Source organism: Anoplopoma fimbria, chromosome 24, assembly GCF_027596085.1.
Source record: "Anoplopoma fimbria isolate UVic2021 breed Golden Eagle Sablefish chromosome 24, Afim_UVic_2022, whole genome shotgun sequence".
Taxonomy (NCBI): Eukaryota; Metazoa; Chordata; class Actinopteri; order Perciformes; family Anoplopomatidae; genus Anoplopoma; species Anoplopoma fimbria.
The window spans coordinates 3,354,492-3,426,580 of record NC_072472.1 but is presented as its reverse complement, the minus strand read 5'-3'; the positions used below and the strand labels follow the sequence as shown (position 1 = coordinate 3,426,580).

Here is a 72,089-nt window from a genome sequence, read left to right as displayed (position 1 = left end):
CGTCCCTTCTACCCATCTTTCCCGTCTCTTTGCCTTCGTCTTATAGAGCCTGATGAATGAGCAGCTCGTATCAGAGTTATGAAGAGCCGGGCCGACCACTGAGTGAACAGAAATGCCTGCTGAAGCCAGAGAACCACACACACACACACACAAATACAGCATTTATGGCCGTGGAACGTGTGCATGCACAGGCCAAAGTGCAAATAGCAACGCAAGGAGGTTGAGCTTTTCAGGTTCTTATAAATACCTGCAGCGTGGGTGGCCGAGAGCGATATTTTTCCAATGCAAGTGTATTTAAAAGCTAAAAAGAGCACGTATTTGTATTAGTTTGTTGCACTTATTGTATTCGTATTAGTTTGTTGCACTTATTGTATTTGTATTAGTTTGTTGCACTTATTCTATTCGTATTAGTTTGTTTCTGCACTTATTGTATTCGTATTAGTTTGTTGCACTTATTGTATTCGTATTAGTTTGTTGCACTTATTGTATTCGTATTAGTTTGTTGCACTTATTCTATTCGTATTAGTTTGTTGCACTTATCGTATTCGTATTAGTTTGTTTCTGTACTTTTGCTCTGGTTTATGCTTTAAGATGCTTGTTTAAGAAAGGAGATGCACTTATGACTTCTGGTGACTAGTAGTTCTCTTGAATACCTATGTTGAACACACTTATTGTTGTCGCTTTGGATAAAAGCGTCTGCTAAATGACTCTTTTCCCTCTGCTGCATGCACAATGTTGTGAAATGGCTGCTTTACAACATATTACTGCAACAAATGTTTTATGCAATAACATGATGCATACCTTTTCAACTGTTATTCATTTATTCTGCCTTTTTTTTGCACAGATGCTATTTTGTGTCTATTTTAATGAGTTTATCTGGCTTCTCCCTTCATGTTAATTGCTTTAATCAGGTTAATTATTGTTAAATTGTTATTTAAATGCACTGTGTGACTGTGGGTGTTTAGACACCAGCAGGTAGTGCAGTGTTTATTGTGTAATTTTAGGGGTTATTCATGCATTTGTTGTAAGCATTTAAATGCATTGTTTACACCAGTGCAAGGTTCAGAGCCTGACTGCTGCTGTCACGTGGTACCACGCAGGCTTAGCTACCGTTACCAGAGCAACACAAAGAGGAGGGGGAGGGGGAGGAGGGGACAAAGGAAGCGTTTTCAAATCAATTCATAAAAAAAAACGAGCGATGTAATTTCAAAAAAAAATTTTGCTGAATCGACACAAAATACTACAACAGCGTTTTTTTTATTAATTTTATTATTATTTATTTAAAAAAAAAATGTATTTAAAAAAAATAATAATAATAATGACGTCATAGCGACTGTCGTAAAAAAAAAAAAAAAAAAAAAAAAAAGAGCGATGTGTCTCCCATAGCGACAAGAGCACACAGGCATTTTTTTTTTTTTTTTTTTTTTTTTGCTGAATCGACACAAAAAGACTACAACAGCGTTTTTTATTATTTAATTTTGTCATTATTTTTTTTTTTAATTTATTTTAAAAAAAAAATTAATGACGTTATAGCGACTGTCGTAAAAAAAAAAAAAAAAAAAAAAAAAAAAACGAGCGATGTGTCTCCCATAGCGACAGCACGCAGCTACCACCCGCTAGCATTAGCATGTTAGCTCACCCCCTCATAAACAGGCTTTTTTTTTTTTTTTTTTTTTTTTTTTTTGCTGAATCGACACTAACAGCATATTCTATTCAATTATTAATTATTATTTTTTTTTTTAAATTTATTTAAAAAAAAAAAAAAAATGAATGACGTCACAGCGACTGTCGTAAAGGAAAACGTGCACTCACTCACACACACACACACACACACACACACACACGCTACCTGAACGCGGGGTCCTCTCTGCTGCTCCGCGGCGGAGGAGACGGAAACGAGTTCCTCTTGTTGAAAAGTTTCTGGAAGAGAGTCGGAGGCATTTTATGTTTTATGCACCCAAAAACAATAAAGATATCCCCCTCTTTCTTGTTATTTTATCCTTGTTTTCAAATCCGAGAGCGGATCTCGGTCCTAGCCGTCTCCATGGGTGTCACAGTCATATGACAGGCATTAGTCACGGGGAGCTGCTCTGTAACCCCGCTGCTGGCTTCTGATTGGCTGACAGGGACGCCGCTGCTACTACGACGTCGCTGATTGGCTGGCTATTTTGAGCCCCGGGTACCACGTGGTGCGCGGATTTTCGCTGTGTTGATGTTTTGTAGGAAATCGTGACAGCATGAGATTTATGCACAAATCAAACAATAGATATTAACACATGCATTTAACTCCCTAAATGCAAAAAAAGACAGGATTGTGATGAACAAACATTTTATTTATGTTATGCATTTATTTTAAATCATTTCAATTTGTTCATTTGAGTAGAAATGTGACTCACAAATATAGAAAACAAACTTTTTTTAGATTATATTAAGCACTTACTGCATTGACAGGTGGGTTTGTGTCAATAGAGTACATAAAAAATACAGATAAAACACAAAAGACAGGATTGTGATGAACAAACATTTTATTTATGTTATGCATTTATTTTAAATCATTTCAATTTGTTCATTTGAGTAGAAAGGTGACTCACAAATATAGAAAACAAACTTTTTTTAGATTATATTAAGCACTTACTGCATTGACAGGTGGGTTTGTGTCAATAGAGTATATAAAAAATACAGATAAAACACAAACAACATATATTTCACATGAAAAATTGAAGAAACAATCATTGTCAGGAGAAGAGAAAAAGATGGCTGCTTAAGGAAATACATGTCTGACATCTAGTGGTCGTTTTGCAGCAGACACTATATTATATATTATCTCTGCAAAATAAATAAATAAAGGAAAGGAAATCCGGGGCTTGTTTTAGTGCATTTTCATATCCAGATGTGCATGCGGCACAGTTTGAAAACAGCTTATGTAATCAAAAATAAGGGCAGAGTTTAGAAGCGATACAGTACATGGCAGTGTGTGGCATCATTTTGAATTATCCTCTTTAAATAATATATACAAGTACTCATATACCTATGCATCACATTTCATTTTCCATTTTCAGACATCCTGAGGTGCACACAGACTACTTTTTTACAGGATATTTAAAATGTTCTCATCTACATTAAGGGAGAAAAAAACCCCAAAATCTTTACATATTTTGGCCTCAGGTGTCACATTATAACAGGTTCTATGTCCTCGAGAGCTGTGAGAGGAAACAAAGGAGCACTTCTGAGTTTCAGGCACCTCGTTCTCATCGTCTTAAAGAACGCGTCCCTGTCAGAATCGTCCATAAAGTCAAAGAACTTTGCTTCTTCTGGGCTGCTTTTAACGGAACGTTTTAACGTCACCGTCAGCCGTAGTGCGTCTTCTTTAGAGCTGGTCTCGCCCGGTCTGGAGGCCTCAGCCGGGCCGGGCGTTGATCTGGTAGATGGGGTGAGTTTGGTATCAAAGGTCTGAGCGATGATGGGGCTTTTGAACCAAACCTTCTTCCTGTACGAAATGGGCTTTCTGTTGTGGAGCTGAAGGAGCAGAATTATGTTCAACCATGTCTGTAATGGCTCTTTTGATTTGAAACAATATTTAAGTTTTGTACATCATGTTTTCATGTGATGGATGGACAGGTGGGTTTTCTTACTTTTGGTGGGGTTTTCCACTTGAAGGCCTTTTCTATAAATTAAGGAATGAAAAACAAAATGATTATTATAACTTTAATATTTGGTGCATTATGAAATTGTATAGTTTGATTAAGATACAATAATATTTAATGTGTCTTTACCTGATTTCAATGAGTCTGTATGTATTTTGGTCTCAGTTTCAGGTCCTCTGTTTTTTGCACCAAAAAGAAAAGACAGTTTTATTATATATGATATGTTAAAAATATTTATAATGTTTTTTTCACTTTTCATTTTATTATAACGTTTTTTAATCTAACTGAATTATATATAGAAAAAAATATAGAAAATGTAATTAAATTTATATATATATATATATATATATATATATATATATATATATAAATTATAAATTATATTAAATTATATTAAATTATAAATTATAATTATACTATTACAAGTTTTTGAAAATGATTCTTTACACTAAATGGTGCATGTTTCCAAAAAAGATATTAAACTGACAAACTCACTCGATCTCAAACGTCTTTTCAGCAAAAATCGTAGAGGCATCTGCAGACAAACGTTTGGTTATTTGAGATACAAACCAACACTCAGACTTAAAATTATATCAGTTTTTTAGTTGTTGATATAACAATTTGTCCCTTCAATATATATATATAGTTTTTATATAATATTTAAAAACGTTAATAAAATGTACAAATAAATATAATAAATAATAAAAATTCAATTCTTCACAGTTGTGAAAGGACTAAACTGTATAATTTCCTATTTTTTATTTTATTTTATTTATATATTTTTCCTTGGAATCCACAATAAGCTACAACTGACCAACTGCTAATATATATTGTAAATTGTAAATAAGTCGTTTTTTCTATTTAACAACAACAATTTTTAATCCCATTAAGACCAATATTATCATACTTAAAGTAACAAAAATAAAATTAAAACTTGCTTTTATTTGAACTTAAAAAAGTTTCTCTCTGGGCTCTTAATATATTAATATATAAATAATACAGGAACTGTGTGCAGTATTTTCTAACGCTATTACCGAGGATGTTAGAAAGGTTTGGTGAATGATGCATGTTGATGCTCTCAGCGTGGCTCGCTTCAAGCAAGGTGGAGTTTTTCACGTGAAGATGGAGCCCCAGCAGCTCCTCCTTAAAGGGAGTCAATGTTTCCACTGTGAAGAGAAGAGAAGATTTAAAATAAACTAGAATAGAATAACTTTATATGATATATTGTGGTTGTGTTTGAATCAAAAGAAAGAGCACAAACACACCATAGCTGTCTCTTCTGGAGATCTCTGGGGAGGGAAGACTGCTGCTGGAGGATGCAGAGGAGTAACAGTCCTCCTCATCATCATCATCATCATCATCATCATCATCAGAGGTGAAAGTTGTGTCTGACACCGAGGAAGAAGATGTGATGCTCCCCAGAGTCACCGTCAAGTTTGCCGCCATTACTGGCATTTCACAGCCTTTGAAGGCCTCGGGCTCGGGAGTCAAATTAAAGGTCAGGTGACCTGCAGGTGACTCTGGGTGGACAGATGTTTCAGTAGCTGTCGTTGCAGATGTGAAGAGTTTCTCTCTGGGGTTTTCTGTAAAAGCCGGGTTGCTCCAGCGTAACACAGATTTGCAGTGGACAGGCTTGATGCTTGTCTATGCGTCAGAAAGAGTAGGAAAACAGAAAGTTTGAGGAGCTTTGAAACTTGGAATTTAACTTCTAGCATCTCTTACTTTATAAGATACCCGATATCAAGCATCCCATAGAGAAAGCAAGGTTTGTGCATGCCATAAATATTATCATAACGAAGAGAATATATGTCAAAGTTTGTATAAAAATATCTCCCTTCTTGTCAGGATACTCACAAACACTGGGAGGACAGCGGTGACATTCGTCTCCTCCACCTCGGGCTCCTCTGGAAGTGTTTGATAACGCTGTTTGTTCAGAAATCTCCTGCAGTCTGAAAGTATTTTTAAAGAAGTACTGTAAGAAGAGATCGTGATAAATGTACAATACCAGTCAAAAGTTTGGACACACCTTCTCATTCAACTACTTTGAAGAATCTAAAATATAAAACATATTCTGGTTTGTTGAGCATTTGTTTGTTTACCACATAATTCCATATGTGTTCCTTCATAATTTGGATGTCTTCAATATTAATCTACAATGTAGAAAAAAATAAAAATAAAGAAAAAACATTGAATGAGAAGGTGTGTGCAAACTTTTGACTGGTACTGTACATGCATTTAACAGGACAGGTGCATTACTAAATTAATTTACTACTTTAAAGCACATTTAATCCAAACAAGCTGAACTAGACACTAAAATAATCAATATTTGTTTAATTTGAAGTTCAAAACTACAGTTATGGTGCATGCTGTGGGTAAATTATCTTTTATTATAATAATAAAGACATTTAATATTCTTGCTTGATGTGTGTGTGTTTCTTACTGTCTCTTCTGCTCAGAGCTGCTTTCATGGGAGTATCTCTCAGGTGTGTTAATACACCTGCACGGTTTACTCTGTACCTGTGTCTACCCATTTCAGGTTTAAATTTAGCTCAATGCATAAACTTTAGATGTTTTTTTTGCAGAAAACAAGAAGCTGCTCAAATTACTGAAATGTTTAAGACAAAGAGAGAAATCTGTTCTCTGTGCGGTGCTTAGTAACCGAGCGCACCTGTGGAGTCACTCAGCTGATGGTGATTTAAATCTATTCCTATGTTTAGTTGTGCTTTTACTTTGAAAGTCTTCAGCGGAAGTCTTATTGCTATGGAAACCCTTCTCCGTCACTAGGATTAAAAATACTTTTAAATTAAAATAATGAAAGAGCGTTAAAAAAATATATGAGATACTTTCTTGAAATATAATCTTATTATTTTAAAATAATTATTAAGTATCTCAAAATAATCATAAACGTTTTCAATATTTTGACACTTTTAGAAACAATTAGAAACCTTCTCAAATAATGATTTAATATCTCAAAATAATGATTTAATATCTCAAATAATTATTTAATATCTCAAATAATGATTCAATATCTCAAAATAATTATTTAATATCTCAAAATAATGATTTAATATATCTCAAAATAATGATTTAATATCTCAAAATAATGATTTAATATATCTCAAAATAATGATTTAATATCTCAAAATAATGATTTAATATCTCAAAATAATGATTTAATATCTCAAAATAATGATTTAATATCTCAAATAATGATTTATCTCAAAATAATTATTTAATATCTCAAATTAATGATTTAATATCTCAAATAATGATTTTATCTCAAAATAATTATTTAATATCTCAAATAATGATTCACTATCTCAAAATAACGATTTAATATCTCAAAATAATGATTCAATATCTCAAATAATGATTTAATATCTCAAAATAATTATTTAATATCTCAAAATAATTATTTAATATCTCAAAATAATTATTTAAATCTATTCCTATGTTTAGTTGTGCTTTTACTTTGAAAGTCTTCAGCGGAAGTCTTATTGCTATGGAAACCCTTCTCCGTCACTAGGATTAAAAATACTTTTTAAATTAAAATAATGAAAGAGCATAAAAAAAATATGAGATACTTTCTTGAAATATAATCTTATTATTTTAAAATAATTATTAAGTATCTCAAAATAATCAAACGTTTTCAATATTTTGACACTTTTAGAAACAATTAGAAACCTTCACAAAATAATGACTTTAATATCTCAAATAATGATTTAATATCTCAAATAATTATTTAATATCTCAAAATAATGATTTAATATCAAATAATGATTTAATATCTCAAAATAATGATTTAATATCTCAAAATAATGATTTAATATCTCAAAATAATGATTTAATATCTCAAAATAATGATTTAATATCTCAAAATAATGATTTAATATCAAAATAATGATTCAATATCTCAAAATAATGATTTAATATCTCAAAATAATGATTTAATATCTCAAAATAATGATTTAATATCTCAAAATAATTATTTAATATCTCAAAATAATGATTTAATATCTCAAAATAATGATTTAAATCTATTCCTATGTTTAGTTTTGCTTTTACTTTGAAAGTCTTCAGCGGAAGTCTTATTGCTATGGAAACCCTTCTCCGTCACTAGGATTAAAAATACTTTTAAATTAAAATAATGAAAGAGCGTTAAAAAAAAATATGAGATACTTTCTTGAAATAATCACTTATTATTTTAAAATAATTATTAAGTATCTCAAAATAATCATAAACGTTTTCAATATTTTGACACTTTTAGAAACAATTAGAAACCTTCTCAAAATAATGACTTTGTATCTCAAATAATGATTTAATATCTCAAAATAATGATTTAATATCTCAAAATAATGATTTAATATCTCAAAATAATCATTTAATATCTCAAAATAATTATTTAATATCTCAAAATAATGATTTAATATCTCAAAATAATGATTTAATATCTCAAAATAATGATTTAATATCTCAAAATAATTATTTAATATCTCAAAATAATGATTTAATATCTCAAAATAATTATTTAATATCTCAAATAATGATTTAATATCTCAAAATAATTATTTAATATCTCAAAATAATGATTTAATATCTCAAAATAATTATGTAATATCTCAAAATAATGATTTCAAAATAATGATTTAATATCTCAAAATAATCATTTAATATAATGATTTAATATCTCAAAATAATCATTTAATATCTCAAAATAATTATAAACTTTCTCAATATTTTGACTTAGTATCTTGAAATAATAAATAACATTTTCATTATTTTGACTGAGTATCTCACAATACTGTCTTTAAATTATGAGAAACTTTCTCAAAACAATGAGAAACTTTCTCTAGATAATGACTTAATATCTCAAAATAATGATTTAATATCTCAAAATAATGATTAATAATCTCAAATAATGACATAGTATCTCAAAATAATGAAAAATTTAGTAAAGAATCTCAAAACAATGAGAAATGTCATCAAAATGATGTATTAGTATTAGTACAAAATAATGACTTATTATCTCAAAATAATGAGTTTGTATCTAAAATAATGACTTATCTTAAAATAATGACTTAATATCTCAAATGATTGACAGTATCTCAAATAATGACTTAATATCTCAAAATATTGACATAGTATCTAAAAATAATGAGAAACTTTCTCAAAATAATGACTTAGTATCTCAAAAAAATGACTTAGTATCCAAAATAATGACTTCATATCCCAAAATAATGACTTTATATCTCAAAATAATGAAAAAGTATCTCAAAATAATCACTAAGCATCTCAAAATGATCGTTAAGTATCCCAAAAAAAATGTAGAATCTGAAAATAATGAGAAATGTTTTGTTATGCTATATTTTGTGTATTTTATGTGTGTTCACTTTAACAATAAGAGAATGTGAAGCAGAGATGACAAGAACGTACACAATGTACCATCACCTGGACCTGTGGATAGCAGAGCTTATGAGTCAGTGGAGAAACTTCCTGCTCCTTTTTGTACAAGTAATATTTATTTAGCTTGTTTTGTTATAAAAATATAATATCTAAAAGTTTATTCCTCATTTCTTTCACTTCTTACATGTCTGAAATAAATAACAAAAAACGAAAGACTAAACAAGGGAGAGTGGAAGTGAGTTTTCATCCTCCCTCTTCCTGTGTGATAATGATGGTGTATCTTCCATAACATAGAGATATGTGGGTGTGTGCGTGTGTGTGCATGTGTGTGCGTGTGTGTGTGTGTGTGTGTGTGTGTGTGTGTGTGTGTGTGTGTGTGTGTGTGTGTGTGTGTGTAAGAGTTTAATTTGTAAGATGATAAGAGAAGAGGCTTGGGGGGAAATCCTAAATTTACTTGTTGTTTGCTACAGTAAGTGTGTGTTATATCTCCAAAGTTTAACTAATCAGAGAGTTTAAGCGACTTCCTTGTTTTGATTTCTGACCAGGAACATTCGCTCCTTCTAAACCAATTAGGAGGAGCGGATAAGGTTTTTAAAAGAAATCATGCCAAAGGAAATGTTATCTGTTTGCAACCTGGATCCACTCGGTTCGGTTCCTACAAATGTATTGAAATGTCAAGAAGAGAAAATAGAAAACCAAGATGACAAAAGTCATTAAAACTCCCAAAATGTAACTTATGCACTGATGCTCCAGTATCAACAAACTGATAATTGAATACATAACAATAGTTGTCAGTCATTTAAAATAAAGAGTACTTTTACTTTGGATATTGCAAGTACATTTAGCTGATAATATCTGTGTACTTTTACTTAAAAATGATTTTAAATGCCAACTTTTATTGTTGTGAACTTCGTTTAAGTTCATTTATTTTTTACATGGTCATTTCAGTAGGTTACTTCTTCTGAGAGTAAAATAAATACGTTTTTCACACCACCATTAAGACATTTTGCTGGTACCTCCAGGGAAGACTTTCCAAATAAAACCTGTGACCACACCATGAAAAAAGAAGAACCGAGACACTGGTTTAAAATCATTCCAGAATATCTTTTATTTCGTTGCCCGTTGGCCGATTCCCCGCCCTCCCTCCTCCCTATTGCTGCACTCAATCATTACAAGGATATGGTGCCGATTCCATTTTTACAGCAGAATAGATAAATAAATAAGTACAATTCATCTCACTACACGCAAAAAGAGAGAAGAAAAAAATCCATTCAAACCAATTGATTTAATAAATATGCTTACATCTAGCTGTCCTCACTTATGTACATCCACATTGTTTATGCTTTGGGACGGTAATCAACTTAAAAAGCCTATACATTACTTCTATGTGTAAACTCTCCAAGAAAAAAACCAAAAAACGTGTTTATTTTGTTTAAAAGTTGATCTATTTTCCTCCAGTGAGTGGAAATCATCGGCTTTGCCTACATTGCAAAGCCTTGCACTAGCAGCAGTGGCTGTGGGCATCTGCATACAACCTGCTATATATTAATGGCCACACAGAAACGTCTTTTTTTATTCGTCAAAGTCGAATGCTAACGAATGCTAACGGTGCCAGCATCGCAGGGCAAACTGCATGCATTGCCCTGAGTCCTGGTTTTGCATGATCTCTTCTTTGTTTTTGTTTTTTTTACGTTTTTAAATCTTTCTCCTGACGTACTATTTGTGCAAAGACGGATGAAAAAAAAAAAGAAAAAGATGTGACCGAGCCGAACCTGCAGAGCGTGAAACCTTGATGATTGTTACAGTCCGTCACGTAAACGAGGAGCATGCACGCTAAACTGCCGATCGCAGCCGTGTGGAGGTGACCTTGATGAACACGAGTGAACACATGACGTGAACTTGAGTGATTCGGGATGCGGCCCAAGCGTCGATGTCGAGACAGCGGCGGTTTGTAAGGCGGGAGCTGCTACTCGCGCTACCTTTGTTCTCTTATGTATGACCTCAAACAAGATGGCGTCAAACTGCACGAAGTCTGGGTTGAAAGTTTGAATGCATCAGGCCATGCTGTCAGCTGCTTGTTCGATTGAAAGGTGAATCTACAGGTTCCCGTTGAGGATGAAGTCCCTTATGTCGTCCCACATGGTGTCAGTAAGACATCTCCTCGAGCTACGCTGTACACAAAGACATCACGCTTGCTGTCGTGCAACTGTGGTTTAAGGTTTTGTTTGGCTGGTGGGTGTAAAGTGAAGGAGGAGAAGCGGGAAGTACGAGTGGATTGTTCAACATAAAAGTGCTGATGGACTACTGCTGCTGGGGAGAGAGCGTTTGATGGTTTGTTTGGGTGGAAAGCAGGTAGCAATGTGAGTCAGATTTAAAATGCTTAAAGTTACTAAGAGGAACTTTAATTTTGTGTCGAATTTGGCGCCCCCATGTGGACAACAGTGGTAATGTTTCTGAGCACCAGAGTCCCTTTAGAAAACCTCTAATTTTACTGCAGCTAGTGTCTGACAGTCTGATCTGCTCAGTCCTGGTTCTGGTTCACTCGTGTCTCCCTTCCATCAAGCGGGTCCAACAATACGGCCCGGGTCTCCAGCAGCGTGGTGTCGGTGTTGGCTCCCAACGGGGACCGGAGGAGCAGTGAGGAGAAGCTCTAATCCTGGAGAAGGTGGAGAATGTCCTGCCGGGAGCAGAGCTCTCCTCCACCAGGACATAAAAGGCTGGTCTCTGCTGGATCTGGGTCTGTCCACGGTGGACTGGTCTCTGCTGGAGTCTGAGCTGAAGGAGTTTCTGGTGAACCTTCATGATTTCATCTGGTTTCACCAGAATCCGACCCGGTGGCTCCGATGACGAGCTTTAAGAATAACTTTATAGAAACAGACGATCTTCTCTCTGATGGTCTCGTCTACTGATGGAGGTCTATAGAGGATCAGGATTAAATTGAGACGGTTTGATAACCAGTTAAAAGTTCCTCACAGTAACTTTATATCGAACAAACCAAACTGAGAAATAAAGTGAAATACACCTCCTCGTTAAAACTAAAGGCAATGCTTTAAGTGTGAAACGCATCACGTCTGTTTATTGATTTGCTTTTTTATGCAGCATGGAAAATTCATGTCACAATGAAAAAACAATCCAGCTAACAGGCCGAGTCCTTTTCTTTTTAACATATGCTTTCTCACAGTGAACGCATACATAAAAATAAAAATACACATACGAATGTGCATTGTATTCCACTTTATTTCTTTGATTTGTTTTTATTTGGGCATTTTTAAATCTTCCATAGCAGGGCCAGGTTTGGCTGAAGCCTACGGTGTCACATCTTTGTCCCACTGCAGGTCAATGGATCAAAGCAGATCTTAGCGTTAAGATGCTGGAAGGACAATGAGGTGGAGGCCGGCCTTCACATGGAGATGCTGTTGTAGAGCCGGTCGATCTTCTCCTTGAAGAACTCCTTCAGCTCGGGCCTCTTGGCCTTTAGCGTCGGGGTCAGGAGGCCGTTGACGATGGAGAACATCTCGTTGTGGATGTAGATGTTCTTCACCTTTAAGAGTGGAAATAAATGGAAAAGATGTTGAATGAGACCAAGATTCTTGAGAATACCCCGAATTACTTTAGGACTATTTGGTTATAGAACTTTGAGAATAGTCATTTAAGGGATTATTATTGTAAATAACACAAGTCTCAGTGTAAAAAAAGCAGTAATATACAGTATTTTTCTGCTAAACCGTCAATAACATTTTTATTCATATACGCAACAACAAACATTTACAATTTGCAGAAAAAGCACAACCTATTTATAATCTGCTGCAGTTTCAATATTTAAATTTTATTATTTTACTATTAGGCTCAACTGAAGCAATTTGTGAAAAAACTGCATAACTCAATTATTATAAAGATATAACGACAGAATCAATCAGAGCATAGTTGAGATAAGAGCATGGATAATACTTATACAACAAAAGACAAAATGTTTTTTTTGCGTTAAACATATAACTGACCACGTACCTGTTCAAACGAGTGGAGGCCGCTAGCCTTGCCTAGACGCACCAAATCTTCAAGGACGGCCTTCTTCAGTTCCTGTTGACAAAAGAATATAAAGTTATTTTCCGTAGATTCTCCAGCGTTTGTTATTAGCAGCGTTTGAAGCGTCACCCACCGTGTTTTTACAGAGGTCCTTGTAGGTGCCGAATATGCCTTTTTTCTTGGCCCACTCAGGCATGACCTCAGGGTCAGGAACCACAATCCCCACCAAACAGGACTGGAAAGAGGAAAAACAAACACAAGAGGAAAAAGTCAAAAGATGCATACTAATTCAGATTAGAACATATGATAATGTGCTATAGTTTTCCTGGTTTGAAATGGAGCACAAGAGCTATAGCACAAACTAAGGAGACCCTAAATGGACGGCTAAGAATTCCATTATGGAGTAACTGCACACTTAAACATAAATTAAATGACCAAAACACATCATTACTGGTGTTATTTTTGACATTTCTAACCAAATTTATAGAAATGTTTCCATTGTTGAAAATGTCTAAAAACACTATCTACTGTTTTAAATCAGCCCTGATCTTCCTGTGGACTGGAAATGAAGCTAACAGCACATAACAACATCTGATGAATCATTGTTAATGACTGATTATCTGGACATTGAAATGTGCTTTCCTAATAATTGCACCATGTTTTCATGCTTTCAAGGATCTGAGTTCCTTTGAATTTCCTCTTGGAAGCATTGTTCCAGTGTATGTGTGCGGGGCTTTTATTGTGAAGGCTAGTACAGAAGGAGTGTAAAACTGTGAGGCGCTGCTGTGGACTATGTTGGAGGAATAAAGTTGTTGTGTTATTTATCTTATTACCGTCACAAAGTAAAGACGCAACATAAGTCTCAGCTACAATTAAGATGAGATTTCATTTCTCACCCAACTTTTTTTTGCATTTTTCCAAATGATGCAGTGGGTGGACTAAAGCTCAGACCTGGTGGTTGAAGTTACCCTTTAACTTAAGGTGTATAGAACATTTAGATGCTGTTCGTGTGTTAGTCTTAGTATTCTCACCTGCAGACTATCTCCGTGAACGTAGAGCTGTGCCACAGGTTCGCTCCTAATGTAGATGTTCTCGATCTTCTCCGGGGAGATGTACTCGCCCTGCGCCAACTTGAAGATGTGCTTCTTCCTGTCGATGATCTTCAGCGTGCCATTCTGTGATAGAGGAAGAGGTCGAATCAATGACAGGAAGAAGAAACTGGGGGTCCTCTTGTAAAAAACAATGCATAATTCAAAACACACACACACACACACACTCCATTATGATGCCTAAATAATGTCTGTCTGAGGTGAGCTGTTTGTACATACGGGCAACCATTTTCCGATGTCTCCGGTGTGAAGCCAGCCGTCTGCGTCCAGCGTCTCGGCCGTCCTCTCCGGGTCTTTGAGGTAGCCCTTAAACACATTTGGTCCTTTCACACAAACCTGGAGTTTTGGAAAAAAAGAGGGTCAAGGTCACAGGTGAGATACATATCTGTATATGTACAAACATAGGTTTTTAAAAGTCAAAACCTCTTCTTTATTTCTATAAAGAAAAATATTTGATTAAAAATGCTTTTCTGCTCTAGAAATATATTTTTTAAATCCTGTACCTAGTTTACAAACCTCACATTTAGGCCTTTTTTCCACCATCTTGGCATTTTAAAGTATTTAAGTTAAAGCTGCATTGTACAATTTGTAATTTCTAGCTTGTGGAAATCATGATAAACTCACCTCTCCTTCTCCCTTTGAGGCAAAGTAGTTCTTCTCGGGAACATCCACCACTTTGATGAGGTTACATGGCAGCGGGGCCCCGACGTGACCTTTGGAGAACAAAACAATTTTAAAAAAATCAACCAAATAACCTTTTTCTTTTTGTATCTTTGTCCTTTTTTTGTCTCAGCTTGGACTCTCCGATTCCCCCCCTGCACTGCAGCCTTTTTTCTGCTAACTGTCTGCTGTTGAAGGAATTTCCAAAAGATATGCAACAATATGCAAATTCACATTATGTTAATTTAAAAACCACATATGTAAAAAGGAGGGAGCATTTTCACCTGCACACATTTTTTAATCTTAATATCTATTAAAATCTAAAATGATTAGCTAAATTATAGGAACTATCAGATGTGACCAGCAGGGGGCGATGTTGGGCTATGATCTGATGTTTGCCCACATGATGAGCATTATCTAACAGTCAGCAGTAATGACCTAGTTTAGGCTGAGAACATTGATACAGTTATCTAGTTTTACATTTACTGTAAATACACGTGGACATAAGAAGAGAAGAAGATTAACATGGAATTCAAGGATTCATGCAACTATTAGTTCATTTTAAAAGAGGAGCTTTTAGGGTACATGAACAGTATCTCTCTTATAATTTCTGTTTACACAGTTTACTGTATATACATGTCTTTATTCTTTTACTGATTGAGACAAAAATGTAATTAAAGAAAATTAGATCTGGCTGATAAAATCTGCAATTCTCACAAATGAGAGACACATATTTCAAATAAAAGGTAACTGTTTCGCCTGAAACAGCTTTTTTAGCATAATTTCTCGGCCTTTATACATTCTCAAGAGCCGCAATGCATTTTGGGGAAATACAGTATGCAAAGTAAGATCATGCAGCATACTCTCTCCATGTCTTCACTAAACTACATACTAAATTTGACATGATATTTAGTATAAATAGTATGTTTCCATCACACCAACATATTTTACGTGACTTTTTGCAGTAGCTGCTTTGGACTGTAAAGGTCAAAGGTTGTTATTGTGGTTTTTCGATGCTAATTCTGTCTAAACAAAGCAACTGAGAAAGCAACTTTTTTTTTTACTGTAAGATCATACTGTGCCATTACTCAAATACCAACCACTGGTTCATCAAACACAACACATATACGCCCTTTAACCTTCATGCTACATATAAACCACAAACAAAACTAAATAATGACACTGATAGAAATAATACAAATTTGGATGCTGGCAAAAAGGTTTATGTACAATATGAAGTCTTCAACAATACAAACGCCACAAACTGACAGACATTACTCGACTTTTGTTAACTTGAATCCCTTCATCTCCACCCCCCCTATATAATAATAATAATAATAATAATAATAATAATAATAATAATAATAATAATAATAATAATAATAATAACAGCAATAATAATAGTAATAATAATAATAATAACAGCAATAATAATAACAATAATAGTAATAATAATAATAATAATAGTAATAATAATAATGGTAATAATAATAATAATAATAATAGTATTAACAATAATATTAATAGTAATAATAATAGTAGTAATAATAATAATAGTAACAATAATAATAATATAGTTAGTAATAATAATAATAATAATAATAATACAAATCATAATAATAGTCATAATCATAATAATACTATTTAAATGATTTAGATTCACACAAATTGAATTGCTTTTGACTGTACAGCTGAAATAAGAAAACAACGCTGATCTGGTTTATTTCTAGCTCAAAATCTATTCTCTCTCTAAAATCTATTTTTCAATCAACAAAGCGACTTTAAGTCTGTATAATTGGACACGTGGAAAATAACCACCAATGCCAAGCGGTTGAACACAACACTGCAGAACAATGGAGGGAAAATACTGGCGGTTGTCTTTTATACAGGCTTGTTGATGTTGGCAAGCAGTGATCATAGAACACAGAGCAACAGCTCATTCTTCCCCGTCCATCCCGCCCTTCAAGGCCTCTCCTTTATCTCTTCTTCCATCTACTCTACAGCCTCCCCCTCCACTCTCCCCCGGCATATTTTCAACCACTGTGTGTGATTTATGAAATGTTGGGAGAGGAAATGATAGAGCTTAGTGGTTACGTCATTATCTGAGCATCTGTCATCCCAAGGTTCATATTCACGGAGGCAGCAGTTCACTTATCGAGTTCACAGACTACCTTGACCTTCATTAAAACATTATCACAGCCTGGGAGGTGTTTCTTAAAGTCATAACTCTCCTCACTTCTTTGACCTCTGAAACAGTCGAGTTAACAGGTCTTCTGATAAGGGTCTGTTACATAAACTGCTGACGCTCACCTGGTGTCCAGTCTCCAGGTGTGGTGAAGGTGCAGCCAGCTGTGCACTCTGTCTGGCCGTACGCCTCGTACACCTACAGACAGATAACAGAGGTTGTATTTTTTTTTATTTGTGCATGTACTGTTCGCACAAAGTATATCTCTGTGAGGACCGGTTGACCCCTTGGCTAAGCCCCGCCCCCCGCTGCTACTCCATCAAGCTATCCAGAGCTACGTTACCATGGAGACCACACTGTCACTAATTGCATTCCCTGAAGAAATATAATCTAATTCAGAGAGAAGCAGACAGAACGGTAAACAATGTGTGTTTGAAGGATATATTCAGGATGTCAAACTGAAAACAGGTTTAAAAAGATAAAGATAGAAGCTAAAGCTACAGATCAGAGTGTAAAAGTCAACCAACACGTCACCAGGAGATAAAGACACGCAACATTTTAGAAACCTACATCTCCTTCCAACCTCTTTAGGTAACGAGTGTCACTGTTACACAACGTTTAACCATGACTAGCTCCAAATCCACTAAACAAGCATGAAGATGAAGAACATCTGGAACCTTTGATGAGATTCTATGGAGCAGAACTGGATAGTTGTCGAACCCTGGCCAGAGGTGAGCGATGCTACGCTATGATGCAGAATGTGTTTGAGGGGCGGGACTTAGCGAAGGGTCAATTGGAGATAAAGGGCGCCGTCTGGTCCTCACTTCTTCAAAGTGCTGCTTGAGTGTTTATTCTTGGGTACTTGGTTTGTGTGTGTGTGTGTGTGTGTGTGTGTGTGTGTGTGTGTGTGTGTGTGTGTGTGTGTGTGTGTGTGTGTGTGTGTCTCACCTGGCATCCCAGAGCTGCTCTGAGGAATCCCAGGACACTGGGCGAGGTAGGAGCCGCTCCTGTTATAATCATCCTCAGTCTTCCTCCGAGGCTGGCCTGCACAGACAGGAAACACATTATCAATACAGAGAAATGTTTCTTATAATGATATTAATAACGTTTCATTGTTTGTATTGTATTCCAGGTGGCAACATCTGGTTCTGACAAGTGAAGTCAATGCTGAAGTGTCTTAAAGCTGCATTCTCTCTCCTGTCCATCAGGGGGCGACTCCTCTGGTTGTATAGAAGTCTATGAGAAAATGACTCTACTTCTCTCTTGATTTATTCCCTCAGTAAACATTGTAAACATGAGTTTATGGTCTCAATCTCTAGTTTCAAGTCTTCTTCAATACAGCATGATGTTCATTTAGTAAATGATGCTCCATTTAGAGTCAAACAGACCATAAAGCAGGGTATGCTTTAGGGCGGGGCTACAGTGATTGACAGGTCTCTACCCCGGCTTTGTCCGGTCTGGGAGTTTTCTAAATTTAGAGTAAGATGGTTTGATCTCCAAATGTAGAATTTACTCCTTTTTTTTAACCTTTTTTCAGACCCTTGCAGTCATTGAGTAACAAAGAAGGTGTGACATCAACTTGTGTCAACAGTCTCTAGAAATGCCTTGAGTGCAGTGATGAGATGAATCATTCCAACATGGATAATAATAACTTCCACAAACTCTCCAGTTACTATTCTCAGCTGGTGATTTTGCAGTACATCACCAGCTCCATCTCATTGAGAGGAAACACCGTTTACCTGAATCTTACTGAAGAAGATTTTGTCCCAGACGCTGTCGCTGCGAATGATCCCGCTGCTGACCTCAGCACCTTTTCTCTTGGCAGCGAAGTTGAGCAGCCAGCGCTTCAACGGGGTGTTGGCCTGGCTGAAGATCTGCGGAGGAGACCAAGAAAAACAAACATCTTATTTTAAATATCTTCATTTATTCATGTTCATTTCCCATAAATGATCAGGGCACACAGAACACAAGTGAGAGAACCAGACTCATCATTCTCTGTAACAATACCACAGTTTTTATTACACAACATGCATTTCCGAAGAATCCAGCCTTCAAAATGTATTAGTCATGGTTGGAAACAAACTCTTTTCAACCCTAATCCAATTGCAAATTTCCCCGCTGCGGGACTAACAAAGGATTATCTTATTTTATCTTATCTTACCGGCAGACGGCAGAACATTTGAACATGACTCAACTAGAATTAGTTTAAATAAGGTCCAGTTTACATCCACGTCTGTTCACACTTCATCATTTTATCCGTGTGAAAATGTCATGATTAGCATGTGAGTTATTGAGTAATAACCTAAAGCGTGTTCTGTGAGGCCACAGTGACCTTTGACCTCCAGTTTCTAATCAGTTAACCAGTCAATCTAATTAGTTCAAATTTGAAAGAAATTTTTGCTCAAGGTGTTCCTGAGATATCACGAGAATTGAACTGACTTGACCTCGATATTTGACCTTTGACCTCCTAACTCAAATCAGTTCGTCTATTTCAAGAGAAACTAGAAAAGAAAAAGCTAAATTGTTTCATTGCCAACAGATTAAATCTTTAATACACAATAATACTTTCCTATTTTATTTTCAATAAGGGACTGTTGTCAGTCTTACTTCTTATAAACTTTATATTTTTAGTGTTGTTTTAAATCTCATGTTGTTATTTAATTTTTCTATTTTAGTTTCTATTAGGGAATGTGGTCAGTATTACTTCTTATACACTTTATATTTTACTCGTTTTAAATCCTATGTTGTTATTTACTGTTTCTCGGAATTCTTACTATAGTTACCTCACTCTTATTGCTATTTCTATGTTGCACCGGTGTCTGTATTACTTTTATTACACCTAATAATAATTACTCTATAGTTCATAAATGTTGATATCTTTATTCTACAGTTATTTATGACCCTTCCGTCTTAATCTTTGATCAAACTCTGGCACAATAAATTCCTTTGGGATCAACAAAGTTCAATCTTTTGTTATTATCTTATCTAAAAACAACTCAACATAAGTTTCTTTTTAAAGACTTTTTCTTTGTCTTCGTTCATCTCACCTTGTCGTACATGCGGTTGAGCAGTCGAGGCACGACGGGGAAAATGGTCGGCCGCAGGGCCTTCATGTCGTCTGGGAGGAGACGGATGTCGCCCTGATAGAACCCGATCCGCCCTCCGTGGCAATAAACCACCGACTGCAGAAACAAACACACACAAATGTCTGTTATCTTTTACAGACTAAATCCAAACACTGACAGCGACCGAATCTTTGAGTTTAGATGAACTCAGCTGACACTCAGTTGCTAGAAATGTATAATAGTAATGATTGAAAATAAAAAGTTCAAAGTGCATTTGGGACAAAATATAAAGAGGAAAAGAACCGCCATTTTGAATTCAGAGAAATTCTGCACATGATCGGGTGGTATATTGTAATAAAACCACAGTCTGTTATTTACTGATAAACTTACGAGCACTTGTTGGACATCATGTGAAATTTCCTTTCCCAGACAAAAAGAGGAACTCAGTGGTTTGCATGTGATGTGTTAACTATTTTAATTTTCCTCCGTGGTCAAAATCTTTCACACTTCTGAACCTGTTTAATGTTTAATCTGAACTCAGATAAAAAAGTGGCGTAAAGAATTACACTGAAATTGAGTGAAGTAGAAGAAGAACTACTCTAATCAAGTGTGAGTATCTCAAAACTGAAGTAATGTGCTGTACTTCAGTAAATGTACATTATTTATTCCAACCATTGGTTTCTATGTTTGATATCATCTTTTCAACAATTAAAAGACAGACTAAATCATTTATTCTGGGCTCTTTGAAGTGAACTCAAACAAACTGCTGTGAACTCACAGACTGTTTCTCAACCAGACACTGTTTTGGTCACGGTTCTGTGACCAAAAGCCTGATTTGCTGTCACAACCTAAACAAAAATAAAAATGTGTCCAAACTGCTATTAAAAATGAAAGCTATTTGACCTAATTTACATGGTTATTGCATCCAGAACATCGAGGCTTTGTGCCCGTTTCCTTCCTGGTAACTTCAAACCGTCGTCTGGACATGTTGAGGCATAACTTCTGTGTTTTATGCTCATACGAGAAAGGAATCATCAGCGCTCACGGAGAATTGATTCAAATCAAAGTGACTCATGATGGAGTAGTGCTCTTTTATTTTTCCACCTCAGGAAAACGTGCACCGTGTGTGACCCTGTTCCTGTTCCTGAGGCCGTCTGAGGTGGCAGGGCGGCCATCTTTGTTGCATCTGATTAGGACATCACTGTGTGTGTGTGTGTGTGTGTGTGTGTGTGTGTGTGTGTGTGTGTGTGTGTGTGTGTGTGTGTGTGTGTGTGTGTGTGTGTGTGTGTGTGTGTGTGAGAGAGAGAGAGACTTGTTTCTTTCTGGGGAAGTTAGGTGGTTTCCTGTGTGCAAGTCTCACGCCTCTGCCAAAATAAACATGCTGGTTCAACCTGATACAACACGATTGGCTGCGTGATGCACACATGATGCCCACACAAACACACACACACACATATATATATTGTATAAAACATGATGAAATAACAACATCTACGATTTACAGAGAATCAAAAAGGTTGGGCAAGACTTTAGGTCTTTACTCATCAAGGGTGTGACAAATATTCACAATATGGAAATTCAAAATTAACGCTGCAAATGTTATATATATATATCTACGGCTTTTATTGTGAAAGGTCGGAATTTAAGATTGCTGCCTTTTTTGAGGTTGAAAGGACTAATAAAGTTTTTGCTGTCGTGGTTCAGATTGTTTGTTGATGAACCTTAGCATTGCCGTTGTTGCATTTTATATAAAAGATGCTACTCAACCCGTTCCACACATGATTGGTTGATGCCTTTGTAGTGATACATTAGCCCATTAGCCGTCTAATATTCACAATTTGTGAGAAAGACAGAATTTGCCTTCGCAGAAATTTCCGTAGAAACATCCCACATTATGTCGGAGATCTGGAGGGTAACATGTCCTTTTTACTTTTTTGGTCAGAACTTTGATGGAGACAGCTAACATGAAACTAAAACCCATGAAACTAAAAATCATTTTAGTTTATATAATCAGTTTTGTTTGTCAAACATTAAAACCTGAACATCAAGGTATAAACTATTTTTAAAAAACGCGCTCATCATTTGTTCTCAGCATGATGGATTGCAAAAAGGGCAGCCACTCCCATCTGATCAAACAATCAATGCATCTGCACATGACGATAATATAAAAAAAACAGGCTCCGTCGGGTCGGTAACAGCAGAGCTGATGTTTCCTGAGAGCTTTTATGTGATTGGGTTTTGTTGTTGAGACGCCATTGTAAGCCGTCCATTGACACCAAAAGTCCCCTTAAACCATCTGATAAAACCTTAACTGGTTATGTGTGTTTGTTTTTATATCACTGTGCATGTGTGTGTGTGTGGGGTTTTTGTATCCTAGAGGAACAATTGTTCTTGCCGTGGGACAGAGAGACGAATCCACCAACGAAGCGTCATCCTGTAGCTCTCAGAATGAGATCAGATTCAATGACTCCGTGTGGAGTCATTGTGTTTATATGCAACTGATTTCTTACACTTTTTGAGTAAAATGAAACCCCTGTTTCTGTAATCAAGGTGAAGGATTAAGAAAAACTGAACGGGGAACCTGATCTTTTGAGACATAAACGCTTATTATTGCCTGTACTATCACGCTTATTGACTTGCTTGTACCCTGGAGTCTTTGTGCTTTCTCGCTTCGCAGGCTTCTATAAATCGTGGCTGTACCTGGACCGTGGTCATGCATCCTGCTACGGCCCTGCTGACACCGACTGCTACCACCATTATTATTACTAGTCACATTACTATTACTATTACCTGTACCATTAAGTATTTTAGCTTTACTTCCACCCTGAAGCCCTTTTGCTTTCTCACTCTGCAGGTTTCCATGAATCGTTGTGGTACCTGGACCGTAGTCGTGCCTCCTGCTGTGAGCCGACTGACACCCACTGCTACTTCGATTATTATTATTAATCACATTACTATCCCTATTTTCATAACTATAATTCTACTGTAATAATTGCTGCTGTTATTATAAGTAGTCTTATTATATGAATCATTTATGTCATATACATTGAATGTGTTGTATCTCTGTTATGCTGCTCATTCTGTACACATGACATCTATTGCATTCTGTCCATCCTGGGAGAAGGATCCCTCCTCTGTCGCTCTCCCAGAGGTTTCTTCCTTTTTTAGGGGAGTTCCTGTGCCGATGTGAGGGAAGGACAGAGGATGTCACATGTGCACAGATTGTAAAGCCCTCTGAGGCAAATTTGTAATTTGTGATTCTGGGCTATACAAAATAAACTGAATTGAATTGAATTGAATTAAAAGGGACAGTTCACGACCACAAAATTAAAAATACTATTGTTCCTCTTACCTGTTGTGCTTTTTTATTTGAGTTGCCTTGTTTTGGAGATATTGACTAAAATATAATCAATTTAAAAGAAATAATTGTCCATGTCAAGAAAGGACTGCGAAACAAACGTAATTAGAAAGACTACACACAGTTTGAAAAAGTCAACAGCTATGTCTCTTTTTCCATTAAATCATGACCTGGTAACTCAACATAATCCACAGGCCTTGTTTTGAGCAGTTTCATGTAGAGACTATGGTTGCAAAATAGTCCCATTTTATTGGAGACATCTCTCAAAAAAAAAGATCCCTTCTGGAGCTGGTTCTAACTTTGCTTTATGACTAAATTGGAACTAAATTTTTTCCACAGTTGAACAGTAGACTCTTTGTAATAAAATCCAGTCTCTGTAGGAGCAGATGTTGCACGCTGTCACATACCGAGGCCCGCCGGTTCCAAATGGTCCAACAGAAACAGAATGAACACACTTCAACATGCTTTGGTTTAAAAGAATACACGGTGCAGAAGAGAAAGAATCGGATTACAGTAAACGGGTAAACATTAACATATAAGCTCCTGGCTTAACCAGACTTTTCTCAATACGGTGGTTTCCTGTGGACATATAAGGGTGTTTGTGTGTGTGTGTGTGTGTGTGTGTGTGTGTGTGTGTGTGTGTGTGTGTGTGTGTGTGTGTGTGTGTGTGTGTGTGTGTGTGTGTGTGTGCTGCAGCAGAATGATGCAACATGCACACCAGTGGCTGTAGAAGGTAGGTTTTCATTCATCATCAGAGCTGGAAAACGAAACTTAAGGAAAGGAGAAGGAAAGGGAGAACTGAGCCCCTCCCTCCCTTCTTCCCTCCCCCTCTCTGTCTCCCTCCCACACACTAAACAATCTCCAATTAACGCCCACCTTCCCAGTCACACTCAGATCCGCCCTCTGCCCCCGCTGACATCCCAACACAACCATGACATTCCTTTGATAGGGCTTATTTACCTCGATGAGCCTCTCAAACATGTGAGCCAGCGGCAGGAAGGAAATGAGGCAATCGTCCTTGTTGGGAGAAATGACTTTCTGCAGGAGGGGAAAGGAAGGAAACGATATAAAGTACAATAAAATGTCATCTTGCAAAACAACGACTTCAAAGCGATGATTCACTTCACAAAGGAGGATATTTGGGGGACTTAAAATAAAATAACTCACATCTGTCACTTTGAGAAAACCTGAGAAATCTGCCACCACGTTCCCATGGGTCAGCATGACTCCCTTTGGGTTACCTGTGCAAACAGAAAAACAACACACACACACACACACACACCAAAATGAATAAAATTCCCTTCACCTGCCAGAGAGGATCACACCGCCGTCAATGAATTAGACATGTCGAGACAAACTTTGGGTTTCACAGAATCTCCTTAGAAATCTACGCACATATTACGTCTCGGCACATAAGAGTGATTTGTGCCAACAAAAATGATTGATAGTGTGTTTTTGTTCAGTTTATTAATGTACAATTAAGGTGTGATACTTCAAGCAGAGACAAAATGTAGTTGGCTGACTGGTAGGGCATCAAGTACAGGGAGCAAATGTAAAATATGATTTAATCCAATAGATTTTTAAGGTCATATGTGATGTCCTAGAATTGTTTCTCTCTTTAATTCCTGTTTTATTTGGACACTTTAAAACCTGCACAACATGTGTGTACACACAAGAAAATAAAACTTTTTTGAAATATAATACACTCTTAATTATTATTTCCCAAATTAATTACGTATTTAATTAAATTTGTGAATATTGATTGTTTCTCTTTTTGTAAATGTTTGCCTCTAAAATCCATAAATCCATAAAGACTTGTGACGCCATTATTTCAAGTGGAAAATCAGAAATCTGTTATGTCACAGATTAAAACAGCTCCTTTTTCGCGTGAGAAAAATTGGAAATCCCTGAATCATGTGTCTTTCTTGTGTGTTTGGTAATTCCTATCACAGACTAAAATTATCTTTTTTTGTCCCATGTTACAGTCATGTCATTTCTACACACACACCCACACACACAAACTCCACACACACACACACACGAAAAGACAACTTTTTAAACTATAATACACTCTAAATGATTATTTCACCAATGAATTACTTATTTAACTAAATGTGGGAATACTGACTGTCTCTCATTTTCTTAATTTCCCTCTAAAAATCTATTAAAAACATAAATATTGTAATTAAATTAGCCAACGCCATGAATTTAAGCGGAAATCAGAAATATGTTATGTCACACAGCTCCTTTTCCCGTGAAAAAAGGAAATCCCTGAATCATGTGTCTTTCTTGTGTGTTTGGTAATTCCTGCCACAGACTAAAATTAACTCTTTTTTTTGTCCCAAGTTACAGTCAAGTCATTTCTACAAACACACACAACCACACAATCACACACACCGGTGCACATGAAGCAATGCCTCTTAAATGAAGCGTTCCTCTTTCCAGACTTGCTATCTGACTCCCACGTCTGAGCACTATAATTATGTTGCAACAAAGATGAAGGGGATTCTCGAGAAAATGAGTGTTGTGTTGAAACATTTAACCACAGCGTTGCAGTGGCTGCTCGTCTCTCTGACATCCACCAGGGGGCAGAGAAACCAGAGCCTCAGCTGGTTTGTCTTGTAAACTGACACCAGCCCTGTCCTCACACGACCTGCTTTTTGGTCTCCATGTCTGTTTGCTGTGTGATATGGCCTCCCAAAAAAAAACCACACACACCACAGCAAGGCCTCACTCACTAGAATGCGCCGCCCTCTCTGGCTTTTCATGACATGCGCAATTGGTGACATTTATGTAACACAAAGAGGGCTTTAGGTCACTCTGCTGCTGCTGTGAAGAAACTGCATGCATTTACTGTAAATGCTCGTCCTCCATTCTCCCCTTCAAGGAGAGTGTTTGTTGTTAATGTGACTTTTAAATGTTGTATATTTTTGTCTAGTTTTTTTCTTTTAATTGTCTGCAAACTCTTTTGTTTAACAAGAAAACTCAATCTTAAGAGAACTTTGATGCATTAAAGTTTTTACATATTTATTGCAGTGTGGTCATATCATTAAGTTACTGAATGATAATCATATATATGCCAAGAATAAAACTGTTAATAATTTGCATTTTTATATGTTTGCGAAATATATGAATCTACAGCAGCCAATTTTTTTCCTTCTGAAACCAGTGTAGCATGAAAGCATGGTGGAAGTAGCAGGCTAGCTAACTAGCCAGCTGTACGCTAGTTAACCAGTTAGCCGACTTGCTAATTCCACCATGCTTTCATGCTACACTGGTTCCAAAGAAATTGCCAAACACATGTCTCCTGAAAACAAAGTGCTCTCCACTGCTCATTTTAGTCGTTACTGCAAACTTGAACTCCAGTGATACCACCATCTACTGTAAGTCGGTTTAGTTTATACGGACGTTAGCCTGCTATAAAAGTCGCAATAAACATCACGCTGTATTGAAGAAGACTTGAAACTAGAGATTGAGACCATAAACTCATGTTTACAATGTTTACTGAGGGAATAAATCAAGAGAGAAGTAGAGTCATTTATACTTCAACTTTGGCTTCATTTTTCAGACTGGCTAATAAAAGGTAGAATTGAACAAACAGAGCTGGAGTATGTTAAATTAATCAAGGCATGTTATAAAACTGTAAATTTAAAAGGTACAATTCTGATGCTGCATTCACTGTCAACAGTAAATTACACAACTGCACATGTAAATAGTTGCAGACATTAAAACACTATGTGACTATAGAAACACACACAGAAAGTATGCTAGTGTTTGTCAACGCAAAACACTTTTAATGCACAATAAATTGAAAATGAAGTGCAATTTTATCATCTAAGTTTGACCTTTGCAGCTCTGCAGTTTCATATGTGTTCAAAAACAAATGTCTTATGACTTATAAATACTTAACCGACAGGGAGAACAAAAGAGTTGATGAGATTAAGTGTCAGAGAATATTACTGTTTAACTAGAACTTAAGGGAGCAGCATCAGGTCAGTGAACTTGGCCCTTTGTGTACATGGAGGTGCAGCAATAATAAACTAGAAAATTAATTTGGCTGACGTCATGGAGGGGAAACCTCATTAAAAGGTGTGGTGGTGTTTGCCTAATTGCACTGGGACATACTTTGTTCCTCGGCTTGGCAGGGTGCAGTTTGTAAATTGTTTTGAAGTTTCTGGTCAGATACTTGAAGGGAAACCAAATCTGATGATGCTTTGACTTTTATTTGTCTATATTTTCTTATTTCTTTCATTAAAAGATGAACATGCATGATTGGCTCTGCGGTTAATTGGCTGTAAGTTATTCAAAAATGAATAATAACAATAACAGGAATAATGAGATACTAAGAAATACGGATTGATTGTTGGCCAGTTTACTGTTTCGCCCATGTTTATGAATGACTTATGTGTGAATTTCTCCGTTATTCACACGATTTTAGACAATTATTACCTGTGGTTCCACTGGTGAAACACACGATGGAGAGGTCGTCTGGTGCTGGTGGCTGTGGAAACAAAATGGCACCAGTCAAGAGCTTGAGATTTCCATGTAACATATCACAAATCAACTTCTACGACCTGTATTTACATAAATTGGCTCATTTCCCTTTCTCTGTCATTGTACAAACAACAGTACGTGCAGAACCCATGGGTAAATTGCCAAAAAAGCTGTTGGCAAGCCTGTTTCTTTAAAATGATTCTCTATTTGGATATCAACAGAGTAAATACTTGCTTAGCTGGCTAATGACCCAGTAGCCATAGGCTCAGGGCTGAACTCTCATTGTTCAGTTATTAATCTTTAATTACCTGCTGTAAATGAAGCCATAAAATCTGTCGGATTACAGATACATGTTTTTGTTCAGAACAGTAACTGTAAAAGATTTCAGCGATTTAGTGTTGTGTATTTATTTATAAGAGAATGTCAGAGATCATTACGTTCATCACTTTACAGGTTCAAAACAAGTTCAATTGAGTCTAAGTCCCGCCCCTTGAACGCAGACTGGCCAATCATAGCTTAGCATTGTCCAGCTGTCTCTTTTTAATCTGTTCAAATTCTTGGATGTATCCTTGAAACGCATATCTTCTGCTTCTCTCAGAAATGCTTTCATTGTGTTTCTTCAGGCGGTGCAGTTAGTGACAGTGTGGGCTCCATGCTGACGTAGCTCTGAGGAGCAGCGTGGCTAATCAAAAGGGTCAATTACAGGTCAAGTTCATATTTACACCAAAAAGAAGTGAGTCTTTGAAAAGGTAGAGTGTTAACCAAGTTCACTATTTCAGTTTAGCGTGTGTGCATGCTAACATTTCCTCATTAGCACGGAGTAGATGAATGTCTGCACAAACTGTCACTGCAATCCATCTGAACTCTCAGGAATCTTGAATCAATACTTACTACAGGTTTTCTGTGGTGCTCTCTGCCCAGAGCCTGTAAGAAAAAACACCATAAAAACAACTATTACTAGTGGACTTGTATGCTTAAAAAGACATCAGACATTTCTTGGGTGCTATTTTCCATTTTCTGTCAGATCACTTTCTAAATTAAAGACAGACCAAACATTTGTGGTTGTGGCAGAAACATAAACACGCTCAGAAAGCCATCGACCTAACCCCTCTGTGTTTGTGTAGGCTTTTGACTTTGTGATTGTACCTCAAGTGTTCATGAGCATTTACAATAAATCCTCTCAATGATTTTAATCCTCCTGGTAAACCAGACAGACTGGGCGTCCGTCTACTACACTGGCACAGTTCAGAATACTTCCAGATCAGTGACTGCCAGATACATTCCTGTGAATTATCACTGTGGAATGTCTCCCATCGAGCTTGAAAACCTTTGTTGTTTCAAGCATGTAAAATGAGAAATGTAAAATATTCTCCTTCTTCTCACTCTTATGATATGAACAGAAAGGATGACAGAAAACAAAAGATATCTGCATTTATCTTAAAGGGACAGTTCACCCAAAAATCTAAAATGCATATTTTTCCACTTACTTGTGCTGTTAGCTATCAATCTAGATTATCTTGGTGTGAGTTACCTAAATTTTGGAGATATCGGCTGCATAGATGTTTGCCTTCTTTACAATATAATGGGACTATATTGCACTCGGCTTGTTGGGCTCAAAGCGCCAAAAATATACATTTAAAGAACTCTCTTTCCAGAAATCATAACCCGAATTCTCAGACATTGTTGTGAGCATTTTCATGTCGGAACTATTTTTCCGCCATGCATGTTTTTTGGGGGGTGAACTGTCCCTTTAAGCCGGTTTCACGTGTCTGTTTGTTGCGATTGTGCTAATGAAGCATTTCACAGTTGCACGACTGGAAACAGCAGCAAAAAAACGTCAGACATAGAGTCTCAACAACACAGTCAGTTGTATTGGTCTTTATCATGCATGTTGTCTGTTTGTGTGTGTAGAGCTGGAGAGGATCAGATAAAGATCTCACCAAACATGTCTGGCAAGCATCTGGTTTTTTTAATCATCTGCTGAGAAAATCCAAACATCACCTTGTTTTGATTGGATGTTCAGCTTGTGCACAGTCGAGACAAATTCTAGTCCATGATTTTCAAATTGCAACCGACGATATACTCCTACTACAATCAAAATCTACCGCGTTGGCCGGTTGTATGGTCTTCCTCTGTGCCATAGAGCTCTACTGTAAAACACATCAAACAGCTGCACTGCTTTGAACGCTCTTTTGGCATTGTTGTCGTTTTTTTCATCGATACAGAGCTGCAGGAGTCCTCAAACCAGGAAATGAGTCAGCGTTTTGGCATTTACAGTTCCCTCGTCTCAAATTCATTGTGGTTTTTTTATGTGTTGTATTGTTAGATGTCTGGAGTAAGGTCTGCAGTCAACACAAGCCTAAGAGATTTCAACGATTTGTTCCAGGTTATAAAATACGTCAGTAAATATCCCTCTGGTGAATTTAGAAATTAAAGAAAATCATAAAAGTGGTGTTGATCTGTGAGGATTATCCTGCTGAACGAAACGTGTAAGTATCAAAAACGTTTGTTTGCAACAGAGTTTATTTATAGAAATAATTGAAAAAGGAAAAATCCTGGGGTTTTTTGTGGAGGGAACCAGTGTGACGCTAACTTCCTGGTTGGACAAAAACAATACATCATCCCTGCATCACTCTTTTCTACAATCACTGTTTTGCACCGAATCCATGACTTAAAATAGTCCCCAACTATTGTAAACACGTACTTCAGTTTGAGTGATTTGATAGAAACTAGGTGTAAAGTAAAATATAAAGAAACCATCCTTATTCTTTAAGAGTTTTCATATGACTACATTATATATAATCTTGCATTACGATAATGGCAGTACGATGGCTATATCTCAACAAGTTTTTCCTGATCTCCTGCTGTAGAAAGGAGGTGAAGAGGTAATCAACTCTTGGACACCGTTCAAGAAATAAAAATGGTTTCATTTAACAACATAAAACAACATTTTTGAAGATTAAAATAACTCCAGATATGACAAAGCCTTTTATGTTTAGAAGAAGCTAGAGTGAAATATATCTGATTAGCATAAAAAGTGACAGTGATAGAAAAGAGCACCAGCATATGATAGATAAAACTACTGTTTCTTGTATAACAGTAAACATGCATTCAAGTACAACTACCGACCTCGACTTCCTGCATGGCCTGCACTTCCACGCCGCAGCTCGTGCCGCGCTCCACGAGGTCGGAGTCGAAGTCGTCCATCAGGATGATTCTCCGCAGGCCGGGCGTCTCCTTCCGCTCCACGTTATCCAGCAGCACCTGAGCTTTGTCCACTTTGTCACAGATGACCGTGGAGATGTCGGCTGAAACGACACAAGCACACAAGAGCACATGCACCCTTGTGTGAATGTCAGCAGAATAAGAAACGAAAAGGAAGAAAAAAGAAAACAAACAAAAAAGACACGGACGTGGAGCTGAAATTAAAACTTTTTTATTGGGTTTTGCAGGATTATACAACATTTGGATCAAATATAAATACAACTGCCTTTTATCTAGTCACACATTTATGTATTTTTTCTTATAAAGAAGTGTTTTTTTCAGTGTTTGAATTAGCTTTTGCCCTGGAAGTAACACACTGTGTATCTGTTTCACCGATACAAGTGGCCTCTGTTTCAAAATCTAGACAAAAGCTTTATCTGCAGTTATTAAAATCTGTTAAATAAAGCGAATCATCTACAGGCGTCATGCTTTATGCCTTCAAATAGGAGAAGATTGTTGTATTTACATTTAAAAAGAAAGATTGAATAACAAGTGAATAGTGGTGTGTGTGTGTGTGTGTGTGTGTGTGTGTGTGTGTGTGTGTGTGTGTGTGTGTGTGTGTGTGTGTGTGTGTGTGTGTGTGTGTGTGTGTGTGTGTGTGTGTGTTCTTACCGGTGTTAATGATGAACCGTATGGCGTCTGGGCCCAGTGTGTCATAAAGTGGAACCACCACCATGGAGTAGGTGTAGCAAGCTAGCTCTGAGATGATCCACTGGAATCACACACAAGTCAGGGGGTCAAAGGTCAGAGGTTAGAGTTCATTCATCTGGGAAACATCATACTAGTTCAAAACAATATTTTTCTGACAGTCAGACTTCTTTTTGCAACCAGTCAGCAACATCCGGATCTGGCAAGTGAATCCAATGCTAGCGTGTCTTTAAACCTGCATTCTCTCTACTGACCATCAGGGGGCGACTCCTCTGGTTGTATAGAAGTCTATGAGAAAATGACTCTACTTCTCTCTTGATTTATTCCCTCAGTAAACATTGTAAACATGAGTTTATGGTCTCAATCTCTAGTTTCAAGTCTTCTTCAATACAGCATGATGTTCATTTAGTAAATGATGCTCCATTTAGAGTCAAACAGACCATAAAGCAGGGTATTCTACTTCTATGATTGCAATCAGAGAAGTCGCTCGATGGCCATTAGAGAGAATGCAACTTTAAGGCACTTCCACATTGGCTTCACTTTTCAGACCCGGAGGTTTGCAGCCTGGTACCTCGTCTGAGCCAATGACTGACTCAGTGGAGCAGAGAAAACGTGAGAAAGAGACAGAGACACATAAAGAGTGAGATTCACCTCTGGCCTGTTCTGGGCGAACACTCCGATGAACTGGTTTGGGTTTGGATGGCAGCCCTGGTGCAGAAGGCCTGAACCCAGATACTCGGCTCGGGCCGTCACCTAAGGGGGAGCGGAGGAAAAAGAGGGGACAGCAGCTGATTGGACCGGGTGGAACAAAAACAAACGCTGAGCTGATCTTCTAGTCTTCTTGGGCAATAAACACTTTTTGGTTTCTCAGGAAACATTTACATCATCAAACAGGAATGCTCTTTAATGTTCAGAGTCTGCGGTTAGTTTGGTAACTATTTAGTACCTGTTTGGATAAATAAAGGGGACTTTTAGAAGAAAATGAAATCCATGTGCATGCAAAACATAAACATAAACATTAAAAATCATCTACTCAACTTTAAGTTTTCATTTCTGGACAAAGCTTTGCCTTTTTAACGGTTGAATTGATTGATTGTGAAATACATCGGAGAAGACAGGATGTGTTCTCTGAATGCTACATTGCAGAACAAGAAGGCAAAATGTTTCCGAGGAAAGTCTGACACATCATTTTCCAACCTGGTCTGGTTTCTCTTGGAATGAGCAACGTAATGAATGAAGACAAAACTTCCACCCACCACTCTCCCGTGAAGAAACTGGAAATCATTACTAAATGTTGAAGGTTGCGTAAGTCACTTCTCGAGATGCCCCTTTGGCATTTCTACACAGGGAGGGTTTCTACATCACTTCCCCTTTTTGCCCAAAAAACACATTTCCCAACACAACTGAAGTCACATTTAGAGCTGGAATGATAAGTCGATTATTTGTCTATCGTTTGAATGAATATTCCCGAATTCAAGTCTCTCATTTGTGACTATTTGCTTCTTTTCTTTGTCTTATTTTTTATAGCTTTTTTGGTTCTGTTTTTTTGATTGGGAAAACCAAACAATCTAATGACATCACCTTGATCTTTGGGAAACTCTGATGGTCATATTTACAGTAGATAACAATGAAATCTGAAAAAAATATCTGGCAGACTCATGATTAATCATAATAAGCGTTTGTTGATCAAAACCACAAGCAAAGCCAACACACCCACGTCTGCACAGTCTCCTGCAGCCTTCTAAACAGTCTCATTGTTGCTGCAACATTAAAAGTCACTGATTCATGACGCTACAGCAAAGCCAGTGTAGACAAATCTGAATCCGACAACCTGACAGGATGTAAGCTACTCTTTCTAAAATAATAACTGTGCCTGCCTCCAGCACACCCACACTGCAACATGTATTTTTTGCTGGCTGTTACCTAAATATAGCAATGTTTGCAGACTGCAGTTCCTCAGTGGATCGTCATGGTGATGCCTGGCTTGGGTTGCTGGGCAGATTTGGTGCAACAAAGCCTCTGTGGCGCACAGGTTTGCAAACGACACCACAGTGTCGACATACACAGTCATTTAAATGGGCTGATCAGGCAGAATATAGCTCATCAAATGTCGTTACGAAGCTCTCGATGAGTTAAAATTATATTTATAGGATGTGTCTTTTACTAAAAATGCCATGTATGAAGATTTGAGATGTTTTAAAACAGCAAAACATACTTCAATGTCTGCAAAAATAAGATTTAGGACCTTTTAGAGATTTGCAACTGTAAAAGCAGACTAAATTGTGCTTTATTGCCACTATAGTTAACATTTTGCATCATTTGTTTGTGGTAGTTTTCCAATTTTAAGGGGACAGTTCAGCCCAAAATCCTCAAATGCATATTCTTCCTCTTAACTGTTGTGCTATTTATCAATCTAGATTGTTTTGGTGTGAGTTTCCTAGTGTTGGAGATATCAAACGTAGAAATTGCTGCCTTCTCTACAGTAAAACGGGACTTTAAGGCACTCTGCTTGTGGTGCTCAAAGCCAGAAATTATGACTAGATTATTCAAGATATTACACAGTTTTATGAGGGAACTATTTTCTTTCTAGTGGGCTACAACTGTATCAGAGTGCAGAAGGAAGAAGAACACTTCCTTCTAGGATCTAGATTGATAAATAGCACAAACTTTAAGGGGAAAAATATGTATTTTTGATTTTGGGGTGAACTGTCCCTTTAAGATTTGACTCCCAACCTGTCGTTGTTTTAAGGAGATAAGATGTTCCCTGAATGGTTCTTACCTCTTTGTAGGATATCCATTTGTAAGGCTGGTTGGGGAGCCGCGAGCCCAAGCAAGGTCCGTCACCTGTTGAACACAAAGTCAATTATAAAATCTATATTATGTATATAGATGTTTGTGAAAAGACACATTTTTTTCTCAGGAGTTGGTGGGGACCAAAATCAGAGCTAAAAGAGAGTATATTAGTGAAACGTGACTCCACATGATTTGTATTTTTAGATATGCAGCTGTTTGCTAAAAAGTGTACCCTAGAAATTTGTTAAAAGCTTCATTTCATTTAAATTAGCTGTTTGAAAATCAATAAAACTTTCAATAAAACAGTGTTTTGTAAGCAAATGCATGACGTATGGGAAGTCCTCTAGTCCTCTTAACTAAACCTTTATTTTCATCAGCCACTTTTTTACACAACCAAATTATGATTCAATTCTAAAAAATAGGTTTAAAACAAACCTACAATACGTGAATCACTTCTAAAGAAAAAGCTCATGTTGGAGCAGGTGTGGTTGAAGTGCATCGTGAGTCAATCACTTAGTCACTTTTGCTACACGGCTGTGAGGCCTGACGCCGTTACTGTTAGCAACAATGGCCATCGCCTCGGCAACCAGTGGATTCATTTTACCACCAGCATATATAAGATTATTTTTCATACTGTCTACAAGTAAAAAATGTACAGTATGGCAGTGTTTGTGAGTGTGTGTGTATTCTTTTACTGTACGTCTAGCAGGTCTGATGACCTGCATCACTTTAAGCTTTTGGTATTTTTATCAATGGATTAAATATATTTTCCCGTCTCTTTCATCAGTGGCCTTGAAAAACACGTTACCAAGGTTTTGTCTACAAGTTAAATGGAAATCTATGTATGTGTACTTCCTTTTAAATCAAGATAAAACTGCTACAAACTTGTTTGCATTTACTTCCCTCATGGGTAACTGAATTCTCCCATGAGGTTTTGATTGTGCGTCTGTGGCTAAGACTCATGAGTTGTAGTTGTTAGTCTCAATAGCAACTCATTATTCTTTTATCTTGTTTAAAATAATATATATATAGAAATAAACCCCATTTTTATTAACTCAGAGTGTCTCACATCTGGATTTTGAAAGCTAGACCGTAAAAAATCACTGCTGAAATCTAACGCAATGTAGAAAAGTATGTTGGACATAAATGTGATTTTGAAAAAACTCCTCTCAACGTCATATTCCCTCTAAAAGCATATTGACAGGTGGCATTGAATGAATTCTACATTATCCTTTTTTTATCACATCTGCTTGATGTTGATCCTCCTCTTAGTCTCATGTTTAATCCATTCGATTTTTAGTCTGTGTTATATGTTTTTAACCCCTATGTTCTACTTGTAAAATACATTTATAATCCCATAAACTGTCCTGCAGATATAATAGATAAATATTAAATGTATAATATGGACAGAAAACACAAATATCTTATGTCTTTTTAGTCTTCATCTCTCTGTATGCGCGAGTAAGAGTCTAAACATCTGTCAGTCTATCTTTGTGTTTGAGTAAACGCCATAATAACAGTGATTATATTTTCCCGCTCACATCCTACCCACCAGATATGTGGAAGCCTCTCTGGAAAACCTCGTACATGGTCCTGGCGTCGTCGTGGTAATGACTCAGCAGCTTGGAGCTGTCGCCCATCATGGACCGGCGACCTCCGTCCTCATGCTGTCACGAAGACAGAGCGAGACAAAGAAACAGTGTTCCACATTAAATCATTTTCACGACTCTTTCTCTAAAATCTGGAGGCGTTAGTAAGAAAATGAAAAACAGATATCAGTCTTCTTCATTATAAAGAGGTAAAATAGTTATAAAAAAATATCTGTGTCTTTACATGCATGTGTGTGCTTGTCATGAGTTTCATCACTACTTCAGACACAAGAAAAAAAACCATTTTACGGCCACAAAATGTATTTCAAAGGATTTTCACAATGATTACAAAAGCTGCCTCACCGGGCTGTGGTGTGTGTGTGTGTGTGTGTGTGTGTGTGTGTGTGTGTGTGTGTGTGTGTGTGTGTGTGTGTGTGTGTGTGTGGTTGGTTGGGTTAGTGGTTAAAGTAAACCAGGACGAGATCAACAAGGGCATGTTGCACCCACAGCTTTTGTGCATTAAATGATGTCAAAACAAGTTTTTATACCCACAGAGCAGCATTTAAAAAAGTATTTTTTGATGTAAAGGGAATGTTAACTTATTATTATTATTATTATTATTATTATTATTATTATTATTATTATTATTATTATTATTATTAATAATAATAATATTAATTGATTAATATTAATCAATAATAATAACAATAACAACAAAAATATATTAAATAGTAATAATAGTAATAACAATAATATAATACTAATAATATTAATAATAACTATATTTATAATAATAATAATTATTATTATTATATTACTACTACTAATAATAATAATTATTATATAATATAGTACTATTATTAATAATTATAATATATAATAATAAAAACAAAAATAATGATGATAACAATGATAACTAGTACTATACTAGTACTACTACTACTACTACTACTACTACTAATAATAATAATAATAATAATGATAATAATAATTAAAGATTAAATTGTACGGAAAAAGCACAAAAGAAAAAAACTCCACCGCTGGCTTGGCATAACTGAGGACAGAGGTCACAAGGATAAGTTGGATTGCAGGTGAGTTTTTGTTTAATAAGGCATCAGCCTTTCTTATTGTCTGACTGTCACACACACGTAACACACCTAAAAGTGTTACAAATGTGCTACAACTATCCCTGTGTTTGCTTAATGGCAATACATTAATCCTTAAATAAATATAAAATGCGTGCACACATTTGTTCTTTACATTTTCTTTTGTCTGTGTTTAGGGTAGAGAAGGTTTTGTTTCAGACATGGAGGTCAGAGGTCCATGAAGTCAACCAAAAGAAAGAGACAACCAAAAGCAAACATTACATTACATTACATTACATTACAGTCATTTAGCAGACGCTTTTATCCAAAGCGACTTACAAACACTACACCACAGCCGCCCCTGTGATGACATTGTTTAATGTGTGCTACATAATAAAGTCTGTCTAACAAAAATATTATAAATGTTATGTAAATGCCGCCAAACCGACAAAAGCCCGACACTTCAGAAAGTTACACATTTACATCTTTTTAAAGTTTTTTACTGCCTTACTTTTGATTGGTGCTCAGATCTGGTGTTTCTTTAATCAACGTATAAAAATGGCTTTCACATAAACTCAATCCAAAGCAAAAACTTTCTTCTTTTCACTTTTTGTTCATGCTGCAGCTGCAGAAAATGTGACCCGATGCAGTATGACATCCTGGTATTTTTGGGACACTGCATATGACATACTATGTATTGAGATATACTACATCTTTTTTCTAGCATACTAAATAGTAAAGTGGTATAGGAACAGGAAAGCACAGATGGTGAGTGTATGGGTGGAAAAACAAAAACAAAGCACTCCATCCTGCCTGAGTGCATGACACCATTTGAAGGTGACCTAAAAACGAGTATCAGCATTTTTTCTTTTAACCAACTCAGAGCCTTTTCTCATCTGGATTTTAGCAGCTGGGTGCCAAAATCTGTAAAAGTGTGGGGGACCAAAATAGGACTTTTAAGAAGCAAAGTGCAAATGATCCACTTGGTGTGCAAATGAGTGTGAAACCTTTTTTTTTGTGTGAATGAGACTCTGAAGTGCATGCATCTGTGAATACATTTGTGTGAGCTCCCATCTTACCGGCACCTCCTCGGATTGGTGCAGCAGGCTGCAGGGCGGCTTGATGGGGCGAGGCCTGGTGGCCAACCAGTACGCCAGCACGGCGGTCAGAGCGCCGATGCCCACCAGCGTGGAGGTCGGCAGGGAGAGGAAGAACTGTCCCAGGTCCTCCATCTCCGGTATCCTCAGGCCGCTCATCATCTCCTGGGCCTGCATCTTCTCCATCAGGGTGGAACTCAGCTCTGCAGGACGGAGGAAACTCTTTTTACTTCTGATTATCAAAATAAAATAAAAAAAGCATTGTTATGACCAAAAGTGGAATACCTCTTTCACATGGCTGCAAAAGTATTTTATGTACATCTGAAGTGCAAAAAACCCCATTGTTGAAGTGCCTTATTCCTGCATTCTCTCGACTGACCATCAGGGGGCGACTCCTCTGGTTGTATAGAAGTCTATGAGAAAATGACTCTACTTCTCTCTTGATTTATTCCCTCAGTAAACATTGTAAACATGAGTTTATGGTCTCAATCTCTAGTTTCAAGTCTTCTTCAATACAGCATGATGTTCATTTAGTAAATGATGCTCCATTTAGAGTCAAACAGACCATAAAGCAGAGTATGCTTTAGGGCGGGGCTACCTTGAGATTGACAGGTCACTACCATGTTGTTGTTGTCTTCACAATATTAGTCCACAACCAAAGAGTGACATCATGGAGACTACTCCCACTTCTTAAATACAGTCTATGGTTGGAATGTACATTTTGAAATCCTTCCGGCATGTATGCCACATTTTATTTCAATTAGGATTGTTTTTTAAAATCAATATTTGGTGGAATAATTAGGATTTTCAATCATAGCTTTTACACATCTTGGCAGCATCAGTCAAAACCTAATCAATACCCTATTAAGCTAAATGGGGTGTTAGAGGAGGTATTTAAAATAATGGCTTTTGGGGTTTGAGAAAAAACTGCTGTTCTGAAATCTGAAAATACATGAGGATCGTTTCACAAAGGAATGATTTCATAACGTATCAAGTCCTGCGAGCTGCTGCTTTCTAAACCTACGAAATGTCTAAACTGTAGTTATGCAGCTTCACATTAGTCTGACCTGCATATAGGTTTGTGGTGCAGGTGGAAAACCCACACAAGTTTTATTAAGGTGGTCAAAAAGAAGAGCAGATATCGCACAGATGCAGACACAAACATTTACTGCACACCTAAAAATAGACCCTCCTAACATTTTATCAGGGTTCAGTTTTAATCACTTTAATCAGTCTTATCTGATTTTAGTGGTTTAAGAGTAAACGTGACCTCAAACACACCACCGCGATTGGTCTTCCCCTGTGTTCCTGCACTTTTACTGTAAAAGCAGCTCAGAATAGATCATCTATATTACTGCACTGAGAGATGGTGGGACTAGAAAGCAGATAAAGCAGATAAAGCACACACACACACACACACACACACACACACACACACACACACACACACACACACACACACACACACACACACACACACACACACACACACACACACACACACACACACACACACACACACACACACACACACACACACACTGTATCTGAGGCTGGCTGCAGAGCTGACTGGAGGGTTTCCTTCCCTCCTGCGGGAAATTAGTCAGAGACAGCACTACCTGACCGAACGAATGGCGTTGCAGCACTGCTGCAGCTCACAGCCAATCAGAATCACTTCCTGTCTACTCTCTCTAGCTCACTAACACACATGCGCAGGGCCACAGACACCAACAGAAGGTGACGCTGATAGATATAAATATCTGAGGCCGTGGGAACGTGGCTTTCTCGATCACCCTTTATTTTGAGTAAGAGCATTATTGCCTTCACTCCCTTTTTAAGAAAGGAAGGCTGAAACATGTGAACACTTGGCCTAAAGTCTGATGCATGACTTTCAAAACCAACAAAAAATGCAAGACCAACATCAGAGACAAGAAAAGAATGGTGGAAACAAGTATTAACGATTTTAGAAATACTGAGGTCACTGAGGAGTCTAAGCCCTCTAACAGTTTAACCAGACAACAGAAGTCTCAATTCTTTACATTAACATTTTATTTATTTAGATTTATTTCCATACCATATGTTTCTCACCTCCTTTCAGTCCTACAGCCTTTTTGTGTATTTTCTTAGTCGTCTCTACTAATCGATTTGTAGAAACTGAGTATCTAAAAAAGAATCACACAAAAGCACCTCTTTAAATCTTAAGTTCAACAGAGATATACGTTTCTTGAAAATAAGTCATTCAGCATGAAAAAGCATAAAAAAATCGACTAAATAAATCCTAATCTAAGACCAAAAACCACAGATTAGTCGAAAACTAACAAAAACTTACTTTCGCACATTATTTTCATAATGAGATTTTTATTGCATCTTAAGAGCCTCTTCTATTTCTTTTCAACTGTTGTAACTAAATGATCCTGTTGATTTCGGCTACACACACACCTGACCTGGTTTCAAGAGCGTAAACTCTTTCACAATCAACATAAATGTATAAATACTCTTTCAAAACCCTCTCCACAAACAAAGAAAACGGACCACTGTTCAAAAAAAAAAAAATGCACAAAAAAGAAGAGTAACTAAGAAACACAACTGACATGCAAAGGAAACTTGGAATTATGCTGGAATATTATCAGCTCTAATATCTGTTTTTAAGATATTTTAACACTTATTAAAGTGCTTGGATGAACTCATTAAGTGTCATTTCTTTGTACAAGGGCACAACAATCAAATGTATGCTTCTTGCAGATCAGGGCAGATTGAGAAACACATCCATCATTCATTGCATAAGCAGAACTTCATGTGTGAACAAGCTCCATATCAGAACTCAGTTGTGTCCGCACCCTAACACATCAAGTGGACTTGTCTGGTCGGATAGTGATCGTATATAGCTCGTGGTCAAGGAAGGAGCTGCAAAAGTGTGGATTATCAAATTTAATTTCCTTTTAATTGTTCACAATTAAAGTCCCCCTTACTATTTTTGCTGCTTACTTTCCCTCACTGCAGTATTTGTAGACTTGTTTTGTTGAAGAAAAGCCACTAAAACTGTTTTACTTCCTTTAAAGAACTACAATTTGTCAGAGAACTGAGTTGGCACTTCTAAAAGTCTTAACTTCTGCTAAATGCTGTTACACCCTGAAGGAAGCATTGGTAAATACTGTAAATGTTCACTCTGCACATGCTGTTTGGATGCTGCACATCTGCAATCATCATCTAACGTCATTTTTGTAAAGCAGCACTAACACGTCTACATACATGTTTCGCTCATAGCCTTCCACTGCTTTGATTTAAATGCAGAAAAAGAATACCTTCAACTTCTCTACAGTGAATTCTCTGACTCCGTTTTCCCAAACTTCTACTCGGGACTCGTATCCTCTTAATCCAACGAAACTCAAGTTTCTGTTCAGACAGAAACCATCACCTGTAACTGAGATGATGAGACTCAGATGCGTCTGAAACCAGTAATGTGCTTTTAAAACCACAGGACTCTCTGCTTCTCTTTGTAATCTGATGATTTCCTCTTTTCTTTCTTTTTGTTGTCCCCGTTTTGTTCCAGTTAACATGGTGGGGAATTAGAGCTTCTCCAATGCTGGGAAATGTTAAGCGTAATAGTAAATAATAGAAATAACACTATGACGTTTCTGAGCTAAACAACACTTTTTGGGGGGCGTTTGTATGACTGTTGAACAGTTACAATGTCAAAGTTAATTCTGGGATAAAATGTCCTGCACTGTTGAGTAAACAGAGTGGCCCACTGTGCTCAGCTGGGGTCTCTTCCACAGTTTGAGTTAATTACTGTAAAGGAATGAGAAGAACTAACAAATCTGGCAGAGCTGGAGTGGTTTGGAATGGAATGAGGCATTTTAATTGACAACAAAACATCCAAAAAGTAAAGTTAGAGATGTAAAATATGGAAAAAGTCATTAAAAAAAGTTTTGGATATTTGTTTGTTTAAAGGAACTGTTAAATATTTAGGAAAAACAGGCTTATTCAGTTATTTTTAGGAGTTAAATGAGGAATCTAACGGTTAAATATGAATCTTCTGTTGGGACAGGCTTAGCTTAGCTTAGCATAACGACTGTAAACAGGCGGAAACAGCTAGCTTTGCTCTGTCCAAACTTTAAAACCAAACCCTTCTAAAGCTCACTAATAAACAGATATTATCTTGTTTATTTAGTTTGAACAAAAATGTAAGTGAAAAAATGACAAACAGGAAGTCAATTTAATCCAAAAATCTACGACCAACGAGGGAGGAAATATGAAAAAGCCTTCATTAAAGTGGATGAATCATGGGAGAGAAATGAGACACAGAGATTTGATGTGTTCAATTTCCCCGAAAAATACTAAACTCTAATGAAACAACACACAACCCATTAAATAATCAGTTCAGAAGTTGTTCAGATTTGATTGATTTGCACAGAACAAGTGAATGTTTTCCTGTCTTCCACTTTATTTTTCCACAGAGTACCTACATGTCACTCAGTCCATATTACAGTGCAGCTGATGTATCTGAGCAGTTCTGACAGGAAGATGAGCAGTTCTGACAGGAAGATCAACACACACACACACACACACACACACACACACACACACACACACACACACACACACACACACACACACACACACACACACACACACACACACACACACACACACACACACACACACACACACAATAATTTCCATGTCGGTGTCGTGCCAACAGGACATGAGCATGTCATAAAAACAAACAACCTCGGTGCGATCAGACACAGACCGACTTCAACACAATCCACCATGTCGACCAGAAAACGATAATCTGACCTTAACTTGACTTAATCTAAGAAAGTGATCTGATTGAAAATACCGACTGTCTGATAAGGAATGCATTTAATCTTTATGATGATCACATCGTGATCACTTCCAGACTCGACGTTTCGAGTCTGGAAGTGATTTTCCCAGCCGATAGTCATATTTACAGATTAAATATAATTTGCAGAGACACATCGATTGATTGGCTAAATGAGGACGCTTTCATTTCAGGTGAAAATTGTTTCCTGTTTGTGTGGGAATGAGATTTAATTCGGAGCCTGCAGGCGTAAAAAGAAACCTATGAATGACACTGTACAGACACGCATGCACTCAATCATCCTCCTGTCCTGAAATAGACTCAAATCCAGTCAGACGCCTAACTGACTGACTGACTGACTGACTGACTGACTGACTGAGATTCAACCATCTAAATGCCCCAAGCTCGCTCTCTCTCTCTCTTTCTCTCTCTCTGAAAGAAGTGAAACACGATCTATTGGTTTTGAGTTCAAGGACATGAATTGTCTTTTATTTTTGTGTCACTCAGAACAAAAAAAGTGAGACAATGTAAAATTAATTGGGAGGCGTTTTTGTGGTGGACACACAAATAAAATGCATCCATGTAACTTAGCAACAGTTAGACTAAGTGGCGTAGTATTTTATATACAAAAAGGCCACTTCTGGTTGTCTTGAGGAGAAGGTGGATGGTTCCAAATAAAAACTGAAATATTTTGACCACTAGTTCTGTGTTCAACACTGCGTTGTTTTGTCGTTGTGTTTTTGTCACATAAACCAAACAGTATATAATTATTTTAAGCCAAACTATGATGTTTTTCCAAAACCTACTAATTGGTTTTGTTGCCTAAACCCTAACTTTTGTTTTGTAACTTAATGTCGTCACAAAAAAAAAGCTCTTCCGAGCCACACGAAAAATATTAAGAATTCATGCACCTGTGCACGAAACCAATAATTACATTTCATGACTATTTCACAAACTGACATGTTGCAGGGTAAAATACAGACTCAGTATGCACCAAGTCAGGGAACCCTCATCCAAGGCCTCTGTTGTTTGTTCTTGTTTAAGGCCCCAAATGTACACTTCATCTTAAAGGTTTCCTCTTAAGAAGTGACTGTAATAAAGTCTAACAGGAAGGGAGGAAGTAAAAGCTCTTAAAGGAACATTTATACACATCGATGTGTCTCATTCCATTGAGTGACTCCATCTTAGTAGGCATATATATATATATCCAGAACAAAAACACCACAACAGCACAAAAGGAGTGTCAGATTCACAAGGCTCGTCCAAGAAATATGATCGTCTTTTTTCCCTAATTTTGATGACAACCATCAACCCCTTCAGTCACAGTGACTCTGAGGTGAATCATCAGTAAACTCATTAAGGGAGGTCAATTCTAAAGGCCAAATATACTGTATGTGTACACAGCCTCTGAAATCTGACACTGATTTTATGTCTCAAGATCTATTTTAGCAACTTTAGAATCAATATCAAGTCATTAACGTTGGATGCAAGAACTCAAAAATGTTCCTTTTTGATGGAGGAATTAAAAAAATGGAATTTGCTCAGCTGCCGATGACTCTGTTTGGTGTCCAACTCTCTGTCCCGTAACCTAAATAACACTCCCCAGGGACACACACATGCACACATGCACACACACATTCAGGTCTTCAGGTCCGTCCCCATGTTGCCTTCTACAAAGAGTGTTGCTTCAGCTGGCGCGACAGAAGAACAGCAGGTCGGCCACAACTATGACCTTCATCAGCTCGTGAACTCAGAGACCTCTCCGCTGTTCTGATTTATGAAATCACGGCATAAAAATCAAGTTTATCGTCCCTCGGGATGTTGTTTTTATGGCCGTTTAGCTTTATAAATGAATGACAGTGCTGACCATGACAGTGTGTTTTAAAGTCCTTACATTGGTTGCAATGAATTTTTTTTTAAACATTTGATGGTCTTAAACCAGAGTTTACGTCTTGCATGTTCACCGAATCAGCCTTTGATCGATAATGATTTTTAGACCTTTTTATTATTGAAATTTTATGATTTTATTACATTTTTTACATTATTTTATTCACATATTATATTGTATTTTACTTGAAACACTTTACTCTGTTTTATTGTAATTTTATTCATCACTTATCTTATTGTATTTAAGTTGTAAAATGTTTTTCTATTTAATTGTTATTTTATTTACCACAACTTTTGTTGTATTTAAGTTGTAGAATTGTATTTTATTTTATATATATTATATTTGTCACTTATCTTATTGTATTTAAGTTGTAGAATTTTGTTTTATTTTATTGATATTTCATTTATTACTTATTTTAATGTTAATAAATTGTAGGATTGTATTCTAATTTATTGACACAGTTTTTTATTTCAAGTTATTTCACGACTATAAGTCTTATAATAACTCATGTGCATTTCCTCACAAATTGTCATATTGTTCCATTGTTTTTTCTGTTGTTAACACAGACAGATGTTTGGCTTGTCAATCATCTGTAAAGCACTTCTAACCGCACTCACCTGTTTGAAAGGTGCTGTACAAATAAAGTTTGATTGATTGCATTGAATTGATTCATAGACACGTCTTGCTGTCAAGGATGAAATATTGTCAATGTGGACACAATCTAACACTTTACAGGACAATTCCTCTAAATACAGATCCACAAAAAAAACATTTGCTGAAGGGAAGTTTAGGGAAAAGAGACCTGAGTCCTTCAATATCATCTAGAATGCAACTATAAAGCAGAAACAAACAATTGAAATTACAATAAATGTTAAGTTTTTTGCTGTAATTTAAAGGTTGACTTTAGGGTCGATACATTTAGATGATTCACCACAAATGTTAACATCTAGTTTGTGCTTCAGTTGTCTCTCTTCATATTCACTGACTGACGCCTTAGTATATAACATGCTTTTTCTAGATATTAGCCTGGCATTTTATTTGGGATATTCAATCATCTATCATGTTTGATAAATACCGCAATGGAGAGTCGAGATCAGAATCAGCCAACATTTATATTTAATCTAAAGTGAGTTGAGTCGAGGCAGAAAGTGGCCAAATTTATCTTCATTAAACAGATTCAAGCCTCGAGAGAAAATGCCGCAGAAATATCGATGAATGAAAAATGTTTCAAATAAATCCGCTGCAACATCGATCAATGTCTAGTTTTGGAGACGTCGATAAACACTTGGCTGGAAATCCTGACAGATGTGTGCAGTCACACACTGCACTGAGAGAACTTCATAAAGAAAAGAATCATATCTATTACAAAACATTAAGAGCACACACTGTGTTTAACAGCTGGGTTAAAGAAAAATAAACATTTGAACTGGTTGTACATGCTGGAGGACGTTTGATAGGACCTAAAACAGAGAGCTTCAGCCTATAAGACGGATGAAATGAAATCTTGAATTAGCTTAAGATGGATAACAGCAATAAGCATGTAAGTCAGTGACTGTGTGAGTTTGATGATCTTTAAGCTGATTGGTTCACACAAAAGGCTTAGTTTGCACTTTGATATACTGAGGGGGTAATATTTCTACCGAAGGATTTCATTTAACCGTTGCTCTGAAGAGGAGAAAAAGAAAAGTACCAGCTGTATCCACTCACATGAGAAGCTTACTGTGCTCTCATAGTCGCAGTATTTTGGGGATGGGAAGTTATCTGACTTCATATACATGATGTATTCACATAATTAGCTCATCTAAAGTGCCTCTGAATAGTCGCTCCCCTGAGGACCTGTGAAAGATTGGAGTCACTTTATTAAGTCCGTTTAAACAACTAGATGTGCTGCAAGGAAGTGACCAATACTTTTTCTGTATTGCTAGTATTTGCAGCATCCAAAAGCAAAAGACTGCAGTCAATGAACCGCTGTGGACGACATGCTCTGCAAAAACCTGAAGCTCCGCCCCCTGCTTTAAGATTTAATAATAGGACAAAATATAAGGTAAATTCCTTCATTTTTGGGGAATTTCTTTTGTGCAATCTTGATGAGTTAGAAAAAGAAATAAAAGATGTGACTGAATAATGCTTAGCTTTTTAGCTTATTGTTAAAATGTATTAACCATTTTACATGTAATATTGTGCCTCTTAAATCCGATTAATAAATTCTGAGAAATGTATGTCCTTTTTTCCCAAAATTTTAAAATTATAATTATTATTCCTAATATTTTTTTATATTTATTTACCTGCTTTACTAAATAGTTTCTATGTTAATTCAATGTTTGTTCATAGTATCTATTCTATTATTGAGTACCTTTGAGGGAAGATCATGGACAAAGGGAGATGTGAAAAACTAAATGCAGATAAATATATTTGTAAAAAATAAAATAATGAATGTGTCGCGTGTCCGAATTGCACCAAACTCAACAAAGTACATGATGTCCCCAACAAAATACCAACCAAGTATGAAGTAAATCAGATAATCGGTTCTTGAAATATGCAATATAGAATCTATAAAAATCACCTCCTGATTTTGCATGTCTTAATATTTCATCTGTATGATTAAATTATATTATATTATATAATTTTATTTTATATTATATTCTTCTTCTTCTTCTTCTTCTTCTTATTATTATTATTATTATTATTATTATTATTATTATTATTATTAATTTAGTAATTTTTTTTCATAGTTGGTATCGTTTAAATATCATGTTATTTTTGTTTTTAATTAATTGTTTTGTCTCATTTTGCTTTTATTGTATAATTGTCATTGAGGCCCTTGGTACATCTCAATGGTTTATTCCTAATAAAGAATATCCTTTAAAAAACAAAACACAGAGTAGAACTTGTGAAAACATAAATTTCCCTCTGCTGCATCATCGGTCTGTAAATGCATCCAGCCTCTCACTATACTTCTACGCCAGCTGTTTCTCTCCGGATGATTCCACTTAAAAAAAGATGCAGCGTTCCAGCTTTGCTGGCATGATGGAGCTCGGCTTGTGAATGGGCCAAACTAGACTCTCCGTGACCTCTGGGGCTTAAAGTGGAAAGGAAACACTCGTCCCTGCGTCCTTAAGCTCCGCCCCATCGGCCCATCTGAGGGCCGTCACCAATGATTAGAGCTCGCCGTTGGGAGATTACAGCCTATTAGCACACAGAGAGAGAGAGAGAGAGAGAGAGAGAGGTGACCAGCAGTAACCTCGCTCTATTTAAAGACATCCCTCTCTGCACTGCTGGGGGTTAACATCACTTGCATCAACGCACTTCCTGTATAGCTTCTTCTTTTTTAACGATTATGTGTTAAAAGACAGGTCAACAACAGAATATAATAGGAAACTGTTACAGTTGATTCCATTACAAACTCCATTATTCTTTACCCTTTTTTTTTATATATTATAGTCTGATATAGTTGGAAATATTAATAAAGGAAAGATAGTTTATAGTTTGTGAACCTAAAAATTGTCCTTGTGTGTAAATTATGTGTCTATATTTGATGTTACCCATGATATGGAAAGACAGAAAACTGATATTGTGGAGGGTTCTTAAAACTTCATTATTTTTGTTTTTGGTTAGATAATATATATATTATTGATATTAATTGGGGTAGCATTGTTCGTGAACCTGAAAACTTATATTTCTGTGTGAAAATAATGTTACCAAGATGAAAACTGTTCCTCTAAAAACATTCCTAAAACTAAATTATTTAAAAAAATTATTGATAATATATTGTCTGTTTAAGTTGAAAATATGAATTGAAAAATTATTGTGTATAGTGTTTAATATGAACCTGAAAACGTAGATGTCATTGTGTGTAAATTCATTTGTCTGTGTCTTTAATGTAACCCATGTTTTGGACATAATAAACGTCTACAAATGAAAAAAGAAATGCTCTTTCTTTTTGAACTACCAATGCTTAATCTCTCTCATTCCTCTACTCAGACCCCCCTCCATGCGTCAACTACTTCCTGCTCACTGCCGCTGAGGGATAATTGCACAGACACCGTAACATCCTGTCCCCCCCCCACCCCCACCCACCCCTCCCGAATTAATGTGCAGCACAAAAGGTAACTGCAATCCATTCATAAAACAAAACGACAGAAGCTGCAGAGGAAAGAAGTACTACAGATGATATATTGGCAGGAAGGACTGTTGCAGCAAAAAGGAAATGCAAAAGGGTTAGAAGGTGTGATTTGTGTGTGTGTGTGTGTGTGTGTGTGTGTGTGTGTGTGTGTGTGTGTGTGTGTGTGTGTGTGTGTGTGTGTGTGTGTGTGTGTGTGTGTGTGTGGGGGCTATAGTGATTACCTTTTCGTTGCCACGGGCCAGATTAAGCTGAGGCAAGCAAGAGGAAGTCAGCGAGATGCGTTTTTGGCCCTGGCTGGCCTCCGTATCACACCACCCTCAGCTCACCAGACGCTCGCCACACCCACCCAACCCTCCCCTCCCCTCCCTTCCTTCCTCCCTCCAACCCTCTCTCTCTCTCTCTCTCTCTCTCTCTCTCTCTCTCTCTCTCTCTCTCCCACCCACCCCCCTCTTTGCTCTTCTTCCCCTTCACGCACACACTAGCACACACTGTATGCAAATATACACTTCTGCTTAGACGGTTGATATTTGCACGTTTAAAACAAATTGCTAAATGAGGCCGCCCACAGTTTGATTTGACTGTCAAAACGAGAGAGAAGCCGGGGTGAGAACTGCAGGAAAGAAAACGCTTCATCATCTTAATTCATCTCATCTTATCTTTGTGATTAATACAGAACATATTTAATTATCTTACCAACAGCTCAGCCACTTTGCATGTGCATCCTGCCATGGGGGTGCTTTGTGATCGCTGCTTCATTTTTAAAGGATATGAGTCAAAAAAGGCTACAAAGCCACAAAGGTTAACGGCTCCATTTTACAGCTTACAACTTCCTTGTGAAATAGGAAGTAGGAGGTTTTTCATCTGAACAGAGCAAGACACAAACCAAACAAGGACGACACTGTACGTTACTCAGAAAAGCAGATCTGTAAGAGAACTCCTCGAGCACTTAAACAGGCAGACAGGCCTGATTCAGCACTTTAGTTTGGAGCCATTACTGCCCAACGTCCCACAATAGGAGGACGAGGATGCACTTTGAATGCTGAGTCAGCGACAAGCCACTCAAGGGAGAGCTGCCATGAAGATCTGAGAGCACCCAGACTGGCTGCTACTATTGATTACACCAGGATTGAGACTTTAGAGTAGTGTATATGTGATATTAAAGAGTTACTCAATCCTGGAAATTCAATAAAGGCCTCTAGAACGTGATAAAAGAAACGATACAATCACAGCACAGCAACGCCCTTTCTCGTATTCCTGAAATCAAGGTAACACTACATAACAAAATCTGTGTTAATGACCGACTGTCTGGCGTTAGCAACGCACTTTCCTACGCTGTGACAAGACTGTGTAGATGAAGCATTGAGTTGTTCAGTTTTACTCATTTAGGGGCTGGCTAGCTAGCTAGCTAGTTTGCTAATTCCACCATGTTCCACAGTTACAGAACATAAAAAGCACAGAATAAACTGCTGGGCTTGAGCTATCTTACTTAAATTACTGTTCATGATGGCCTTTGCCCTTTCAATTATCTTATGCTAATCGCGAGCACCTATTGCTGATGCTAGTCGATAGCTTGCTGACTGTTGTTATGCTTATGGTTATGAAAGGTCTGTTATGGTGACAAAAAAGAGTATGAACTCTCATTAAAGTGTATGAGTTTGAGTTGCCATGCAAGGCTGGGATACGTGCATGCTAGCGATTAGCAATAGCTATTCACAGGGTAATTGAAAGAGTAACGGTTACTTTGCACCAACAGACATTTATAACAAAACATTTAGGCTTGAATCCAAATACTTTGCACTAAAATGCCAAGATTTATACCTGAATGCCTTAACAACACCACGAAATACCAATATACACATGGTTTGGGGGTTTAGTTAGCCTACTCTTGAAAATCACTATTTTGGCATATGTCTGAAGTCAGAATATAAAAACACTTGCCTAGTTGTAGCTACAGGAATACATAATAATACACAACTATATCTGCCTCATAATTCCTAAAACTCTGTGCAGGTGCACAGTGACATGCATTTATTACACAGCAGGAAAACTCAACATTTATTCCGTCAGATTAGGCAGTCATGCAGTGCTTCTTTAATTTGCAGGTTTTCAACATTCTCACACATCCTTTGACTCCCTTCCGAGTTCCTATGTAAAGTTACAAGCCATTAATCCTCTAATGCTCATGAGCCTTGTGTTATGTTACGCAGAGGAGCTTCCCTCCTTGAATATTAAAAACACACCCTTTGGTTATTTGGTGCCAAAAGGGTGGGGCGACGCCACCGCCATCCTTTTTAATCAAATATTGAGGAGGGAAAAAGAGTAGGTTTACAGGCCGTGTGTGGGGCTGCACTCAATGCTGATTAAAATGAATTATTCATATTTAGGAGCAGCAGGGTGTTGGGATGTGCTGACAGGTTAAAGGTGGCATGAATGTCCCCCGAGGGCCCTTTTCAGCTTCTCTGAAATGTATACTTTTTTTTTTTTTTTTTTTTTTTTTTTTTTTTTTTTTACCCCAACAGTCTGTTTTAAACAACTTTTTCAGGCTCTATTCTGATTGGCTGCTTGTTTATTAAATATACAACAACTGAAACAGCTTCATCTGCTGATTTTAATATTAATGCACCAACCAAAATCCCAACTGTTACTGGTTTTCTGTCACTTAGCAACCGTGCAGTGCAGCTGGTGCTGAGGACCTATACTCTTCGGTGGAGGAATACATGACTAAACCCGTTCATCATTAAAATTCCAGCCTTTTTGTAATCTTTTGACACTCTGAATTTAAAAGAAATACCTCACTAAGCATCTACACGGTTTACGGTTACTGTTTTTTTTTGCCACTTAGCAACCATGCAGTGCAGGACCTATACTTTTTGGCGGAGGAATACATAATTAAACCTGTTTTTTTGTAATCTAGTGACATTTAAAAAAAAATTAAAAAAAAAGAAAATCCCTCACTAAGCATTTACACAGTTTCTTCCACATCACATTGCATAAAAGCAATAACCCTCCGCCTAACAAAGCCTCTAATCTCATCTGTTATACAGCTCCAGCTGGATTATGTATTATACAAAAATCTCCTTGCACACATGCAAGACGACAATATGGTCAAATAGAGAGTTAAATGCACCCCAAAAAACACTCTCAAAGCATGCTGAGCTCTCTGCTTTGCCGGTAGGCCGCAGGATTCAGCACCACCTCTCTAGTGGACAGCTCCGTCCAATCGTTGTTAGGCGCGTCATCCTCCCTCATCCTCATCATCCTCATCCTCCTCCTCCTCCTCCCTCCCTCCATCACCGAGGCATGGCGGAGGACATCACAAGCAAAAGGAAAAATAAATAATAAAATGCTGAGTTTCACAGCTTCTTGTCAAACAGACATGTTTGGTGTTGAATAAAAGGTGGAGAGGATGGATATTTGACTCAGCCTTGTTTTGGGAGGTGGAGGTTCACTGATGGAGGCTTTTTTAAATGACGTGTGTCCGGTTTCTACGCACAATGTCACACGACCTTAGCAGCTGGTCAGGCCTCAAAATGCACACAGGTTTGATCCCCCTTATGGCTTGTAGAGAGAGCACTTTTTTCCTTTATGGCTTCCTCTCTAAACAATAAAACACACACTTCCTCATAGGAATTAAATCTGCAGAATGACCCACATGCATTGAGCCGCATGGCAGCAGAAAGGTGAAGCTGGCAGCATCACTAATAACACAAATAAAGCACATTAAAGCGCAGTGGTGGAGGACAGAGCCTGCTGTAGATGTAATAGACGCGTTTTTGCATTGAGGTTGCCTTCAAACACGTGTTTTTGCAGAAAATGCATGATGTCACAGGAGTCAATGCAGTGCAGGCAGAGAGCCAACTGCAGCAGAAAGAGTATAGCAAAAAAAAAAGACAAATTAAGGTGTGCAAAAACGAATAAAAACACCGAAACCCTCGATGAATGGGAATAAAAAAGCCGGCAGTGATGACACACAATGCGCCTCCCAGAGACAGGTGCATGGCGTGTTTCAGCCACAGCCCTGCCACCCTGCATTGTTATACAATGAATCATTAAATGCATGATCAGGAATATGATAAACTCACCTAATATAATCCAGAGCGACCCAGAGACCAAAACGAAAGCGAGCATGTCTTTCTCATTGAGTCAGCTGTGCCGGTGCAGGAGCGGCTCAAAACTGCAGCATCGACTGCAGCGACAATCTGAGAGATTAAGAAAGGGAGGAGGGGAGGAGGAGGGAGGAGGAGAGAGGGGAGAAACACTTTATGAGGCTGACCACAGTGGGGGAGATGGGGGAAGAGATGGAGGAGAGATGGCGACCAGCAGGGCTTTTTTTTTAGTGTTGAGAAGGGGGAGAAAACAAACAAACTGCGACCTATTGGAGCATCCTTCCTGCTCCTGGTGGGGTTTCCACCTTCACCCAGTTGGCGCAATGGCAGACTCCCACCTCCTGCTGCAGCACCGACTGGGCTCACTGGTCGGACTGGGGATGGGATGCACGCCAAGGTTACTGGGGATGAAAGGTCTATTCTGGATGCACATGCATGAATATGTTATATTTAGTGGAGTTTCATTCTGCACAGTCGTTCCTGGAAAGCCATGTGCATTTACAATAAACTGCATCACTAAACTTAATTAAGATTTTTTTATGTGAAAAGCAGCTGTGCTATTTTGGTCCACATCACACCATAAAACGTCCCTGCAGCTGAGCGCAGCGTTTGACACACAGTACCTTTTGCATCAGGATCACGTGGTGCAATAAGACACTCCCAAATGAACTAAAGTAACCTTGAGATGGGCCGACAAAAGAGAGAGAGAGAGAGAGAGAGAGAGAGAGAGAGAGAGAGAGAGAGAGAGGCTGTGGGTGAGTGACAGGAAGGGTGAGCAAAAACAAAATGTGTTATTATTTATATAAGTTTATTTTGATCTTTTGTGCATCATTGTTGGCTCGCTGCCACCTCAGTGATTACATGTTACAGCCTGTTATCTTCTCCAGACTGGCTGCTCACCTTTCACACAGTAACTATATTTATTTTTGCAACATTTGCATTGTGAAAAACTGAATGCATTACATGCCCCACTTTGAATGCAACAACAGGATTTATATGAATATTTTATATTTAGAAGGCAGGGTTGGAAATCTTGAGAAACTAGCAAGAGTATGCGAGATTTAAAAATCCAGCTCTTTTTCCAATGAGAGTAGCTAGCAGCACTAGCTCCAAAATTATGATTATGAACATAAACAACCAACATGGCTTTTGTTAGTGCTCACAGCTATTAGCTATTCTTTGCAATAGACTCAGGTGACGAGCAATGAGTGCACACGGCAGGTAGCCCGTCCAATCGTGACATTCGGTCCGAATAAAACAATGCAACTATCTTATTTCTCTTTTTTGGTCTGAGCCTTTCATTCATTCATTGCTGGAAGGATAGAATTAGAATTGCAAGAAAAAAAGGTTCTAGGTGGTGGGTTCGGGGGCCATTTTTCACCTCACATTTATCCCCAGTGAGGGAAATTGAAATCCATAGTAGTGACGAAATGTACGAGAGAACCAGATGAGTATTTACTATGCGTCTATTAGGCAACATTTCCTTTAACAACTGCTTGTATGATTCATACGAAACACCCGTTACATGCATACAGTCTTTTCAAAATGACTTTCTGTATTCGGAGGATACAACTTATTATGTTTTACTTATTGTTATAGGTTTATGCAACAAAACTACTTAGTTAGGTTAAGGAAAATATCATGAAATACTTAGTTATGCTTAGGTAACAACACTTCTGATATAGGTTTAGGAAAATATTGTCATTTGGGTTAAAAGAACTACAGAAGTACGCAAGTAATGGGAGAATGGATCAACATGGTTTTCTCGTTTCACACAATACTTTTTGGCATATCTACAAATTACAGAGCATCATTTTTCATAGCTTCAGCTATACATGCCTGCAACGTTCCTCTTTTAGAGAACCAAACCTTTTGGGCTGCTGAATGGTTAATTAACTGCATTTATGTAGCACTTTACAAATCTTATCAATAACCAAAAGCTCTTAACGACACAAACCCACATTCACCATTTCACACATTCATGGCACTTTGTATGGCAGAGGCCACCATACAAGCTGCCACCTGTTCTTATGGATCAATAAACCTTCACAGCTATTCTGGGTTCAGTATTTGCACAGGGACACTTTGACATGTGGACTGTACGTGCCAGGGATCGAACCACCGACCTTCTGCATCTGAAATGATCTAGAACCGCCACTATAGCATGCAATAAATCACATATATCTAACTGAGTCTGTGGGTTTAATCAAAAACAAAACTGTGCCTCCAGTCGTGGCCGACATGCTTACTGTCTTATTGTGCTGCTGTCATGTGACTGACCTTATTAAATGGGTCAGCTCTAATCTGTCACTCGTAGTAGCCGTTGTACTTATTCTCCTTCTTCTCTGATCCCACTGTGGAGAAAACACACAAGAGAGCAAAGAATGATCCGGTGTGCTGAGACTAATAAGCTGTTCATGGATGGAGGAGGTGTGGTCAAATAGATAAACAAGGAAGGGAATCGTTGTAGTTTCTGTAAATCCTAACCAGGTTAGCTGTGATTGATCGGCCAGCAGGACTCCAGCAGAGTTTATCTATTTTGCAATGTGATCAAAGTGCACACAAGAGAGAGAAAAAAACTGCTCTGTACTTAAAATGCAATGCTAAAATTCTTTCCTATACCCAAAGAAATGGGAGGTTTAGGTTGAGGTCAAAATGGATGAATTACACAGATTAACTTCCTCTGACAGGATGGTAATAAATTGTGGATTCCTCCTGTTTTAAGGTCAAAATGTCAAAAATCTTAGGTAAAACATTGCTATTCATCCTTAATATTTCATGTGCAAGTAAGCGGAATGTCCTTGGTTTTAGTATGAGTTATGTACATACATACATTTGAGTTTGAAAAGGTTTTTTTATCATATGAAGAGTGGTTGAATGGTGTCACTGCTTCGATGTTACACAACAACAAACCTTAGAGTCCAGACACCAGACACCAGTGGGGCTGCATTTAAACACAGTGGTGCGTTCAGCTGCCAATAATAAGAACAGCATGCTAACATGCTCACAAAGGACAATGCCAACATGCTGTTGCTAAGGAAGTATATGATGCGTTCCAGTACCCAAACTACTATGTATGCCAGTGAAAGATTTAGTATTTCCCAATACATATTTTGTCAAATTCAGTATGCCAAAAATACCAGGATTTACTACTATATTCAGTTGCATTTTGCAGCATGCAAGCCAGCATGATTTTGTGGATATTCTGATCCACAATTCCTCTGTGCACAAAGATACGTCACGTCAACTGAGCGGCCGATAGAGCATTACATTACATTACATTACAGTCATTTAGCAGACGCTTTTATCCAAAGCGACTTACAGGAAGTGTATTCAACATAGGTATTCAAGAGAACTACTAGTCACCAGAAGTCATAAGTGCATCTCCTTTCTTAAACAAGCATCTTAAAGCATAAACCAGAGCAAAAGTATAGTGCAGAGGCAAATTACTACGAAAACAATAATTGCAACAGACTAATCCGAATATAGTAAGTGCTACAAACTACTACGAATAGGATAAGTGCAGTAAACGAATACGAATTCAATAAGTGCAGCGAACTGATACGAATACAGTAAGTGCAACAACTAATACGAGTGCAATAAGTGCTACGAGGAAGGCTCAGGGTAGTACTTCATGAAGAGAGCACAGACAGATGTCGGCCAGGTGACAGATATGATATATATCGAACATATGAGCAAGAAGGTCATGATTCAAGGCACGATGTTATGACAAAATATAGTGTTTCCACTTTAAGCACGGGCCTATACTTCATGCAAATCATACTTTGTAAGGGCAGCTGCAATATGCATTAAAAGCAGAAAGAAAGAATATTACATTTGGAATGCCGCGTTGACCATCTTGTAATCATTTGCCACAAACCCAAAGTGCCGATGACGAAAGCTGAAAACTCGCAGGGTCACCAAAGTTTACATAATTCATCTTAAAAGGGAGATAAATGTCTGTATCAAATTCCATGGCTATCCGTCCAGTAATAGTGAAGGCATTTAGCTGAAAGCCATAATTTTCAGGTTCATGGTGGCAATAGAGATAAAAGCAGGCTGTTAGGATTCATCCTCTTTGAGCCATGAATCTCAGTGCAAACTTCCATGACAACCCATGAAACTGTTATTGAGGCGATCAGAGATAAATTGTAATTTTACTGTTGTTTTCTTATATTTTGTATCATTTGTCATAATCTTTTATTCATTCTTTGCTTCTTGTCTTTATAAATCTTTATGTAAAGCACTTTGTGACTTGTTTTGAAAAGTTCATGAATAAAGTTTTTGATGTTATTTTAAGATATGTGGAATTGCTAAATCTGATAAAAGTATTAAACAGATTTCCTCTTGTGTTAAGAGAACAAATAATCTGCAAATGTATGTGTGTTACACCTTTTGAAAGCATGAGATTAATCAAAAAATATATGCTTTTATGATGCTAATATTAATGTAAATATGGAGAACAAAAACATGTTTTCCTGCCTCTGTCTTCTTTATCTTAACACACTAAAAATAACAAGCAGCATGACATCACGTTGACCCAGTGACCCTCTGATGACATTTTTACGGGTTTAATCAGTAACCATGTTTGTCATGTTCAGAACAAACTCAGACAACTTACTGGAGTCCTTTTAATGAACCAGTCAAATGAAAAACATCTCCACAATGGGACCTTCGTTTCCTTTTAAGGTGCTTCTCATCAAATGATGTGCATCTGTGTTTAATCACAGTTTGGAGGAACTTCTCAGAGTAACAGAGGAAACACAGACCGTGCAAAGGCTGAGATGAATACCAAACTGTGAGAGCAGGGAGATAAAAACAGGTGGAGGAACAAGAGAGAGGCTGAACATGGAAGGCCAACAGTTTTCTACCTTTTTCTCTATTTGTCCTTCGGTTGTTCTTCAACCTTTTATATTCCTGCCTCCTTGTTGTCGTTTCCTAATTTCATTTGGTTTTGTCTGGTCTTGTAGTCCCTACGGATAACACACATGTCCAAATATTCACCTAAGAAAAACAGAACAACAAACAGCGAAATAAACAAGCCACAGATTATAGAGAAACACAAAGTAAAGCATGAAATCTTAGTATTATACAGGGTAAAAATATGATACGTTTAAATAACTTAAATTATTCTAAAACGTATTAGGCCTTGCTCCATTTAAAATACCATGAAATACCAGGAATACTATTTCCATTTGTAAATTGTGATGACAATAAAGTACTATAAGTAAAACTTTGAAGTACTGTACTTTATTTGAGCATTATCATGTTATGCTACTACATACTTCTACTCCACAACAAGCACATTTGAATTGTACATAAAAAAACACAACATAACCTTATTAAATATAATGCATTGATCCAAATTAAACCAGTAGTTCACAACCTTTTTGGCTTGTGACCTCTCACTAAAAAGCTAAAAAGTCTGCGTCTATTTTTGGACTCCTTATCACATTTAGGATGCCACAGCTCCACTAAAGAGACATTTACCCTCTAAACTCCTCAGATGGTTGCATTTAGATAACAGTTTGAGGCCTAAGGAAGTAAAACTCCAATATTTCACCCAGAAAAGATCATAGAAAAGGCTAAAAAATGAATTTAAATTGATATTTTATACTTTATATTTTAAAACTTTAAGTATTAGCTCATGAAACTGCTGTACTTTGCTTATAGGATTTTAAATGCAACACTTTTACTTATACTTTTAGGTATTTTTGCATTGCTGTATTAGTTCATTCACATAAAGGATCTATTCAATCTATACTTACTTGTTAATGGTACTTTTATAATAAGAAATGTTGACATTAGCAACATTTCCAACAAAACCAGTCTGCTCTTGATGGTCTGAAACAGTACTCTTATTGAACTGATGGGGGTGCTAAACTTTAAACCTCTCAGGCAGAGCTCTGCACCAGCAGGCCGGTTTGTGTAAAACATGCAGAGATGATGTAACTTGTGTCGGATTGGCCTGAGAGATGTTTGTGTCATTTATGGAAACTCCACATGTGAACTTAAGTCTGTGAAACTTGAGCTTATGCTGCAGAACGTGTTGCAACAATACACTTTTTCTGTTCTTCCCTTACTCCCTTCCTCTCTCTACAACTACCAGAGCCAGAAAACAAACAGCCAATGGAACGGAAACAGTCTGACAGTCAGGAAATGCTTTTGAAATGGGGTAAAAAATGCATCTGTAAAAGTGCACCCTTCCGTTTACACCCACCCACTCCCACCATGCATGAGGTCAGTGTAATTGCTGGCTAACTAACGGAGGCTTTGACTTGATCCAGTGTCACTGAGCTGTTAAAGCAGATGGTCCAGAGGCAGATTGGATGCTCAAGCTGCTTGTCTCCCCTCAAAGCCTCATATTACTGTCTTATCCTTGCAGGTGGCCTAAATAATCAGAATCACTATCACTGTATACACAAAGTGCAATAAATGAACAGTCTGGAAACAGTTTAAATACAGTAAAGCATAGAAAGTATAAAATAAAGAATACTGGTTACTCTAAATTAAAAGTTAATCCCAGTATTATGTTGTAAATAAAGTTGATTTAGATGGAAATGGTGAGCAGGCTGGTGTCTTCATAGTGTTTGCTGTATACAGTATCTAGATGATAGTTAGCTAGCTAGCTTAAAGTGCAGTAGGACAGTGAAGCCAGGTGAACAAAACATTCAGAAAGGCTGCAGATACAACTAGAATAAGCACTATAGAGATTGTGACAATTAGCTAGCATCTGGTTAAAATAAATGCTATATAGGTAACGTTAGACTTAAAATTGTTACAATACGCAAGCATCTTGTAGAAAGAAATGCAATATGGTTGACGTCAGCACTTAAAATTGTTACAATAAGCTAATATCACAGGGAAAAATGCTATATAGTCAGCGTTATCAATTTAAATTGTTACAATTACCAAGTATCTAGTAAAAAATATGCTATATAGTAAGTGTTAGTACTTAAAATTGTTACAATTAGCCAACATCTAGTAAGAAAATTGCTATATAATAAGTGTATGCACCTGATATTGTTACAATTTGCTAGCACTTGAATAAATTCACCTTCCTTGATACAATCAGACTGTATTTTCAGTGAAATATGCTTGAAATGATGCTGTTACCACAACTTATTTAACAGGTAAAGTATTCCTATTAACCTATTAACCTACCATAGGTATGCTGTGTGAGCTTCTGTCTGACCGCAAGAGATTCACAGCAGCATTTTTGACTATTAACGATATTATGAGGGTAAACAAAGGTGTAATTAATAACATTAATTATCGTCCTGGTATTTTGTATGCTGGCTAACTTGGATAGCTGTGACACTAAATATATAATGGGACCGTAATCAATTTTATAATTCAGTTAACCCTCTTATGAAATGTCAAAATAGCTGCTTATGAGCCATCGTACCCCAAACAAGCCAACATTTAAACTCATCCATGTGTTCACAATAACAATAACAACCCAGCTCTTTTATTTTGAGTGTTTGTTTACTGATTAAAAATGTTCTAGCAAATAAGAATGTACAAAATAAAAAAGGGTTATATTGTTGAAGACATATGTTTTTAATAAATCAATAAAAAATATTTTTTCTATTTCAACTGTTGTGTTTTGCATCAGCCACTGCAGTGAATTCCTACAATTCCCTGGTTTTCCCCCACTCTTCTGTCTTTCATCAACAGGAAATTGAAAACAATTATAGGGATGATTTTTTTTTGGCTTTTTATTTCCACCTAAGAATCCAAATATCTGCCTTCATTTGGGAAATCCCACAGTCTGTGTAAAAACTCCACTGGAAAACTCCCTGCCATTCCTTTAGAGGCGCTCGAGCCCGTAGATCGCATGCGCAAAAAGAAAAACAACCAAAAAAAACACTCAACACGTGGGAAGCCCCAGCAGATGGAGAGCAGCACCGGTGGCTGCGACGACACAGCAGTGAGCAGTGGGGGTTCCCAGTGTCACATAGCAAGAGCTGGTTTAATAACGTGACCTGTGTGGTTTTCTAACATGCAAAACGCCAGAAAACACAGCAATGAAATAAGTTGCCTATAATGAAATAATAAAACATGATGAAATATGTGAACATGTGTGTGTGTGTAGGTGTCATTTGCATTTACAGTTGTTTGTGCACGCATTGGTTAAACATTACACGAGCTCCTGGTGAATTATTATCACATTTATATGTCTGATAAGAAGCTTTTTATTGATCCACACACAGCTGCTGCTGCACACACACACACACACACTGCTACACACACACACACACTGCTGCTGCTACACACACACACACACACACACACACTGCTGCACACACACACACACACACACAGCTGCTGCTGCTGCTACACACACACACACACACACACACACACACACACTGCACACACACACACACACACACAGCTGCTGCTGCTACACACACACACACACTGCTGCTGCTACACACACACACCTGCTGCACACACACACACACACACACACACTGCTGCTGCTACCACACACACACACTGCACTGCACACACACACACACACACACACACACACACACACACACACACACACTGCTGCTGCTACACACACACACACACACACACACACACACACACACACACACACACTGCTGCTGCTACACACACACACACACACACACACACACACACACACACACACACACATTTACATTACATTACAGTCATTTACACACACACACACACACTCTCACTCACTCTCTCTCTCACACTCACACGCTGCTGCTGCTGCTGCTGCTACACACACACACACACACTCTCTCTCTCTCTCTCTCTCTCTCTCTCTCTCTCTCTCTCTCTCTCTCTCTCTCTCTCTCTCTCACTCTCTCTCTCTCTCACACACACACACACACACACACACACTGCTGCTACACACACTCACACACACACTGGTATGACCCATATCTAAGCCCCCTGCCGGCGACATAAATTACTACATCATTTCTTGTAAATGCCCGACTTCTCCACTCAGCCTGTGTTTATACTAAAGGGCTGAACCATCCAGTCTGTAGTGCCAGGCGTTGCTCACCTCTGGTATCTGGAGTATGAATGCTTGCATGCTTGCGTGTGTGTGTGTGTGTGTGTGTTGTACTTTTATATGCATATATTTTTTAATAAAGTACACTTTGCACAATCTCAAAACTACATATTTATACTACAGACCACTACTATGATGATACTAGTCTAATTATTATTATTATCATGAATATCACTACACTACTGCAGGCCTTTATGATGCATTAACATATAATAATACAACTATATCTATATATATTAATAGCATCCACCCTTATTTAGCCTATGCACATTCACATTGTGATAATACCTGCAAATGTCAAAAGGTGTGCAATGAGCATGGCATGCACAGTGTGCAGAGCTGGACCTGGGCTAAATATAAAACCCGGGTCTAGCTCAGGTTTGGGGGTCTACGTGCACAGAGCCTCCATAACCATCAAGTGTTGTTGTTTAACTTCCTCCTTGCATTCAACAGCGTGATTTCTCGGAAACAGTTCTGCTGCTGAAACAGGCTGGCGACTGCGCATGCGCAAACCCACTCTGTAAAAAATATCAACCTGAACATTGAACTTAATTTATACACTTGAGAATGTGGCCTTTTATTATAAACACTTTGTTTTTTTAAGACAAACAACAGACAAATAGGTTATCTGTTTACTTTTTTTTGTGTGAATGTGTAATATGTATTATGCTTGCTGTGTTTCATATATAAGATGTTGTTTAATATTGTTTTACTTCAATGATTTGTAAAAAATATCAACCTGAACATTGAACTTAATTTACACACTTGAGAATGTGGCCTTTTATTATAAACACTTTGTTTTTTTAAGACAGAACAATAGACAAACAACAGACAAATAAAGTTTTTTTTTGTGAATGTGTAATATGTATTATGCTTGTTGTGTTTCATATATAAGATATTGTTTATATTGTTTTACTTCAATGATTTGTACATTTGTTTTGTTGATGTAGTCTTAATCCCTCCTTGTATTGATCTAAATACATGCAGAGATGACATCAGTTATTTATTTTGCTTAAAAGATATTTATGTTGCAGATTCAATAATAAGTAGTTTGTCTGCTTTGTCCACCTCTATTCACAATGTGCACACTTTATGTGTAGAATAACCACCACATGCATGAAGTTACAATAGTTTAAAGCACTAAATAAATAAGAAAAACAAGTCTGTGAACAAACTTGATGTGAGTCAGATGGGTTTTTTCTTCCGGGGTTGACATTTCTCACAGTGGATAAGTCTCCATGCCAGTCGGGGAAAACCCTGCAGAGCATTATAAATACAGCTGGAGAGCAGCAGTCCACAGTCACTTCTGATCGAGTCTCTCACAGAGTGGATAACACACAGACGAGCAGGATCTCCTTAGAACCAGACACGAACCCAAACGGACTCATCCTGAATGTGGTCTTCCGTTTTGCTGAAGGAAAATCTGTAAGTGATTTGATATTTATCACTTCTACTTGCAAGGATTTATCTTATTATTATTTATTTATTTATTTTGGAGAATTAAAAGATCTTGAGCACAGGACAGGAATTTAAGGTTATTTAGTTTTTTGAAAGGTAAAGTTAGATTAAGGTTCAATTCTTGCAACAGAGATTTAGATACTATAATATATATATATATATATATATATATATGTATATATATATATATATGTATATATGTATATATATATGTATATATATATATGTATATATATATATGCATGTACTACTCTATGCATGCATTGGTGCAGGAGGTGGAGGAGGAGGAGGAGGAGGTGCAGGAGGTGGAGGAGGAGGTGTGATCTTTTTTGGCACACGTCTCCAAAACGCGCCCTGCTCGGATAATATTTCCTCTTTTTCAAACTTTTGCACCCGAAAATGAGTCCACGTGGATTTGAGAACTACCTCTAACACTGAAGCCACACAAACCCAAAAAGGAAATGTGTTTTTTTGTTGTTTTTTTCTGCTCTATGTGACCTTCATGCAGTAAGCAGAGCTCACTCCTACGCGTAAAGGTCCACGCCTCCTCCTCCACCCTCCTCCTCCTCCTCCTCCTCCACCCTCCTCCCTCCACCTCTGTTTGCCTTCTTGCCCCGGCCGTGAACTCCTCACAGCCTCCTCACAGCCTCCTCTCCTCCAGCAGCCTGCAGGAGGAGATATAGTGTATCTATATCTGGCATTTCTTTAATTTCCCCTGTTTGTGTTGCTGCACATTTCAGGTCAAACATGCCGGTGTCAAGGATGCGAATGCGGCCGTGGATCGAGAAGCAGATCGAGTCAAACTCTGTCTCTGGTCTGAGTTGGGTGGATAAGGTAAGAACTCTTTTTTTTTTCTTTCTTCCCTGAATCCAATTGCATTATTTATGCACAACAAAACAAAAGAAAAAGGCATTTAGTGAAGTGTGAAGACAGTATACTGGAATAAGAACAGAAACAGATGTCCTTAAATGAACTTATAGTAGAACAAGAGTTCCTCTTCTCTTGATCTGAGTCCAGAAGGGAAGTGATCTACAAAGGCTGCACGTGTTTGGTTTTTTCTCCAGTTTACTAATATCAATATATTTGCATTCTACCTTTAGAGGGGCAGCTTGTTTGTGCGGTGTTATAGTTTATGTATAGATGTGACCCAAAGTCTGGTCTCTATTTCACGTTATTACAGCAGAGTCTGGTTCTGCTTTATCTGCGAGGGAAGAAATGGGACAAACAGCTATGTCCTCCTAACATAGCATGTTCAAACTAAAACAATAGAAGCTTGTTTTGTGTGTTTTTATCCTCTGTGGCTACTATGCGATATGCAAATCATTTCTTAACATAATCGTAGCTTTGTAGTAGAAAACTGTTGAGTTAGTTTGAATATCAGCCTTGCAGTACTTTCACACATTTTTGGTTTACTCCACGCCGAACCCTCGATCCAACTCAATATTTCCTCCTGTGTTTTCCTTCCAGGATAAGACGATGTTCTCCATCCCCTGGAAGCACGCAGCTCGCCACGGCTGGGAGATGGACAAGGACGCAACTCTGTTCAAACAATGGGCCATCCACACAGGTGAGCAAGCGCGAATGAACACACGTTCTGCAGATCTTTTTTTTTCTTTCTTTTTTTTTTTTATGTATACGAGTCTAAACAAAATGCATCTTGCAGGCAAACACGTGGAAGGCCAGGCCTGCGACCCGAAGACGTGGAAAGCCAACTTCCGCTGTGCGATGAACTCGCTGCCCGACATCGAGGAGGTGAAAGACAAGAGCGTCAACAAAGGACACCAAGCTATGCGCGTCTTCAGGATGCTGCCCACCAGCCCCAAATCTAGAGGTGAGACAGGAAGCCAGCAAGTTTTTTTCTCTTCGAAATATGAATCCACATTGTGTGTTGGCAGTCTGCCGTTTTTTTTGTTTTTTTTTTTTTCTTTCTTTTGATGAAAGAAATCTAAATGGCTTTCTTTCTTCTGCACAGATAAACGAAGCAAAGGGAAGGAATCAAAGCCGAGAAGGAAGGTAAATAAATCTAACCATTTTACTTTTAAGTTGACTCTGCTGTGTTTTGTGACACTTGTTACATAGTTCACATTTAAAAACACACAGTATATATCATGACATTACTTGTATGGCATCACCGCAGTAGCTACACATTCAGCTGTTTGTATTTTTTCTCATGGGAGTTTCTGAAAATCTCACCGATTGTGACTTTCTGCTCCTCCTTTAGAACTCAATGATCAAGATGGAGGAAGAAGGAGAATACATGGACACCTCCAGCCACGAGCCCATGCAAGAAGGCGCTTCATCCACTCAGGAGAACACGGTCGACAGCACTGTGCAAACCGAGCACACAGGTGAGGAGAAAAAATAATAATAATCTGAAATATATAGTACTTGAAGCCTTGAATTTGACGCTAAAACCGGAAGCATCGAGTGTAATTAACGCTTATTGTTTGCCATCTTTGCAGATTTCTCATTTGTGTCTCCGTCTGAAGTCCCTGAGTGGAGTTTGTCGGTGGAAATTGGCTCCGACTTCAACCAGAGATTCGAGGTTTCACCCGATCACAGCCCCGGTAAGACAAGCACTTATAACAAATAAATGGTTTAAATGAAACGGAGTTAATTCAGATGTATAGATGGATATCCCGACGCCGTGCTCACTCTCCCCTCCTCTCTTCCCCTCTCTCTCTTTGCTGTGATCTTCCAGATTACGACTACTCCGACGACATTGTCCAGGTAAGCAGTGGACTATCTACTCCCACCTACATGCATTTTTCATTGACAGGAATACCCTTGTTTGTCTTAGTCGGCCTGTTTGGGGTGTGTATTAATACCCCAAAAAAACAATAAGCAAAAAAAAAACAAAAAAAAACAAAAGCCATGCTCAGTCCAGTGTTGCTCTTACAGATTTGTCAGCAACTGGAGAAAGACTCACACTGGGTGATGGGCGGTTTTGAAGGCACGGGATTCCTGAGCAATGAAGCATGCACCAGTCCAGGCAGCCAGTGGAGTGAATCGTCCTCAGGTAAATGTCGCTCAGAGAGGGACAAACCGTCTCTACATGCATGTGCAACGTGAGGCCTTGAGGAGAAATCTAGATGCGTTTCGAGAAGTATTTCTTACTTATCCAAGAATGAAAGCCTTAAAGTGAAATAAAGCAGGCTGGTCTCATCCAGCATTTGTAGCTGTTCCTATGAATTGGTAGATAACCCACGAAATTCTTCCATGTGTTTTCCACGTAATCTTGAATGCAAAAGCACAAACGGGGTGTGAAGTTGGTCCATATAACTGCGATCATCTTTCAACCAGGAGCCCGCTGTTAGTTTGTTAACGTTGATTTATTTGTCACGTAACTTGCAAACTTCAGTAATGGCATTTCTCAAGTTAATTCTAATTAAAAAAAACAATCTTTTGTTGCCTAAACCTAACTAGTTTCCTGTGAAGCAGAAAGTTTATTTTGAAGAGATTCTATAAGTGTAACGCTCTCACAATGAGGAGTTCTTATGACATCATTCTAACCACAGATGAGGTATTGTTGCATTAAAGTCAAGTCCTCATTGTTCTTTCAAAAGCTTCCAATAATGAATTATTAATGTGGTACTCTAGAGGTGTAGAGTATCGCACATGCAGGAGACATTAACAAAATTGATTCAGGATCAAAAACACTTGATTCTACATTTCCCATAGTGCTTTGTAAGTCCAACCGACCCTTAAGACAGCGAGGACGAATGCCACTTTCTGAATTGTTTTAGTGTGTTATAATATAATAATGTTCTTCTTCGCCATCCTGATCTTTAATTTTTCTCTCTTTTTGTTTTACAGTCGACGAGCTAGACGATATGCCGCAGTACACGGTTTTGGGCTCGGACACCCAGAATTCCACAGACGACATTTGGAAGAGCTTTTTCCATCAGGCGTTCTGAGAGATCTTCAGGACAGAAGGACAGGAGGGAGCCTTTTTTTGACACTTTTGGACTTTTTTTAAAAGAGCTCCTCCTGTCCACCACGTTCAAGACCCTGTCCTCTCAGTGGAGTCGACCGTTGACCGCGCGTCGCGCCCGTTGTTTGGCGCCCGGTAGTACGCGATCCGAAGATCTCCCTCTCGCCAACCCCGCTAAACCTTTTGTGTGAAGTTGTGAAGTGCTCTGCTGCGTTAGAGGAACTCGCACGCTGTTCATTTTCGATGTTTTTGGCTGGTTCAAGGCATTTTTGATGCTCAGTTTCTTTTGTTGTGAGGGTGGGTTGTAATAGCACAGGAGTTGTTTTTCGCTCAGGCAGGACATACACAGGATCATACGCATGATTACATCCGAGGTAGACAGTACTTACCTCAAAACGCAGATAGGCTACATAATCAGCACGCTAAACATTTGACAGCTACTCAACATTTAAAGTACAGCAATAGACATAATATCATTTTTTTTCTCCGTTTTAGAAAAACTTCTTAACTTCTGGTAAAAAGCTCTACTTCAACAATCTTACAGTTCTTTGCTTAAAGCAGTTGTAGCAAATTTATGTAAATAGTTGTTTATGTGTGTGTGTTTTTGTAAAATAAATGTGAATGAATATGACTCTTTGTTACGAGTTTTTAAATGCTCCGGTGAAGTAAAATAAATTTCTCTGACCTTACATAAGAGCCTCTGTCAAATTATCTTGGTCTAAATCATCACAGTATACTATACATATCAATATATATATATATAAATATATATATATATATATGTATGTACCATCTCATTTCAAGGGGGTTCTCAACAACAATATTAAACAAAAATGTATAAATATATAAATATGAAATAATGAGACAAACAAAATCAGGAGGTCATGCTCAAACAGAGCAGGATAATGGCTCATTCTGTCATAGGTTATAAAAAAGGCATTAACTTCAGTGATAACTTATGTTATAAAGTCATAAGACATAATTATAAAGTTGAACAGGTGGAAAGATGATATGGATCAAATATTTACAGGTAGATTATTCCAGTCAGAGGGAGCTTTACACAATAGTTTGATGCAGAGAAAATATAATTTTGTAAGTTTTAATAAAGCAGTAGTTGTAGAATAATTTAATCGAAAGCCAGATTGAAAAGGTGATAAATTATTTTACTTATTGAGATAATGTGAAAATTGTGAATAAATTTGTTTTTCAAGGTCAAGTATTATAACGTACATGTTTTTTTCATAATTAAATCCTTAAAAAAGCTACAAAAAAGGCATTTAAAATCACAAAAAGAAAATGATAACATCAAGGAGACAATTTTAGGATTAACTGTTGCGTGAGACTACTGGTGAATAGGGTAAACAAAATAAAAAATAGATATCACCATGAAACTTTCCCAAGTTGATACTGACATGGAGACGATAATCTTTTGTACTGCAAGTTTTCTGAAAATGTATTTTTAATCATGCAAATCAGGCATTTGGTTATTTTGACGTGCTAATGTGCATACACGTCAGGATCAAAATTCTTTTTTTATTTTGTTGACATATTAGAGTCAAAAGTTTTTGCAGAAGGAATTTTAAATATCTTTTTGTATCAATCCATAAATTAGAAAATACTGTCAACATCCATAAAAAAAAATCTAAAAGTTTTTAGTGCTAAAATGTTGTATAAATCAGGCAATGATATATAAATACATCCCTCCGTAAAATCCTTCAGAATATAGAGAGGAATGAAACTGTAAAGTTTGGTGTATGTAAAGCTACTGAAGTGGAGATTTATGGATCAGAGTCTGAAAAAAACTAATTTAGAGAAAACTTCTTTAAAGAAATGTTTTGTAATTTTCATTTTGAAGACAATACATGTGAATAGGGTAAAAGAAATTAAGAATAGATATCACCATGAAACTTCCTTATTTGATTACTCACATTAAGACAATTCTCTTTTGTATTACAAGTTTTCTGAAATGTTATGTTTTAATATGGAAATGAGGCATTATCTAATGGTAACTTTAGGTGAATTTAGGAGAAATCTGCTGATCAAATAGTGAAATAAACACCTGATTGTGTGTTTTAGGTGTTTTCTTTCCACTTCATGTGCCTTAGTGTCACTGCGTTCAATTACCGAATTACACCAAGATGTCTTTCAGCAACATTCAGATAAAAAGGCAAGCCCGATTTATGACTTTATACAATCAATAAAAGCCTGATGGATTAAACACTTCATTTTGCCAATCAAGTAGTTTGTGAACATCAGGGTGTCTGTAATTGCAACTTTAGCCTTTGTAAACAGCTAGTTTTGTAGCTACAGTGCATTCTGGTCTTCGATGTTATTGCCAGGTGTCTCCTCCTCATTTACAACCATCAGCGTACTTATTGACTGTCGGGGGAAAATGGCAAAGATGTGGAAAGAAGAGCTTACATTTTGATAAGGATGCACTTAAACTGCTTGTTTGTTTTTAAATTATTTATTTAGTTTTTTTGTCAAACAGGCAACAAATTATACAGACAAAAGTGTTAAACACCAAATATACAGACAGACTGAAAATGCATGAAACTGATATATATATATATATATTTATATATTTATTAACTCCAATGGGAGAAGTTTAGATTATGTCCGATTCTTTCACCTCAGAGTCACCAAAGAAAATATTGGATCCAATTTTTCCTCCATTCACAAGACATTCACAACACTTTGGGTTCATGTCAGGTCAAACATTCGATGTGATTTCTGAACATAAATAACCAATTTTGGTTCAGTTTATTATGTCTTAGTTCACTATCAAGTGCCTTAATAGTATTGGATTTAATTCTTTTTTTCTACTCTTTAAAATGTTTTAAATCTATGAAGCTATGAAGTTTTTTTGTTAGTTTATGAGCTCATGTACTGAGGTCAGTAAACTGACTGGGCAAACATGAGGAAAAACAGATGTGAAAGATTTCATAAATACTGACTTCAGACCAAATGTTTCACCGTCTGCCCATATTTTATTGCTGAATCCATATATTTGCATGATTCCCACAGTCTCTCCATCCTAGTTTCAGACATAGTTCCCTTACAGATGCTTTCTTCTTCCTTCTTCCTTCTTCTGCTGCAGAAGTAGAGGGCAACCGGATTGCTTTTGTTATCCTATCATAAAAAAGAAGAACAAAGAGTTTATGGTTCAACACATTTCTGGCTTTTCATATAGCAAACATTCAAATGTTTGGTGGCAGCTAAAATCAGCAATCATCTATTTTTTAGATTTGACACATTACGAATGCATTTAAACTGTGCACCAGATTTGATTGCATCTCTGAAGAGAGAAATAAAAGCTTATGGGAAATTGCAATTAAGTAAAAAACTAAATCCCTGAAACATTGGGTTAGGGTTAGTTATTGTTGCATTCAGTTTCTGTACGGAGCAAAATTACAACCCATAGAAACCACAAAAAGGAAATAACAGCATGAGGCGAGACGTGACAAGTGAGACTAGGAGAGACATGACACTTAACAACAGAGCAGAAGAAAACAAATGTTGGTGCCGTTTGTGTTAGCGAAGGTAAAGGGCAGACCATTGTATCGGGTTCCTGTGTGTGTGTGTGTGTGTGTGTGTGTGTGTGGTGTTGTGTGTGTGTGTGTGTGTGTGTGTGTGTGTGTGTGTGTGTGTGTGTGTGTGTGTGTGTGTGTGTGTTCCATTGTGGGGAGTGGTTCTAAAGAAGGAAAACGAGAGTGAAGGATTATTTCGTTTTTCCTGGCAGAAATAGTGAATGATGTCACATTTATATTTTGTTTTTATGTAATTGATTTTTAAAATGTTATCAAAAATATACTAGCATTTTAGTAAAAGATGCACGAGGCAGTGGTTACCTTCCTTTTCTCCCTTCTTCTTCAAAGACGTTTACCTTCTGCTTCAACCAACCAACAATTGTTGATTGTAAGTCAAGGACGATGCTTTCCTTTTGTTAAATATATTGTTGTTTATACTTTTTCATTTTAAAGTTACCTGAACGTTTTTTTAAGCCTTTTTTAAAATGATATATGAAAAAAAATGTGTATAAATGCAGGTTATTGTATAGATTAAATCGATGTTTTTTGTTGATAATTATCTTTGCAAGGAGGTTAACGCGATCGGTCAAATGTGTGCGCACGTCCGTGAGTGAGTGCGTGTGCATCGCTGTGTCTGTCCGCGACCAACCTCGCATTCTGCTATTGCCTGGTTCTTACTGCCATTGACGGCCTTACGACTCCTCACTCTAAACCGGCCTCCAGTTGGTAAAAGCGAACCAATAA

At 37.3% G+C, this 72,089-nt stretch overlaps 4 protein-coding genes across 7 annotated transcripts in view; 1 reads left to right on the top strand and 3 right to left on the bottom strand.

The window, feature by feature from the left end:
* Positions 1-2,053, bottom strand: part of fnip1 (folliculin interacting protein 1) — a 38,102-nt gene extending 36,049 nt beyond the window's left edge. Inside the window, 1 exon segment of the mRNA XM_054625764.1 lies at positions 1,850-2,053. Coding sequence (XP_054481739.1) covers positions 1,850-1,941 — 92 coding nt within the window. The 5' untranslated portion in view covers positions 1,942-2,053.
* A 580-nt stretch (positions 2,054-2,633) lies between these two features.
* Positions 2,634-6,338, bottom strand: LOC129113962 (uncharacterized). The gene is made up of 8 exons (XM_054626451.1): positions 6,085-6,338; positions 5,499-5,593; positions 4,910-5,288; positions 4,679-4,810; positions 4,140-4,179; positions 3,774-3,820; positions 3,633-3,664; positions 2,634-3,516 (listed from the first exon to the last, which is right to left on the bottom strand). The coding sequence occupies exons 1-8, from the start codon at positions 6,173-6,175 to the stop codon at positions 3,169-3,171; spliced, it is 1,164 nt and encodes a 387-aa protein (XP_054482426.1). The 5' UTR covers positions 6,176-6,338; the 3' UTR covers positions 2,634-3,168.
* Positions 6,339-12,266: 5,928 nt separating this feature from the next.
* On the bottom strand, positions 12,267-58,332 carry acsl6 (acyl-CoA synthetase long chain family member 6). 4 transcript variants are annotated; one of them, XM_054625817.1, is made up of 23 exons: positions 58,231-58,332; positions 55,640-55,713; positions 53,336-53,452; positions 38,400-38,620; positions 36,199-36,313; positions 34,633-34,697; positions 32,505-32,606; positions 31,818-31,917; positions 31,071-31,249; positions 28,833-28,865; positions 27,897-27,948; positions 24,615-24,688; positions 24,408-24,485; positions 20,072-20,206; positions 18,764-18,898; positions 17,973-18,068; positions 17,150-17,222; positions 14,804-14,892; positions 14,399-14,515; positions 14,102-14,245; positions 13,204-13,305; positions 13,053-13,124; positions 12,267-12,588 (listed from the first exon to the last, which is right to left on the bottom strand). In XM_054625817.1, exons 3-23 carry the CDS (start codon positions 53,379-53,381, stop codon positions 12,448-12,450), a joined length of 2,169 nt encoding a protein of 722 aa, XP_054481792.1. In that variant the 5' UTR covers positions 53,382-53,452; positions 55,640-55,713; positions 58,231-58,332; the 3' UTR covers positions 12,267-12,447. The 4 variants fall into 4 exon arrangements, with proteins under 4 accessions (XP_054481792.1, XP_054481795.1, XP_054481794.1 ...); XM_054625820.1 differs by lacking the exons at positions 53,336-53,452; positions 55,640-55,713; positions 58,231-58,332 and adding an exon at positions 49,475-49,536; XM_054625819.1 differs by lacking the exons at positions 53,336-53,452; positions 55,640-55,713; positions 58,231-58,332 and adding an exon at positions 40,506-40,577.
* A 5,386-nt stretch (positions 58,333-63,718) lies between these two features.
* Positions 63,719-68,498, top strand: irf1b (interferon regulatory factor 1b). Its single transcript, XM_054625821.1, has 10 exons — positions 63,719-63,848; positions 64,622-64,715; positions 65,349-65,448; positions 65,545-65,712; positions 65,854-65,894; positions 66,103-66,229; positions 66,344-66,448; positions 66,583-66,611; positions 66,783-66,900; positions 67,698-68,498. The coding sequence occupies exons 1-10, from the start codon at positions 63,817-63,819 to the stop codon at positions 67,796-67,798; spliced, it is 915 nt and encodes a 304-aa protein (XP_054481796.1). The 5' UTR covers positions 63,719-63,816; the 3' UTR covers positions 67,799-68,498.
* The last annotated feature ends 3,591 nt before the right edge of the window (positions 68,499-72,089 follow it).

What these genes read in the sequence shown, in the direction of transcription:
- LOC129113962 (XM_054626451.1), bottom strand. Translation starts at nt 6,175, where the DNA reads ATGGGTAGACACAGGTACAGAGTAAACCGTGCAGGTGTATTAACACAC. An exon ending in CCGCTGTCCTCCCAGTGTTT is followed by an intron (nt 5,289 to 5,498) that starts GTGAGTATCCTG and finishes TCTGACGCATAG; the next exon opens with ACAAGCATCAAGCCTGTCCA. An exon ending in GAAAAGACGTTTGAGATCGA is followed by an intron (nt 3,821 to 4,139) that starts GTGAGTTTGTCA and finishes TGCAAAAAACAG; the next exon opens with AGGACCTGAAACTGAGACCA.
- acsl6 (XM_054625817.1), bottom strand. Translation starts at nt 53,381, where the DNA reads ATGCTCGCTTTCGTTTTGGTCTCTGGGTCGCTCTGGATTATATTAG. An exon ending in TCGCCCAGAACAGGCCAGAG is followed by an intron (nt 31,918 to 32,504) that starts GTGAATCTCACT and finishes GTGTGATTCCAG; the next exon opens with TGGATCATCTCAGAGCTAGC. An exon ending in TTCACGGAGATAGTCTGCAG is followed by an intron (nt 13,306 to 14,101) that starts GTGAGAATACTA and finishes TCCTCTTTCCAG; the next exon opens with TCCTGTTTGGTGGGGATTGT.
- irf1b (XM_054625821.1), top strand. Translation starts at nt 63,817, where the DNA reads ATGTGGTCTTCCGTTTTGCTGAAGGAAAATCT. An exon ending in ACAATGGGCCATCCACACAG is followed by an intron (nt 65,449 to 65,544) that starts GTGAGCAAGCGC and finishes TGCATCTTGCAG; the next exon opens with GCAAACACGTGGAAGGCCAG. An exon ending in GTGGAGTGAATCGTCCTCAG is followed by an intron (nt 66,901 to 67,697) that starts GTAAATGTCGCT and finishes TTTGTTTTACAG; the next exon opens with TCGACGAGCTAGACGATATG.